The sequence below is a fragment of the Moschus berezovskii genome, chromosome 11 (genome assembly GCF_049115385.1).
Source record: "Moschus berezovskii isolate FMDL1 chromosome 11, NW_MosBer_1.0, whole genome shotgun sequence".
In the NCBI taxonomy this organism is placed as follows: domain Eukaryota; kingdom Metazoa; phylum Chordata; class Mammalia; order Artiodactyla; family Moschidae; genus Moschus; species Moschus berezovskii.
In genome coordinates, this window is record NC_142470.1 from 60,781,403 (window position 1) to 60,853,491 (window position 72,089).

The 72,089-nt window shown below is 44.1% G+C and overlaps 1 protein-coding gene and 1 pseudogene across 1 annotated transcript; one reads left to right on the forward strand and one right to left on the reverse strand.

Annotated features, from left to right (window-relative positions):
• Nucleotides 1-399: 399 nt before the first annotated feature.
• On the reverse strand, nt 400-27,725 carry LOC129539909 (interleukin-36 gamma-like). The gene is made up of 6 exons (XM_088841377.1): nt 27,571-27,725; nt 24,265-24,434; nt 6,283-6,390; nt 5,108-5,247; nt 1,974-2,177; nt 400-944 (listed from the first exon to the last, which is right to left on the reverse strand). The coding sequence occupies exons 1-6, from the start codon at nt 27,723-27,725 to the stop codon at nt 915-917; spliced, it is 807 nt and encodes a 268-aa protein (XP_088697503.1). The 3' UTR covers nt 400-914.
• Nucleotides 27,726-38,269: 10,544 nt separating this feature from the next.
• LOC148776162 (interleukin-37-like) lies at nt 38,270-45,806 on the forward strand (annotated as a pseudogene).
• The last annotated feature ends 26,283 nt before the right edge of the window (nt 45,807-72,089 follow it).

Genomic DNA, 72,089 nt, shown 5'->3' on the forward strand with positions numbered 1-72,089 from the left:
CCTGCATTGAAGGCAGATTCTTTACCATTTGAGCTACCAGGGAAGTCCCTGAGCCACCAGAGAAGTCCCATTTTTCATTTTGAGTATGCTCTAAATATGTTATCAGAATCTCTTATGGGTGACCAGAATGACCACCTTACCCCTGAGTCCAACCACAAGCCATCACCTTGTTAAAGTTTTCCATGAGCTCTTGTACATGCCAGTTGACAAAGGGACCATAGTGCCTGCATGAACAGAGATTCCACAGTAGAGAAAGGAGATGAGGAAACTGAATCATCACACAGCCCCTGGTAGGACTGCCTATGCCATGGCACTCAGAATCATAATCATGTCGCAAGGGAATGTGTCATCAGACCCCAACTGTCACATGTAACAATTGACAATGTAGTGATGCAAATCGGCAGATGTAACAACCTGTCACCATTTATTAGCAGTGAGTGTAGTACTAAATATCCAATGAGTAATTCTTCTATTTGATATTACAGAACTAATTAGCTTCATGTCCACATTAATGTTGACTTTTATAAAACTACATGCTGAAAAAGTTTTTCAGTGAAGAAGAAAACTTTTAAGAATCAAGAGACACTGTGTTAAGTCAGTACTTATTGACTGTTTACTAGCCTGCCTAGTAGATAAGTGGTGTGACTGTCCACCACTTTAATGAAAGTTTCATTTAAAAAATTCATTACTGGGGCTATTGTGTGGACTGTATTTAAGCAAACATCGTTTTCTGCATTTGTAGTATCAGAGTCAGAATAAGAAATCTACGATATGCAGAACCAGATCTGAGCTACATCTTTCTACAATTATTCCCTAACTTAGTTGTTTCATTTCATCACAGTGTAACATCTGAAGCATGGCTGGTGAAGAATTTAGGCTCTCCATTCCCCAAAAGGCACCTTTTACTGCAGTGTTTAGAGGGAGTAGTTAGATGGTGAGAGTTCCTAAAAAGAAAAGAAAGCAAGGCATGAGATTCTACAGAAAATAGTAAATAGTAGTGCCTTTTTACATGAAATATCCCCACCACCCCACCCTATCACCATCGATAAGGACCCGTCTCCCTTCAGCTAAGCCCCAGGCTGACCCACTGTAGTGTCCTCATTTAATTACTCTTGCTAATTTCAGCTTGCTCCTTGTTTCCTATTTCATTTTATATCTGTTTTAGTTTTCTTATTGTATAAACAACCTAGAGTTTATATTTGGCTTTCTGGTGCATGCATGTGTGAAGTCACTTCAGTCGTGTCTGACTCTTTGCAACACCATGGACTGTAGCCCACAAGGATCCTCTGTCCATGGGATTCTCCAACAAGAATACTGGAGTGGGTTGCTACACCTTCCTCCAGGGGATCTTCCCAACCCAGGGATCAAACCCACGTCTCCTGCGGCTCCTGCACTGCGGTGGATTCTTTGCCGCTGAGCCACCATGGAAGCCCTGGCTTTATAGTAACATATTAGAATTAGACAAAAATAATTTAATTTCATTAAGAATTATTTTCTTTTCCAAGATTCTAACCCTTAAAATGATGTATTAACCCTTGCAATGTACTGGAAACATGTAGAGATTATGGGAAATGTAATCCCATCAGGAAACAAAGCAGAAGAGAAAGATCAGCTCCAAGCTAGTCCCAATATCTTGGGTAAGACTCATGAGCTCTGAGGCTTCTTCATAACCACACCCAAGAGAGAGTCCTACTGTTTTAGGGTCCATATATCTTTGTACAGATGGCTTGAGGGATGGACCATTGCAGCTGGAAAGGAGAGCAACACACCACCCACCTCCTTTGCTTCTGAGCTCACATTCTATTCCTTGGTTTCCATAGAATCATTGCTTCTTCTCCATTTGTATAATAAGATGAGAGCGGGATCAAGCCCACCTTTAAGCACTGATGAAAATGACACAGAATAATACAGACAAAGATCCTGAGTGCTGGAAATGATAAGACCAAGTTGCCACCTCTAGGTTGAGTTCAAACCTTGAAATCTAACTGGAAGGCAGTATTGTACATGTTCCCCAGTTCGGAAGTGAGAAAGATGGGCTGGTTTGTCTCGGAAGAGGCAATGAACCATCCAGGAAAGGCCACAGACTCAAATGTGGAGGTCCTGCCTATCATTTCGTGGTAGAAAAGGAATGGCTTCACAGGCTTGGCTTGGTTGTACAGATCCATTATCTTCTGGTTCTGAAACGGGACAGAAAATGCCAGAAAGAGAAGCAGAGGCTGTTTGAGTAGTTCAAGGTTGTTGTTGTTTAGTTGCTAAGTCATGTCCGACTCTTTCAAGACCCCACAGACTGTAGCCTGCCAGGCTCCTTTGTCCACTGGATTCTCCAGGCAAGAATACTGGAGAGGGTTGCCATTTCCTTCTCCAGGGTATCTTCCCAACCCAGGCCTTGAACCCTCGTCTCTTGTATTGACAGGCAGATTCTTTACCACTGAGCCACCTAGGAAGCCCTGCAGTTCAAGGTTCCTTGCACACAACCTATAAATGTTCCAATGTTTGAGCAACCATATTCATCTTTTAGAGCAAGCCTGGGTAAATACATGTCAAAGGAACAGTGGAGTGTGCACACACAAAATCTCACCTTCCCAGCCTTCACCCTCAAATCCAGAGGTGGCATGGAAGTGACACGAGGCACAGGTTCATGAACAAGTGGCCACACTTGAATTACAAATTGGAACTCTCCTCACATTAGAGGCTGAGAAGACCTCCTCTCCCCTGAGGAAAAGGAAGGAGATGCAAATTTGCAGCAGGAAGCTAAGGTCCTCTCTCACCCAAGCTGCATCCATGAGAGACCCCCTCCTGTTCTGGTGAAGGACTACCAGGATGGGGGTGTATAGGTTTCTGATTAATTGTCAAACATATGAGAAAGGTCAAAGCTATGAAAAAGGCACAGTAGGATCTAAAAAATCAAAGGAACAAAGGAATATAGAATGATCAGAAAAAATCTTCCATATTGTATACAGATATTTGTAGATGTATATATTTATATATTTACATATTGTTATATTTAGGTAAGATAAGTATTTCTAAGTAAATTACATTATATCCCAATATCTCCAAAGAGATAATAGAATGGCCCATAATTCGGTCACATCCTACCCTGAGTAGAGGGACTACTTCCCAAAGATTCCTTTATTCAGTTAATAACTTCCAGTTAATCTATCCCACTCTGTGGACTCCCAAAAACCAAGAAGCCAACCTTGATACTGCTTTCTTTGCCCTCTCAGCATCTAACCCAGCAACAAGACCTGTAAACCCTGGTTCCAAAATCTTTGTTGAATTGAGCCACTTCTCACATCTTCCCCTACCTGTTCCATCCCAACCACCCATTCTCCACAAAGCAGTTGAATGAACTGTAAACTGAAATAACCAAATAAAGAAGATCATGTTACCATCCCGCTTAAATATCTTGAATGATGTTCTCATTCCTTTAACAAAACCTGCGGCTCTTGCCTACAGAGCTGAAAGCGTACTGTTTCATCCTCATCCACTTCATCACACACCATATTCACTCTGTCAGCAAATTCCATTGCCTCAATTTAAAGTATTTCAAGACTCTGACCATCATCCCTCTTCCTCCAGTAGACCCTCAGATTGCACCTGGGTCACCCTGAACCCACCAAGGGGCATTTTGTTTTTGTCCTTCACACCCTGCTCTCAAGTAGCAGCCAAAATAATCCATTTAAAATCTATGTCCTTTCATGTCACTCTTCTATTCAAAACATTCTAATAATTTGGACTGAATTTTTTAATATATTTTTAATTGGAGTATAGTTGCTTTACAGTGTTGTGTTAGTCTCTGCTGTACAACAAAGTGACTCAGCCCTATGTGTATATGTGTCTCCTTCCTCTTGGACCTCTCTCCCACCCCCACCCCCAATTCCACCGCTCTAGGTCATCACAGAGCACCAAACTGAGCTCCCTGTGCTGCATAACAGGTTCCCAGCAGCTACCTGTTTTACACATAGCAGTGGATAAATATAGCAGAAGATTACACAGCCATAAAAGGTAATGAAATTGTGTCTTTGTAGTGATGTGGATGAACCTAGAGTCTAGCGTATATGTTGAATCAATTAATTAATTGACAGGTTAAAGTCCTTACAAAAGTGGGAAAGCTCTTTTACTAACTGCCTTTCTCTGAACTCTGCCTCCTCCCCAGCTCACTCCCGGTCCTTGGACTTGTTCTTACTGGACACTCTGTTGACTCACACTTTTGCTTCCTTTCCTGTCCAATAAAATCTCACCTTTGCAATAACACCTGCTGTACTATTTACCATGAAGCCAGGCTCTAGCTCTTTCTGGCACCACCAGTCTCTTTACCAGTTCTAATCATTCTTTCCCAGACAACATAACCCCCTTTAACATGTCACAGGCTTACCCATGATTATGCTTCTTATAGACCATTTCTTGTCTTCCACTAGAATGTAAACCCTAGGAAGGCAAGGCTCTTTGCCATTCTGCTCACTGATGATGTTCAAATGCCTACAACATTGCTGGAGGAATGCATACATTTGCTGACTTGGACTGGATAGCATTGAATTAAATTGAATTGCTGTAAACTGAAGTTTCAGAAACAGGTTGTTTTATAACAGGCAGTTAAAAATAAGAAAAACACGGGCCTCCGTGGTGGCTCATGGTAAAGAATCCTCCTGCTAATGCAGGAGACACAGTCTTGATCCCTAGTTCTAGGAAGATCCCACATGCCAAAGAACAACTAAGCCATGCCACAACTACCAAGCCTGGCCCTAGAGCCTGGAGGCCACAACTAATGAGCCCACATGCCTAGAGAGCCCGTGCTCAGCAACAAGAGAAGCCACTGCCATGAGAAGCCTATCCACCACAACTAGAGAGTAGCCCCCACTCACTGCAACTAGAGAAAGCCCACACAGTAAAAAAGACCCAGCACAGCCAAAACTAAACAAATAAAAATTAGTGTTTTTTTTTTTAATAAAGCTTATTGAATGCACATGACTCTAAAGGAGCCAGGTATAAATATGCTTAAGAATAGGAAACTATTTCTTTTTTATTTATAAAATTAGATTTCCTGACAAATCAACTTCTGAGAAAAGAAGTTGGGTTTTTTCTAACATTATCTTTCTTTGTCACTTACCTTCAACTGCAATTTGGGCTGTCCACCAATGTCGTCACAGTATAGACACATTTCTGGCTGCTCTATTCCCAAATAAATCGGAACCCCTTTGTCTTTCTCAAGAGACTCCGGATACTTGCATGGCATAATGGTGACAGTGACTGTCAGATAAGAGGGGTTACAGTGTCAGTGACCTTTTCCAATTACAAAAGACCAGGATCTTCCAGGCAAGGCTGGAAGAGACCTTAAGAGTATAATCCCACCACCCCAGACCCACAGAATGCTCAGCCTCATATTCATTCGTTCACTCATTCTCTCAATCATACCAGGAAACGGAGCAAAGGCAGAGGAGACAGACCCACCCTTGGGATTTTCACAACCTTTGCTTGAACACCTGGAGGCGAGAAGAACCAACCGCAAGCAACCCCTCTGATCCTTGGAAAGTTCTGTTCATTAGCGAGTTTTGCCTAACTGATGTTGAAATCTGCCTTCTGTGCAATCCACCCAATTAGTCCTCTTAGGACATAGGAAGTTGGGCAAACAAGCCACTCTTTTTCCTTAGGACAGGCCTTCAGAGCACTGAAAGCAGCTCTCCTGCTCCCCAGAAAGCTACCCCACTCCCTCTGCTCTCTTTGCCGTGGTCCAAGACACGTCATCCTGGGCAGATGTGAAATTCTTCCCCCTCCAGGAGGTGTTCATTTACTAAGTTGTTTGCTCAAAATCATATCCACTGAATTGGTGAAGCCATCCAACCATCTCATTCTCTGCTGTCCTCTTCTCCTTTTGCTTTAGTCTTTCCCAGCAATAAGGTCTTTTCCAGTGACTTGGCTCTTCGCATCTGATGGCCAAAGTATTGGACCTTCAGATGCAACAACAGTCCTTCGATGAATACTCAGTGTTATTTCCTTTACGGTTGACCGGTTTGATTTTTTGTAGTTCAAGAGACTCTCAAGAGTCTTCTCCAGCACCACAGTTGAAAAGTATCATTTCTCTGGGGCTCAGTCTTCTTTCTGGTCCAACTCTCACATCCGTATATGACTACTGGAAAAACCATAGCTTTGACTATATGAACCTTTGTCAGCCAAATGATGTCTCTGCTATAAAGCCACACTTTAATAAAAGGATGGTACTAGCATCCCAGATGCACTGATGTGAGGCTGCTCCAAGGAGCAGCCACACGATGACCTGTCACTTACCTGGCCCCACATTGTTGCTCCGAGGAACTGCCACGAGGGTCTGACCCTGAAGGAGCCACACTTGCTGACTCAAGTCGGAGACTACTACAGGTCTGGGATGATCCATTGCTGTTTGAACGGAAAAGAATAATTTTTTAAAAACCTTAACATGATGAAGGCTGCTTTACCAGATGTTAGGATCATCTAATCCAGGTCTTTCAGGAAGGAAGACTCAGTCAGTAAAGAATCTGTCTGAACATTAAAAAAAAAAAAAAGAAGAAGAATCTGCCTGAAATCCAGGAAACCGTTTGCAATGTAGGAGACCTGGGGAAGATCGCCTGGAGAAGAAAATGGCAACCCCCTCCAGTATTCTTGCCTGGAGAATCCCACAGACAGAGGAACCTGGTGGGATACAGCCCCTGGGATTGTAAAGAATCAGAGATGACTTAGCGACTAAACCACCATCAGGAGAATGATATAATCCAGATCTTTCAGGAAGGATGGTTCAGGGTTTGCACATTAAAACTGGCAGCTCTCACATGACCCATGAACCCAGCCTTTCTCTCCATTGAAACTGTGGGCTCTGTTGAGGAAGAGAAGGGCCATAACTGGTCTAAGAAGGTAAACTCTCATCCCCATAAATACACATGTGTCAAGGTCCAGCTACTCTCTTTGATGCTTTGGGTTTGGCCCAAGCCTGGGTCTGGACCCAGAGCAGTGAAAAGAAGTGGTCCTCACCCTCATGTTCCACTGGAAGATTAATAGCCTTGGGAGGTAAGGACTGTACCCAGGAAGGGGCAGAGAAAGCTGGGGGTGTTCAGAAGAGACAGGCATGAATGTTCCTGGCCTTCAGACCCCGTGCCAACATCACCTGATGAATGGGCTCCTCCATCGTCTCCTAGAACACATGCCATAGTGGGTTAGTCTCAGTGCCTGTGGGGGACAGTAATAGGAAATCTGAGCATTAGAAGACATTTCAAGACCCTCCCAGGAAACTAGTTCCTAATGTCCTGTTTCTGGGCAGGGAGCCAAGAAGCCTGGACTGATACCAAGATCTGAGGCACCTTCTGGGACAAAACCTCAAGGCAACCTTAAGGAGGGCATGTAAAGCAGAATTTTCCTCCTCCCAGGGATCCAGCCAGGGACCATATTCCCCCTAGAGTTTCCAAGGTCAGGCATGACTGGACCTCAAATAGCCCACAGTTCCCTGAAGTCTGGGTCACCTCTTCCCAGCAGCCCTCCCCAATCCCACTGGCAAATTCATCTGCCTGGGAACAGGGGAAGGACCCGAGTCAAGTAGATCTGCCAGGATCCTAGCAACTCCCCAGTAAGAAGTGCCTAGCCCGGCATGGCTCCACCCCTTCACTGGGTCCTAAAACACTGAAAAGAGAGAAGCCTCAAGAGTCAAGGAACCTTCCAGCTCTCAGTTGGAAAGAACCTTTATCGAAAGCACAGGGGACTGTATAGTACCTCCAGCAGATCCCGAGAGCAATGACGGGCTATGACAAAGCAGGGGACATTTATCTGGCATGTTAGGGAGTGCCAGCTACCTCAATGGGGCGTGACAATCTTATGACATGAATGAAAGCAGGATCCTCCTTTCAGAAAATCCTGTGAGGCTCAGATGAAGAAATTACAGCATCAGCATGATATGACCTGTCTGGGCTCCCTGAGAAGAAAATCCCAAGCCAAGCTCCTCCAACAGGGTTAATGACAGACCCTGGGTTTCTCAGGGAGGGGAGATTGAGGGACTTCCCCAGAACCCAGTTCTCCTGCTGCTGTCACTCTGGACTGGACTTGCCAGCTCTAAGTGAAGGGAATCCATCACCTGGGGCCAGGAAGCTTGCCCTGTGCAGTCCTACTAAGGGAGCCCTATGATGGCAAAATTAGCTGTGGGCCCAGGTGGTACTAGTGGTAATGATCCTGCCTGCCAATGCAGGAGACAATAAGAGACATGGGTTCGATCCCTGGATCGGGAAGACCCCCTGGAGGAGGGCATGGCAACCCATTTCAGTATTCTCGTCTGGAGAACCCCATGGACAGAGGAGCCTGGTGGGCTACAGTCCACAGGGTCAGGCACAACTGAAGCAACTTAGCACACATGGACACAGCCAGGAGGCATACGGCATTTCTGGTCACTGAATCATTCCAAGTTGGGCTACCCATACATGAAGGCTTAAGCTGAAAGCACCTCCCTCTGCTCCTTTAGTCCCTTGGAGATGCACCTCCATCCTCTTGGGAGCCACAGGCATTGAGCAGCACACCCTTAACTGTGGTAAACCTGGGGACTTCCCTGGTGGTTCAGGGGTTAAGTCTCCGTGTTTCCAATCAGGGGACACAGGTTCAATCCCTGGTTGGGGAACTAAGATCCCACATGCCATTTGGTATAGCCAAAAAAAAGGAAGAATAAGAAGTCTTAGTTTCTGGTGCCCCCAAATATAGTGTACTCTAGACCTGCCTAAGGACTAAGGAGGTAGGTAGTGACTTTTTGAAAACTCAACCCCAGATCCCAGCTTACCCCTTCCACTTTGCTCTAGTAATGCAGGACCTTTGTAGGTGTCAACAAATGGTAAGTTATTGTTCTATACATTTGCTACATGCACACACCATCTTCTGAATAAACATTTCATAAAACATTTCTGAATTATGCTTGCCCCAAAATGACATCAAAAAGGCCCCACCATCTGGCCCCCAAATTCATGGGTCTCTGTTTCAACAGGATCTGGTCTGGAAAGCAGAACCCACACAAGGAACTGCAGACAGAGGGAACTGAACACCAGGAACTTGTTACACATATGTTCGAAGGCTGAAGAGTAAAAAGGAGTTGCCAAAGTTTCCTCAGTTCAGTTCAGTTCAGTTGCTCAGTCGTGTCCAACTCTTTGTGACCCCATGGACTGCAGCAAGCCAGGCTTCCCTGTCCATCACCAACTCCCAGAGCTTGCTATCTCAGACAGTACCCAACTGCAGGAAGGAATCAGGAGGAAACAAAAGAATCCAGGAGTCAAAGGAGGAAGCTTGTAGGACTGATGCTGAGACCTCAGGAGGGGTTCCTCTACCAAACTGATGCTCAGACCTCTGAAAAGAGAGTGTGGTCTCCCGGGTGCATGAAACACAAAGATGGAGGTGAAGCGTCAGCCCTGGAGATGCTCGGAGGGCCCAAAGGACACAACATAGACAGCCGTATTTCCATTGATTGAAAGCCTTTGGGAGGACATCCCTGGTGGGCCAGTGGTTAAGAATCCTTCTGCCAATGAAGAGGACACAGGTTTGATCCCTGGTCCTGGAAGATCTCATATCTTCTGGATAATTAAGCCCAAGCGCCACAACTAAGGGAGCCCACATGCCCTACAGCCCATAGTCTTCAACAAGAGAAGCAACCGCAGTGAGAAGCCAGTGCACTGTACCTAGAGAAAACCTGCATGCAGCAACCAATGCAACAAATAGTAAATATATTTTTTAAAAACAGTCTTTGGGAGCAGGTTGGTGCTATCACATGTAAGAGACCTTATCATGCTGTGTGAACTTAAGAGACATGGTGTTTTCTGCTCACTTCTTTGACTGGTTTTATTTGTCTGTCTGATAAATCTAAATTTGTCTGTCTGATAAATTTAAATCAAATAAAACGACAAACTTTGTCTGTCTGATCATCCCAGCCTGATAAATGTCAGGACTGATCTTTTCCTCTCAGTTTTGACTCTCAGATTTTGGCCATTTTCACAGGGCATGGCCTGAGGGGGAAAAAAGTTGACAGTAAGATCAACTATTTAGAGTTTTGCTACTTTTCACCTGAGTTGCTAATTATTTAATGAGACGGTACACGCAAAACTGGCGAATTCTGAATAAGGCTTTTATTTCAGCTCATAGAACTATATCAACGTCATTCCGGGGTTTTGACAATATATTATAACTGTGTAAAATAAAATAATACAATCTATATTAAACTTTTGGAAAAAGAGGCAGAGGTGGAGTTTCCTGGTGGTCCAGTGATTAGGATGCCATGCTCTTACTGTCGAGGGCATGGGTTCAACCCCTGGACTGAGAACTAAGATCCAACAAGTCATGCAGCCATAAATAAATAAATCGATTAATTTTTTAAAAGCTTGGGTTTTTCATGCCCAGATAAAGACTGCAGAAGACTATGTATGATGATGACATGTCTTCTTTGGCCTCAACTTTTTATTCCACTTAATCATGACCTTTTCCTGGTTTCCCAACATTCAGAGAAGCCAGCATTCCCAGAACTATCACCATCAGCATCCATTATGAGGTCCCCAGCTTAAACTCGAGTGTGAATGACTATCAGAGAAATGAGAAGAATAGGAGTGATGATGATGATCAGAAGGAAGAACTGAGCCATTGGGGTGAATAACTGAAGAGCAGAGAGCCCATCTACTGAAGAAATGGACCAGAATTTTTGACTTAGAGCAAAATGGATTACTCCATGATCCCTTAGCTATATTTGAGAAGGCCATCAATTTTAGTGCTGCTTATAGAAAGTAAAGATTGTGGTTCTGTTATATGAACAAAACCCGGTGTGCCAGATTCTTTCTATTAATATTTTATTGTGACCCAGAACAGTGAAAATTTTGCACACTGTTAAGTGTGGCTTGCACTGAACTCAAGTAAGCATTCATAAAGCCAACGATCCGAGACAAGCAAATAATTTGATGAGATCTCTGAGTCTCGATTCTAACTTCCAAGCTTTAAGATATTATTACCCACACTTGTCTGACAACAAGTCCTGCCAGTCTGCTCATTGAATTAAGTGTTCTTGATCTTAACAAGTTGAGGGAACATCAGTGCAAACCAGTTAGAGTAAGAAAGTTTGACCGTTCACCACTAGAATCTCTAGGTCTGTTCACAGATGCACAGTCCCCACGATGACTTATTCGTGTAACCAAGTCGACAATCACAGTGAATAACGCAGAAGGGACCATGAAGCAGTAAAGGTTATCTGGTCCCCACAGTTGACAAATTGTTGTTGTTGTTTTTTCTGAGTCCTGTCCGATTCTTTGTGATCCCATGGACTGCAGCTCACCAGGGTTCCCTGTCCTTCTCTATCTCCTGGAGTTTTCTCAGACTCACGTGTCCATCGAGTCAGTGATGCCATCCAACCATCTCATCCTCTGTTGTCCCCTTCTCCTCCTGTCTGCAGTCTTTCCCAGCATCAGTGTCTTTCCCAGTGAGTTCTTCACATCAGGTAGCCAGCGTATAGGAGCTTCAGCTTCAGCATCAGTCTTTCCGACAAATATTCAGGGCTGATTTCCTGGAAACCAACAGTTGACAATACACAGAATCCAATTAATAATAGAACTAGGCTTAATCTGGGCTTCCTGGGTGGCTCAGTGGTAAAGAGTCTACCTGCAATGCAGGAGACCTGGGTTTGATTCCTGGGTTGGGAAGATCCCCTGGAGAAGGACATGGCAACCCACTCCAGTATTCTTGCCTGGGAAATCCCATGGACAAACGACCTGGAGGACAGACTCAAGCACGACTTCATGACTAAGCAACAACAACAAAAGGTTTAATCCAGGGCTCTCTGCTGTGGTGCTCACCAGGGCCCTTGGGGCACCTGAGAGGACCAAACCCACTGTAGTCTAGGTGCTATTGCTATCCTAGGCTACCTTCAAGCAGGGCTGACAGTCTGGGTTGTGTATTGATACTGGAAAAAAACTGGCTTTCACCTAAGTTCACTTAATGAGACAACATGATGTGTAACATGAACCACAAAAAGAGCAGCGTGGAGCCATTGGTACTCTAGTCAATTTGGGAAAATGCTGAGGAAATTGCCAGGATAGCCTCTGCAGTACATGCTTTACTCAACATGGGTAGGATGATGTAGTTGAACTCTTCCAAGGGCTTCCCAGACAGCACAGTGGTAAAGAATCCTTCTGCCAAGGCAAGAGATGCAGGAGACTTGGGTTCGATCCCTGGAGGAGAAAATGGCAACTCATTCCAGTGTTCTTGCCTGGGAATCCTATGGACAGAGAAACCTAGCAGGCTACAGTCCATGGGGTCACAAAGAGCTGGACACAACTGAGCAGCTGAGCAGTGAGCACTGCTCCTCCAAGTAGCCCAAGCCCATTGTCTAAGACTTGCATCCTTGTGGCCTCACCCATCACATTTCCCCGAAGCTAGTTTCTCCATGAAACCCCAGGTTTTAGGAGTTGGGACAAGATGCTACTCGACAGCTTCTTTTCTCTCTTGTGAAAACAAAGGACAAATAAAAATAACCTCCAAACTACTCACAAAAATGGCAGAAATAAACAGAACCATTAAAAGCATTAAGACAAAAGAGTCAACTATACAGGGCCAGCATAAAGGGATATGTCTCTAAATATAAAACAGCTGTTGACCAAGTTGTATATTATGTGCAACCAAAAAATAAAAAACAAGCAGCTAAAGCCTTAATTGGACAGCTTGTGGTACAACATTTAAGGAAAGGTGGTAGGTTAAACGCCTGAAATCTGAAATTCCCAAAGAAACAATCAAATGACAGAGAACTTTTAGCCTTTGTCCAATGATCCACATCACACAAAATACAAAAGATGATAAGCTGACCATTATCAAAATTTTAGAATTTGGAAATGCTGTAGAGGGTGTGGAGAGAAAGGAACCTGCCCGACACTGCTGGTGCAAATGTAAATTGGTACAGCCTCTACGGAGAACAATATGGAGGTTCCTTTAAAAACTAAAGACAGGGTTACTAGATGAACATGCAAACCCACTCCTGGGCATATATCCAGAGAAAAACATGATCTGACAGGATCCATACACTTCCCAGTGTTCTTTGTAGCATTGTTTATCATAGCCAAGACATGGAAGCAACCTAAATGTTCGTCGACAGAGGAGTGAATAAAGAAGACATGGTACATTTATACAGTGGAATATTTCTCAGCCATTTAAAAGAACAAAATAATGTCATCTGTACCAAGATGGATGGATCTAGAGAGTGTCATATTGAGTGAATTCAGTCAGACAGAGAAGGAAAAATATGGTATGGCATCCTTTACATGTGGAATCTAAAAAGAAATGATGCAAATGAACTGACTTACAGAACAGAAAGAGACTCACAGACTTAGAGAACAAACTTGCTGGGGAGAAGGATGGGGGGAAGGGATAGTTAGGGAGTTTGGGATGGACATGTGCACACTGCTATATTTTAAATGGGTAACCAACGAGGACCTACTGTACAGCACATGGTACTCTGCTCAGTGTTATATGGCAGCCTGGATGGGAGGGCAGTTTGAGGGAGAATGGATACATGTGTATGTATGGCTGAGTCCCATTCTTGGTCACCTGAAACTATCACAACATTGTTAACTGGATACATCCCAATACAAAATAAAAAATTTTTTTAAATTTTTTAGAATTTGGGGGAAACTTGGACAAAACACACCACAGAAGTTAAAAGAAGGTACTTGGGAGAAAATATTTTCCATACATCTTACTAGCTAATAATTAATATCCAATGTTTTAAAAGTTACTATAAATCAATAAGAAAAATGAAAAATAATTGTATAGAGAAAATGAGCAATAGATGTAAAAAGCATCTCACTGAGAAGAAAATGTAAATACCCAATAAATAGAAGTAATTATAGTTGACCATCCTCTAATTAACCACCCATAATTAGCAAGAAGCAAATCAAAGCAATAATGAGATTCAGTTTCCACCCTTTAGGAAGGTATAAATTAAACAAATAATAGGCAATGGTGTGAGGAAACAGATTCACTCACTGGATTAATGGATGTGTGAATCAGCCAGGCCTTTTTGGAAAACAATTTCTCAGAAATCTAAAACATTGGTACCGTTTGACTCATGAATTCTACTTATGATAGTCTATTGGTTAAATTACTTTCAGCTTCAAAAGCCAGAAGAAACCAACTCAAAGTAACTACTAGATCACATAAATGAAAGCCAAGCAGTAAGGTCGAGGTTGCTGATCTGATGGTTCTCTGATGTCAACAAGGATCAGCATTTTTAAAATTTGCTTTGAACTGACATTCATAACTTGAGGACATGTTCCTTCAAGGCTGTAAAATAATTGCCTGTGATGATCAGAATTGCATACTCAGTCATTTACATCCTGCAAGAAAAAGAATGTCACTTCCACATTAAAAATTTTCAAGACTGTTTGGGTCAATTTGGGAGCCATGCTGTGTCCTAACGTGAAGTCCTAATATCAACATAGGACACACTCAAATTTGGCAATTTGAGATAGACGTAATGTAGTTATTTACGAAGATGTGGGCAGACTACGGAAATCCCAAGGCATAGTGCAGAACCCCAGGGCTCCTAACAGCAGGATACACCTCTTGCCACTCAGAGGCCTCAAGGGATGAAAGGAGGAAACGTTTACCAGAACCCAGACAGAGAGAGAAAGATGTGTGGACAACGTCACCTCATAGGAGGGATGACCATCATCAAGAAAAATTCAGGCTAATCTGCAACAACACGGATGAACCTAGAGATGATCATACTAACTGCAGTAAGTCAGGCAGAGAAGGACAGATGTCATATGGTGTCACGTATATGCCGAATCTAAAAAAAAAAGATATAAATGAACTTATTTACAAAACAGAAATAGACTCATAGACATAGAAAACAAACTTATGGTTACCACAAGGGGAAAGAGGGAGGGACAAGTTAGGATTTGGGGTTAACAGATACACACTACTATACATAAAATAGAAAAATAACAAGGACCTATTGCATAGCACAGGGAACTATATTCAATACCTTTTAATAACCTATAAGGAAAAGAATCCTAAAAGAATATATATATGCATGTATAACTGAATCACTTCACTGTATAAGTCAAAATAACATAACATTGTAAATCAACTATATTTCAATCTAAAAAAGAAAAAAAGAACGTTTGCTTAAAAAAAGTCAGAAGATAAAATGTTTCTACCCAATCAGCTATTATAGTGAAATAATATGCCTACTGAACTAAAGAGTATATCTTTTTCAATTAATTTCACATCTCTCTATTTTATGTAATCAATACACTTTTATTTAGAGCAGTTTCAAGTTTATAGAAAAACAGAACAGGAAGTACAAGTTCTCATATACCACTCCACCCTAAGCAGCCCCTACAGACACACACATAGCCTAGAGTTTCCCTATCAGTAAGATCTTGATTAGAGCTGCATTTGTTATAATTGATGAATCAATATTACATATATAACCATGTATAGTATTGAGACAATATTATTAGCTAAAGTACATAGTTTACATTAGGCTTTACTCTGTGCTACACAATTCTGAGTTTTGATAAACACATAACGTCATATATCTGCCATTACAGTATCATAAGGGAGATCCAACCAGTCCATTCTAAAGGAGATCAATCCTGGGTGTTCATTGGAAGGACTGATGCTAAAGCTGAACCTCCAGTACTTTGGCCACCTCATGTGACGAGTTGACTCACTGGAAAAGACTCTGATGCTGGGAAGGATTGGGGGTGGGAGGAGAAGGGGACGACAGAGAATGAGATGGCTGGATGGCATCACCGACTCTGTGGACATGAGTTTGAGTGAACTCTGGGAGTTGGTGATGGACAAGGAGGCCTGGCGTGCTGTGATTCATGGGGTCGCAAAGAGTCGGACACGACTGAGCGACTGAAAAACAAAAGGGCTTCCCTTGTGGCTCAGCTGGTAAAGAATCCCCCTGCATGAATGAGACAGACACATAGCATCAAATATCTGCCGTTACAGTATCATAAACAACAGTTTCTCTGACCAAAAAAAAAATCCTCTGTGCTCCACCTACACATTCTTTCTTCCTCTCCTAACCCCTGGTACCCTTGATCTTTTTACTGTCTCTATACCTTTGCCATATTCCAGAATGTCATACACTTGGAATCACACAGTATACATAGCATTTCAGACTAGCTTCCTTTATTTTGAAGTATGCATTTAAGGTTCCTCTTTTTACAGTTTGATAGCGCATTTCTTTTTATGGCTGAAGAATATACCTTTCTGAGGATGTATCACAGTTTTGGTGGCTTCTCCAGTGGCTCATTGGTAAAGAGTCTGCCTACAATACAGGAGCTGCAGGAGATGCAGATTTGCTCCCTGGGTCAGGAAGATCCCCTTGAGGAGGGCATGCAACCCACTCTGGTATTCTTGCCTGGAGAATCCCATGGACAGAGGAGCCTGGTGGACTACAGTTCGCCAAGAGTTGGACATGACTGAAGCAGCACACACACATACGCCAGTTTTTGTGTCCATTAACCTATTGAAAGACATCTTGCTTCTAGGTTTTAGCAATGATGAATATAGCTACTATAAATATTTGTGCGCAAGTTTTGCATGGAGTGCAATTTCTGGGTGATATGGTGATACTATGTTTAGCTTTGTAAAAACAAAAAGACAAAAACAAAATGCCAGAATGTCTTCCAAAGTGGCTGTCCTATTTTGCATTCCCACCAGCAGTGACTAAAAGTTCCTGTTGCTCTACATCCTCACCAGTATTTGATGTTGTCCGTGTTTCCAATTTTAGCCACTCTAATAGGTGTGTAACAGCATCTCCTTGCTTCAATTTGCAATTCCCTAATAACATATGAGCATAAGATGAAAGTGAAAGAGGAGAGTGAAAAAGTTGGCTTAAAGCTCAACATTCAGAAAACTAAGATCATGGCATCTGGTCCCATCACTTCATGGGAAATAGATGGGAAAACAGTGGAAACAGTGTCAGACTTTATTTTGGGGGGCTCCAAAATCACTGCAGATGCTGATTGCAGCCATGAAATTAAAAGATGCTTACTCCTTGGAAGGAAAGTTATGACCAACCTAGATAGCATAATCAAAAGCAGAGACATTACTTTGCCAACAAAGGTCCGTCTAGTCAAGGCTATGGCTTTTCCAGTGGTCATGTATGGATGTGAGAGTTGGACTGTGAAGAAAGCTGAGCGCCGAAGAATTGATGCTTTTGAACTGTGGTGCTGGAGAACACTCTTAAGAGTCCCTTGGACTTCAAGGAGATCCAACCAGTCCATCCTGAGATCAGTCCTGGGTGTTCATTGGAAGGACTGATGCTGAAGCTGAAACTCCAATACTTTGGCCACCTCATGAAAAGAGCTGACTCACTGGAAAAGACTCTGCTGCTGGGAGGGATAGGGGGCCGGAGAAGAAGGGGACGACAGAGAATGAGATGGCTGGATGGCATCACCGAGTTGATGGACATGAGTTTGAGTGAACTCCAGGAGTTGGTGATGGACAGGGAGGCCTGGCGTTCTGCGATTCATGGGGTCGCAAAGAGTCAGACAGGACTGAGCGACTGAACTGAACTGAACTGAATAACATATGAGGGCTCCTTTGGTGGTACAGTGGTAAAGAATCCATCTACCAGTGCAGGAAATGCAGGAGAAGGTTGGATCCCTGGTTGGGGAAGATCACCTGGAAGGAAATGGCAACCTACTCCAGTATTCTTGCCTAGAAAATCCCATGGACTGAGGAGCCTGGTGGGCTACAGTACACGGGGTCACAAAGAGTCGGACACCACTGAGCATGCACACACCCACAATGATATATGTTTTAACTTATCTTTTCACACGTCTAAATAGACATCTTTTCATATGTCTATATCTGTATATCCGCAGATATACATCTGCATATAGATGTATATGCATCTATACGCCATCTGTATATATTCTTTAGGGAGTTGTCTGTTCAGATGTTTTGCTCAATTTTAATTGAGTCATTTTTTTGCATATTATTGAACTATCACAGACCTTTATATATTTTGAGTTTCACCTATGTCTTTTCACTTTTGTTAATATGGCCACTAGAAAACTCAAAATTCCATACATGATTCAGATGTAGTGTTTACACTGTACTTTTTAAAATTGGAGTATAGTTGATTTAAATGTGTTAGTTTCAGGTATATAACAAAGTGATTCAGTTATACAATTGCATATTTTCATATTTGCTTATTTTTTAAACTTATTTTATATTGGGGTTTGGCCAATTAATAATGCTGATATTCATTCTTTCTCAGATTCTTTTCCCATATAAGTTTTTACAAAATAGTGAATAAAGTCCCCTGAGCTACACAGTAGGTTTTTGTCCCTCATCTATTTTATATATAGTAGTATCCGTATATTAACCCCAAACTCTTAATTTATTCCTCCCCACTATGTTTCCCCTTTGGTAACCATCAATTTGTTTTCAAAATCTGTGAGTCTGTTTCTGTTTTGTAAATTAGTTCATTTATAAATGAAAGAAAGAAAGTGAAAGTGAAGTTGCTCAGCTGTGTCTGACTCTTGGTGACCCCATGGACTGTACCAGCCAGGCTCCTCCATCCATGGGATTTTCCAGGCAAGACTACTGAAGTGGGTTGCCATTTCGTTCTCCAGGGGATCATCCCAACGAGGGATCGAACCCAGGTCTCCTGTGTTCCAGGCAGAGTCTTTACCATTTGAGCCACCAGTTCATTTATATCATCTTTTAAAACTTAGATTCCACATACAGGTGATATTATATTTGTCTTTCTCTGTCTGATTTACTTCACTTTGCATGATAGTCTAAGGATGCAACTGTGTTGTCAGAAAGGCAAGGGACAGCATTATGAAAGGGCAGGTACTTACCTAGCCCGAGTGGAAAGGCCAGGACTGGGAGGCAGAGCAAAGCAGAACGTTTTGGCGTGACACTTCTCCTTTGTTGTGCTGGGTCTTTGTTGCTGTGTGTGGGATTTCTCTAGTTTTAGCGAACCAAGGCTTCATTCTAGCTGCAGTGGACAGGTTTCTCAGTGCACTGACGTCTCTTGTTATGGAGCATGGGCTCTAGGGTGTTCGGGCTTCAGTCACTGTGGTACACTGGCTTAGTTGCCGGGGGACATGAGGGATCTCAGTGCCTGGACCAGGGATCAAACCCTGTCTCGCCTGCATTGGCAGACAGATTCTTAACTACTGGGCCACCAGGAATGTCCCTGGTGTGACACTTTTGACACACTCATTTTGCAACCCTGAAAATCAAAACATTACATTTCCAGTTTTTTAGAGTGAAATACCTAGTAATAATTGCAGCTGACACGTTCATATAATAGACTGGCTACCCGCTCTCCTTCCCTGACCCAATGCTGCAGGCCTCAGGGTCTCAGTTTATCACCCGGGTTCCCACTGCTGTCTGTTAATGGTCTGTTGCCCCAAACCCTCGCTGATTCAAGCTGTCCTCTCAATTTGGTCAGATTTTTTTCAGAATACACATCTGCTCTTTCCACAGTCCTCTCTAAAACCTTCAATGACTACCTATTACCTGGGCAATAAGTTCAAACCCTAGCACAGGTCAGATTCTAACAAGGGATAAAGCTTATACTCTAAAGGTGCAACTGGGGAGAAAGCATTCAAAGGCATATTTACAAAAGCGCAGGCAGGTCCCAAGGAAGCAACAAAAGATGGTAAAGCTGCCGACAGCTGGAATCCACCACGCCTTCCAGAGGAAAAGGGGCAAGGGGACCTGGCATGACCTGACAGAGAGAAAGACGGATGTGTCATCTTACTTACATGAATGTAACCACTGCCAACTGGTCCGGGACTGGGGCCAAGGGGGATGAACACTAACCGCACTCTTCCGCCTCCCTCTGATCTCCCAGTGTCTGAGCCCAGCCAGAAGACAGAGGACAAGAGATCACTGAGGCAGCCCACAAAGTCAGTTTCACAGGCATGGAGCAGATAGAGATACAAGGTATGCCCACCTGAGTCTTAGGGTTACCACTTACCAGCAGGATTCCTGACCCAGCCCATAATTGTCTGCAGGCTTCAAGGCGCCTCCTGCTGTTGGCTGCGCACTCACTCTGGCCAAGAAATTCCTCTCAAATGTAAAATCCTTCTTGCTGTCTACCCAGCAAATCCAGACCTCACAGTGAGATTCCAGACCCTCTACGAACCGCCTCTGCACACCACCTGGCTCACTTTAGCTTCGCGAATGCAAAGATTTGGTTCAGCACAAACCCCTTAAAGAGCATCTTCAGCCACTACAGAGAGGAGCTGGCTGCCAGCGGATCCAAAGACGGTCCTTGTGATAGACCTTCAGGGCGTCCAGGGACCGTGGCTGAGCTACTGTCAGAGCTGTGCCTTCTTAAACCAGCAGAGGGCGCTGTGACACAGAAGGATGTCGAAGGCACCTTCGGAGGCCACACCAGGACCGTGGGACCAAGAGAGCTCTGAGCTCCCGCGGGAATGCCAGCCTTATTAGAAAAGGGATTTTCAGACTTTTTTTTTTTTAAATGCAAACCACAGTTTTGAAGTACATTTTACTTGGCAACTTATTACACGCATACTAATATACACGTATATTTATTTTTTACTTTTAATATTAATCTGCCAAAATCTGCTGATGGTATTTCACAGTGATAAATTCAAAAAGAAACAGTTTAACACAATTAAATTTAGTTAATTAAAGTGGAGTTTTGGACTTTGTACTTGTAAATTAAAGTTTTTAACATTTTTATGTGACTAAAGCTTTTTTTTTTTTTTAGCCACTGAATTTGTAGGATCTTAGTTCCCCCAACAGAGACAGAATCCATGCCCCTTACATTGGAAGCACAGAGTCCAGGGAAGTCCCTAAAGCATTTCTTTTGTGAAATATTCACATTTTTAGTTATAGAATACATGAAATTTTCTGTATTACTACTTCTAGTTTTCTCACTGCATGCTTAATTTTTTAAAATTTTTTCAAAGCAAGTTATTTTGAAACATTTTAAAAATATGGTTAACAAAAAATGCAAACTTGACCATGTAAAGTCATAAAGGCCTACATTCTCCTTAAAATGAAACATTTACTTTTCACGTGTTATTTATTTTCTGGCCAGCAGCATGCATAACATTTTAATCAAAACTGGAACGTTAAAAAAAAAACTAGAATGTTATTAGATTCATAAATCATACTCAGTTGTGAGGAAAATTACTTTGTCATCAACTCTTCAGCATGTTAAAAGATGAACTGAGGCTTTATTAACAATTTTAAGAGTTTATTTGAGCAAAAATCCATTTGAATTGGGCAAAATCCAATCTAGCATATAGGAAATGAGCTCTGAGGAGCTGTACAAAATAAAAGAGTTTCAAAGGCAGTAGGGCTCAATGACAAGGAAGTTATACTAGGTAAAAGGTCAGGTATGCTGTTACAAAGTTACATTCATTTTAGGGTTGACAGAGGTCTACCAGGCAGATGACCTCACTAGTGTTGTTCAGTTCAGTTCAGTTCAGTTCAGTCGCTCAGTCGTGTCCGACTCTGCGACCCCATGAATCACAGCACGCCAGGCCTCAAGGTGATCCCTAATAGACTGGGTTAAGATCCATTTCTAGGAGGGCTGGGCTGTGATTAAGTTAAATCTCAGTTTGGTAACATTCAGTTCAGTTCAGTTCAGTCATATACGGCTTAGCATAATTGTGGGTAGACAGCCGAGTTCCGCACCACATGATGTTAAAACATTGATGTGTCTTACATGGAAGCAACCTAAATGCCCAGCAACAGATGAATGGATAAGGAAGATGTGGTACATATACACAAAGAAATACTGTTAGTCGCTCAGTTGTGTCTGACTCTTTGCAGACCTCTGTCCATGGGATTTCCCAGGCAAGAATACTGGAGTGGGTTGCCATTTCCTTCTCCAGGGGATCTTCCCGACCCAGGGATCAAAACTGGGTCTCCTGCATTGCAAGCAGATTCTTCACCATCTGAGCCTCTAGGGAAGTCAATGGAATATTATTCAGCCATAAAAAAGAATGGAATAATGCCATTTGCAGCAACATGGATGACCTAGAGGTTATCATATTAAGTGAGGTAAGTCAGAGAGAAAGACAAATACCACGTGATTTCACTTATGGAATCCAAAATATGACACAAATGAACCTATCTGCAAAACAGAAACAGAGGCAGGGACATAGAGAACAGACTTATGGTTTCCAAGGGGGAAAGGGTTGGGGGAAGCATAGAATCGGAGGTTGGGTTAGCAGATATAAGCTATTACATATGGAAAGGATAAGCAACAAGGCCCTACTGTATAGCACAGAGAACTATGTTCAGTGTCCTATGATAAACCATACGGGAAATAATTTTTTTAAAAAAGAATGTATATATATATATATATATATATATATGTATAACTGAATCACTTTGCTTAGCAGAAATCAACACAAGACTGTAAGTCAACTATACTTCAATTTCAAAGAAAACTTACACAGAAAAAAAAGAAAGAAAATGCCAACTGCTTCTAATTTGCTTTCCTTGTGAAGTTCCTTGTTAAGATGTAGGAGCAGAAGCCCCTGCTGAAAAGGAAGTAAAAGAAAACCTTTACCAAGAATGTGTGAGTTAAACGCAGAACTGACATTTCATGATACAATACTTGGGGCTTCCCAGGTGGCGCTAGTAATAAAGAATACAACTGCCAATGCAGGAGATTTACGATTATTGTGTTGAATGGATTCTACTAGTTTAGGTTCTGTTCCTTTTTGTTTTGCAATTGATTTCTATGACTTATTATGGGTCTCAGCCCACAGTTGCTAAGGCACGTGTTAGAATGGGAGCTGAGAGAACATATAGGTCCTTAGCAACTTGCTCTGGTGAGCACACGGCCCCTCTCACCTCCTCCAGAGCTGGCCCCACGGAGAGAACCAAGCTTGGAATTAGGAGAAAAGAGTCCTTTGCCCCATTCTGCCCCTAACCAAACTCGGACCCCAACTGTGCTTTATTTGTTAAATGGGGAGAGGGAGGTAACTCCTATCCATTTTACTTCTGTTGTTGCTATAAGGGTCTGATGAATTTTAAAAAAAAGACTTCAGGGGAAATACACTACTTTATACAAGTGTATCATCAGATCCCCTGGAGAAGGAATAGGTTACCCACAACAGTATTCTTGGGCTTCCCTGGTGGCTCAGATGGTAAAGAATACGACAGCAATGCGGGAGACCTGGGTTCGATCCCTGGGTTGGGAAGATCCCGTGGAGGAGGACATGACAACCCACTCCAATATTCTTGCCTGGAGAGTCCCCATAGATAGAGGAACCTGGCAGGCTACAGTCCCTGCGGTCACAAAGAGTCGGACATAACTGAGCGACTAAGCACAACACATCATCAGAATCACTCAGCAAAGACCAGCTGTATCCCTGCTCTGTTCCTGGCACCACTTCTGTGTCTCATGGCCCTGCAGGTCCCCAAGCTGCGGCCACTCACGGGCACAATCAAATGCACACATAGTTCCAGAGTTAGGAGCAGACTCCCCCTAGGTTTGTTTCTGAGTCAACTGACCAGAGCCACAAACGCTGTGGTTTTGCCTACTCAGTACCTGGCATGGTTCACACCATAGTTTGTGGTTCAGTACCCAGAGTTAATTAAAAATTAAAAGATATTTGCTCCTTGGAAGAAAAGTTATGACCAACCTAGATAGCATATTAAAAAGCAGAGACATTACTTTACCAACAAAGGTCCATCTAGTCAAAGCTATGATTTTTCCAGTCGTCACATATGGATGTGAGAGTTGGACTATAAAGAAAGCTGAGTGGCGAAGAATTGATGCTTTTGAACTGTGGTGTTGGAGAAGACTCTTGAGAGTCCCTTGGACTGCAAGGAGATCCAACCAGTCCATTCTAAAGGAAATCAGTCCTGAATGTTCATTGGAAGGACTGATGCTGAAGCTGAAGTTCCAGTACTTCGGCCACCTGATGTGAAGAACTGACTCACTGGAAAAGACCCTGATGCTGGGCAAGATTGAAGGCAGGAGGAGAAGGGGGCGACAGAGGAGGAGATGGTTGGATGGCATCACCGATTCAATGGACATGAATTTGAGTAAACTCCAGGAGTTGGTGATGGACAGAGAGGTCTGGTGTACTGCAGTCCATGGGGTCGCAAAGAGTCGGACACGACCTAGTGACTGAACTAACTGAACTGAACCCAAAGTTACCACACCATAAAATGCCCACAGAATGCATCACACCACAGGATAGTGCCATTTTATGAGGATAAGCCAATGCCTTGGCAAGCGGGTGTTGGAGACCAGCTCACCCTGATTCATCCTTGAACAGGTGTATACAGAAGCACCTGTATCAGCCTTTTCCTTGCAGGAAGCATCACCGGGACCAGTGTTGTCCCATCCTTTCTCCACTTGTGGGCTGTCACCTACATTAACTACAGATCTGGCCATCTTCTCTAAGTAACCATGAGGACACTGTGATCTGGAAAGAGAGTGACATGACAGCCTGCACACCTGAAAGAGCTTACAATCAATCTTAAAGGTTGCTTTCTTTTTAATAAAATAAATAAAAATAAATTTATAGTCATTTACACAAAATACTTAAAATTATTTTTAAAAAAAGATTGCTTTCAACCTGATGTCATAACAGCCTAGAAAAGTGGAATATTAAGACAATAAAATAAAAAAGTCAACTTCTGCATGTTACCAAATATATATATATATATATATTTTAGTTCTCAAATACATTAAAAGCTTTACCCTGTGCCTACTCCTTAACTTAGAAGGTCCTCATCTAAAGCTACATTACATGGAAGTAATCACTCACTGCTGAATTTATAGGACATATTGTTGTAAGTGTCCAGCAAGACAAAATCATTTCAAAGAACTGTGGGATGTTCATGTCTCTCTCCTCAACTTTGATGCCAAAAAACACCCACTTGGACCCAAATATATGTTAGCAATGTAGAAGGGACTACAGATTTGTAGGAGGCATGGAGAAAGTTTACAGTGTAACCCCTGTTAACAGCTTAATCACCCCATCATCCAATATCCCTTCTTTGCACACACGAGGTGGCTTCCCCGTCCTGGTTCTTCCCTCCCCTCTCCCTTGGTCTCCTCCCCCCGCCTTCTCTCTCCCTCCATCCTACACTCCTTTCCACCAATCAAAGTTTCACTGACTCCAATCTGATCCTTTTTCATTGAAAACCATTTTTCTCAACTCTCCACCCCCCTCTCCAACCAAATTTTCTTCTTTATCCATTTTCAGTTCAGTTCAGTTCAGTCGTTCAGTCATGTCCGACTCTTTGCGACCCTATGAATCACAGCACGCCAGGCCTCCCTGTCCATCACCAACCCCGGAGTTGACTCAAACTCATGTCCATTGAGTTGGTGATGTCCCCAGGACAGACTTTACTTAGAACACAGTCTAATGACCATATATTGCCATATTGATATCATTTAAGGTATCTGAACCCCTACGAAAAGGCTAACAAGAAACTCTCCAACAAAGACGGGTCTCCCCTTACTAAAAACTCCATTAATGGCTGAAAAAGGAAGAGGGTTTCTATATATCCTTACACATTATCTAACAGTGAAAAATGAGCTTACAGAAGCCTATCTTATGACATGGAAAGGACTATAAGATACACAGGGACAAAAAATTAACCAACTTTTTGTTCTTGATTCTATATTTATAATTAAAAACTATCAACATATGAAAAATAAAAGCCTAGAAGGATAAACAGTAAACTTTCATAGTGATTAAGAAGCAGTATAAGCGAGGACTTCCCCAACGGTCCAGTGGTTAAGACTCCACCTGCCAGTGCAGGGGGCTTGGGTTCCATCCTGGTTGGGGAATAAAGGTCCTACTCACCTTGGGGTTTGGCCAAAAAAAAAAAAAATTTTTTTTTTAAAGCAGTGTAGGAGAATCAGAGAAGGCGATGGCACCCCACTCCAGTACTCTTGCCTGGAAAATCCCATGGACAGAGGAGCCTGGTGGACTGCAGTCCATGGGGTCGGGAAGAGTCAGACACGACTGAGCGACTTCACTCTGACTTTTCACTTTCATGCATTGGAGAAGGAAATGGCAACCCACTCTAGTGTTCTTGCCTGGAGAATCCCAGGGATGGGGAAGCCTGGTAGGAGGCCGTCTATGGGGTCACACAGAGTCGGACACGACTGGAGTGACTTAGCAGCAGCAGCAGCAGTGTAGGAGAATAGCTGGGAACATGGTTCTGGAGTCACAAAAAGCTGAACTACATCCCTTTTCTGACTTATACACATGTGGCCTTAGAGCAATTTTCTCAGCCTCTGAGCTCCTGATCCTTTATCTGAATACCAGGGCTCCTGTCAGATTTAAGTACAATAATACAGAGACTTAATATGTGTTAAGTAACACATATTCAGTTCAGTTCAGTCGCTCATTCGTGTCTGGCTCTCCGCGACCCCATGAATCACAGCACGCCAGGCCTCCCTAGTGCTCAACAAATATTCATTATACTCTTTGCTGTGGTAGGTTCCAAACTGGTTTATGGATTTTTATTTCTCAATTAACCATCTATTTGTGACATCATAAAACATAGTCATGCTAAAAATTAATCATCAAATAAACATTAGAGAATGTTGACAAGGAAAAATAAGGAAAGTGAAATAAATATCAAATAGCCAACAGGCTGTAGGGGGAAGCAGGTCCTTGTGGGGCTTGGTCATGGATAGTCTCCTGGAGGTGCTTCACATTTTAAAGATTAGGGGTCAGGGGGGCAGCGGAAGCGGGTGGAAGCTGGATCTAAGTGAACACCTGGAAGGAGAGATAGTGAAACGGAGCAGGTTCCTATGGCCCTCGCCCCCACTTTCCCATATCCTCTGTCTGCCTTTTGTCTGTGGGAAAACATTAGCTAAAGAATAAGTTTAATCAGAGAGGAGAGAAAATGCAAAAACAAAGGAAAACAGTCAAAGGAGACGGAGTGGCTCAGTGGTAAAGAATCTGCCTGCGAACACAGAAGGCACAAGAGACTCGGGTTCAGTCCCTGGGTCGAAAAGATCCCCTGGAGAAGGCAATGGTAACCCACTCCAGTATTCTTGCCTAGGAAATCCTGTGGACAGAGGAGCCTGGCAGGCTATAGTCCAAGGATTCACCAAGAGTTGGACATGACTGAGCACACATGCACTCATTAAGCATAGTCAAGGGCCTTTAGTTTCTTCTCAAGGGCTATAGATAATATCCTGAGTCATATCCTGTAAGCTGTCTTATAGATACTGAAACCCCCGCCTGGTGGGAGAAGTTAACTACATGATAACCAGACTGTAGCCATGACATAAGCTGCCACAATTCCAAGAGTTGGCCTCAAGGAAATGGGAACAAACCGACCCTGAAGTTGAAAATAAACTGTACCCCTGAAACAACTAAGATGATGCTGGGACAACGATGGTCAGACCACCGAAGACCAATTTCAAGATGACTGTCAGAGCTGACTGTGCTCTTGTGCACGTAGCACCCTCTCCCAGCCTATAAAAGTTATTCCCTCCTGATTGTCAGGGGAGGGGGTGGTAGTCAACCTTTGGAGAGGCATCTGCCCTCCCTGCTCCGCAAAATAAAGTAAACTTTTCTTTCCACCAACCTGGCCTTTTTCATGGCTTTTGAGCAAAGAGCAACCACACCCCTCTTTTGGTTACAACAGAGGCCACTGCTGCCTGGACTCCCTGGGTTGTTAAGAGTATTTAAATGAGAGCAGAAGCCTTGCTTGAACCCAGTGTCCTTGCTTGAACCCAGCATGGCTGCTTTCCATGGACAACTTGTTGACAAAGTGGATGTGCAGTCCCCTCATCTTCTCCTTCCTCTTTCATCATGGCTTAGATGGTTTCCTGGCCCTGAAGATGGCTACAATAAAGATTCAGTTCAGTTCAGTTCAGTCGCTCAGTCATGACCGACTCTTTGCGACCCCATGAATCACAGCACACCAGGCCTCCCTGTCCATCACCAACTCCCAGAGTGCACTCAAAGTCATGTCCATTGAGTCGGTGATGCCATCCAGCCATCTCATTCTCTGTCGTCCCCTTCTCCTCCTGCCCCCAATCCTTCCCAGCATCAGAGTCTTTCTTAGCGTTAGAGGAAGTCAAATATCTCCATCATCTACTACTGCATTACCAACCACCTGAAACTTAGTGGCTTAAAATAATAAAAACCATTTATTTTCTTCAAAACTCTGCCAGTTGAACAGAACTCAGTGGAGTCAGTTCACTACTGCTCCAAGCAATGTAAGGGAGTCTAGCTAGAGGGAGGATTCACATCCGAGACTGTCAAGTTGGTGCTGGGCTCTGCGTCTGTGCTATTGGTACAAAGCCTCGCACCTGTGACCTTGGTATGGGACTTCACACTTTGTTTATATATATTATGTACATCAGTTTGTATCAGTCGCTCAGTTGTGTCCGACTCTTTGCGAGCCCATGGACTGCAGCACGCCAGGCCTCCCTGTCCATCACCAATTCCCAGAATCCACCCAAACTCATGTCCATTGATTCGCCATCCAACCATCTCATCCTCTGTCATCCCCTTATCCTCCTGCCTTCAATCTTTCCCAGCATCAGGGTCTTTTCCAGTGAGTCAGTTCTTCACATCAGGTGGCCAAAGTATTGGAGTTTCAGCTTCAACATCAGACCTTCCAATGAACATTCAGGACTGATTTCCTTTAGGATGCATTGGTTGTATCTCCTTGCAGTCCAAGGGACTCTCAAGAGTCTTCTCCAACACAACAGTTCAAAAGCATCAATTCTACGCCACTCAGCTCTTTATAGTCCAACTCTCACATCCATATGTGACTACTGGAAAAATCATAGCTTTGACTAGATGGACCTTTGTTGGTAAACTAATATCTCTGCTTTTTAACATGCTGTCTAGGTTGGTCACACATTTCTTCCAAGGAGTAAGTGTCTTTTAATTTCATGGCTCCAGTCACCATCTGCAGTGATTTTGGAGCCCAAGAAAATAAAGTCTGCCGCTGTTTCCACTATTTCTCCATCTATTTGCCATGAAGTGATGGGACCAGATGCCTTGATCTTAGTTTTCTGAATGTTGAGCTTTAAGCCAACTTTTTCACTCTCCTCTTTCACTTTCATCAAGAGGCTCTTTATTTCTTCTTTACTTTCTGCCATAAGGGTGGTGTCATCTGCATATCTGAGGTTATTGATATTTCTCCCAGCAATCTTGATTCCAGCCTGTGCTTCTTCCAGCCCAGCGTTTCTCATGATGTACTCTGCATAGAAGTTGAATAAGCAGGGTGACAATATACAGCCTTGATATACTCCTTTTCCTATTTGGAACCAGTCGGTTGTTCCATGTCCAGTTCTAACTGTTGCTTCCTGACCTGCATACAGGTTTCTCAAGAGGCAGGTCAGGTGGTCTGGTATTCCCATCTCTTTCAGAATTTTCCACAGTTTATTGTGATCCACACAGTCAAAGGATTTGGTATAGTCAATAAAGCAGAAATAGATGTGTTTCTGGAACTTTCTTGCTTTTTCCATGATCCAGCAGATGTTGGCAATTGGATCTCTGGTTCCTCTGCCTCTTCTAAAACCAGCTTGAACATCTGGAAGTTCACAGTTCATGTATTGCTGAAGCCTGGCTTGGAGAATTTTGAGCATGACTTTACTAGCGTGTGAGATGAGTGCAATTGTGCAGTAGTTTGAGCATTCTTTGGCATTGCCTTTCTTTGGGATTGGAATGAAGACTGACCTTTTCCAGTCCTGTGGCCACTGATGGGTTTTCCAAATTTGCTGGCATATTGAGTGCAGCACTTTCACAGCATCATCTTTCAGGATTTGAAATAGCTCAACTGGAATTCCATCATCTCCACTAGCTTTGTTCATAGTGATGCTTTCTAAGGCCCACTTGACTTCACATTCCAAGATGTCTGGCTCTAGGTGAGTGATCACAGCATCGTGATGATCTTGGTCATGAAGATCTTTTTTGTACAGTTCTTCTGCGTATTCTTGCCACCTCTTCTTAATATCTTCTGTTTCTGTTAGGTCCCTACCATTTCTGTCCTTTATCGAGCCCATCTTTGCATGAAATATTCCCTTGGTATCTCTAATTTTCTTGAAGAGATCTCTAGTCTTTCCCATTCTGTTGTATTCCTCTATTTCTTTGCACTGATCACTGAGGAAGGCTTTCTTATCTCTCCTTGCTATTCTTTGAAACTCTGCATTCAGATGCTTATATCTTTCCTTTTCTCCTTTGCTTTTCACTTCTCTTCTTTTCACAGCTATTTGTAAGTCCTCCTCAGACAGCCATTTTGCTTTTTTGCATTTCTTTTCCATGGGGATGGTCTTGGTCCCTGTCTCCTGTACAATGTCACGAACCTCCATCCAGAGTTCATCAGGCATTCTATCTATCAGATCTAGTCCCTTAAATCTATTCCTCACTTCCACTGTATAATCATAAGGGATTTGATTTAGATGATATCTGAATGATCTAGTGGTTTTCCCTACTTTCTTCAATTTAGGTCTGAATTTGGCAATAAGGAGTTCATGATCTGAGCCACAGTCAGCTCCTGGTCTTGTTTTTGCTGACTGTATAGAGCTTCTCCGTCTTTGGTTGCAAAGACTATAATCAATCTGATTTCGGTGTCGACCATCTGGTGATGTCCATGTATAGAGTCTTCTCTTGTGTTGTTGGAAGAGGGTGTTTGCTATGACCAGTGCGTTCTCTTGGCAAAACTCTATTAGCCTTTGCCCTGCTTCATTCCGTGCTCCAAGGCCAAATTTGCCTGTTACTCCAGGTGTTTCTTGACTTCCTACTTTTGCATTCCAGTCCCCTATCATGGAAAGGACATCGTTTTTGGGTGTTAGTTCTAAAAGGTCTTATATCATAGAACCATTCAACTTCAGCTTCTTCAGCATTATTGGTTGGGGCATAGGCTTGGATTACTGTGATATTGAATGGTTTGCCTTGGAGACGAACAGACATCATTCTGTCGTTTTTGAGATTGCATCCAAGTACTGCATTTCGGACTCTTTTGACCATGATGTCTACTCCATTTCTTCTAAGGGATTCCTGCCCACAGTAGTAGATATAATGGTCATCTGAGTTAAATTCACCCATTCCAGTCCATTTTAGTTCGCTGATTCCTAAAATGTCAACATTCACTCTTGCCATCTCCTGTTTGACCACTTCCAGTTTGCCTTGATTCATTGACCTAACATTCCAGGTTCCTTTGCAATATTGCTCTTTACAGTATCGGACCTTGTTTCTATCACCAGTCACATCCACAACTGGGTGTTGTTTTTGCTTTGACTCCATCCCTTCATTCTTTCTGGAGTTATTTCTCCACTGATCTCCAGTAGCATATTGGACACCTACCGACCTGGGGAGTTCCTCTTTCAGTATCCTATCATTTTGCCTTTTCATACTGTTCATGGGGTTCTCAAGGCAAGAATATTGAAGTGGTTTGCCAGTCCCTTCTCCAGTGGACCACATTCTGTCAGACCTCTCCACCATGACCCGTCCATCTTGGGTGGCCCCACACGGCATGCCTTAGTTTCACTGAGTAGACAAGGCTGTGGTCCGTGTGATCAGATTGGCTAGTTTTCTGTGATTATGGTTTCAGTGTGTCTGCCCTCTGATGCCCTCTCACAACACCTACTGTCTGACTTGGGTTTCTCTTACCTTGGATGAGGGGTATCTCCTCACGGCCGCCTCTCCTGACCTTGAACATGGAGTAGCTCCTCTCGGCCCTCCTGCGCCCACGCAGCCACCACACCGTTCCCTGCTATTTACCTGTGGCCAAACTATGATGGAGGTAATGAAGATAATGGTAACCTCCCTCAAAAGACCCCAGGCATATACTTCCACAGTCCGTGCCCTCAACCCTGCAGCAGGCCACTACCAACCCATGCCTTTGCCAGAGACTTCCATACACCCACAGGCAAGTCTCCTGTGGGGTCACTGTTCCTTTCTCCTGGGTCCTGGTGCACAAGATTCTGTTGCTCCCTGTAAGAGTCTATTTCCCAGTCCTATGTAAGTTCTGGCAGCTCTATAGCGGAGTTAATGGCGACCTCCTTCAAGGGTACTTATGCCATACCCACACCCAGAGCCCCTGTCCCTGCGGCAGACCACTGCCGACCTGTACCTCCACAGGAGACGCTCAAACGCCGTTTTATCTCAGTCTCTGTGGGGTCCTGGTACTCACGAGGTTTGTTTGAGCCCTCTGAGCGTCTCTGGCAGGAACAGGGTTTGATTCTAAATGTGAATTCGCCCCTGCTACAGTCTTGCTGGGGCTTCTCCTTTGCCCTTGGACTTGGGGTATCTCCTCACAGCTTCTCCAGTGCCTACTGTCTTTCTGGGGTTTTTCTGACCTTGGACATGGGGTATCTCCACAAGGCTAGTCCAGCGAAGCACAGCCGCCACTCCTGACCTTGGATGTGGGGTATCTCCTCTTGGCCGCTCGCCGCTCCAGTGCCGGGCAGCTGCCACTATGCATATGTACATATAGGGCTTCCCAGGTGTCTCAGTGGTAAAGAATCTGTCTGCCAAACAGGAGGCATGGGTTCGATCCCTAAGGCAGGAAGATCCCCTGGAGAAGGAAATGGCAACCCACTCCAGTATTTTTGCCTGGGAAATCCCATGGACAGAGAAGCCTGGTGGAAATGGCAACCCACTCCAGTATTTTTGCCTGGGAAATCGCATGGACAGAGGAGCCATGTGGTTGCAAAGAGTCAGACACAACTTAACAACTAAACAACAACAAGATCATCATAATATAATTCTGATGATCTTCCTTTTAACTAACTTGGAATAAAACTATAGAGTATAAATTAATTAAAATTTTCACTAATGGGTAAATAAATTCAATAACTCCAAGTTTAAAAAAATGTCTTGCATTCTCAATCGATAATCAATTCCACTAGACGAAAAGACACACCTGCATTTCCTTTGCAGACAGCCCACCTACCTTGCATCACCTGAGAGGTTTCTGTGGGACAAGACCTTCAAGTTTTTTAACGGAATTCCCAGGCACACCCTTCAATCCTTCTGAGATTCAATTTCCTACGTTGCTTCTGGCATCAGTTTTGCTGAACTTCCCTACTCTGTGACATAACACACACCATTCTTTTCTCCAGTTTTCAGTTGCAATTTCCCCACTGCCCTTCAAGCCTTTCGAGCAGTCACCTCAAAACTTTCCAGCTTCTACCAGCCTCTCAAACACAAAGCTGGGGTCACGTGTTTTAAACTTCAGTTACTGGAGCACCTCACTCCTGATACCAAAATTTCTTCTAATTATCTATTCCTGCCATATCCAACCATCCCAAAACTTTGTGGCTTTTTCTTTTATTCTTTCTTTCGGTCATGCAGCATGGCATGTGGAATCTCAGTCCCCTCAGGGATCAAGCCTGTGCCCCGTGCAGTGGAAGTGCAGAGTCTTAGCTATTGGACCACCGGGAAAGTCTCAGTTTTTGGCTTATTTTGCTCACAATTCTGCATTATGGACAGGGCTCAGCTGAGACAGTGACTCTGTTTCATGTGACTCACTGGTCCTGGAGGATGCTTTCCCAGGAGGCCCCTGCTTTTGCTCTCATATTGGTGCTGCGTGTCAGCTAGGGGCTCAGCAGGGGTCTCAGTGGAGCCTTAATTTCTTTCCATGTGGAACTCCTAAGTGGGGCTACTTGGGATTTCTCACAGAATAATGACTGAGTTGCAAGAACAAATATCCCAAGAGACAGGAAGTAAAAGCCACCAGTCCCTAAGACCTGGAAGAGGCTGGAAACAGACACAATTCCACCACCTTCTATTGGCTGAGCAATCACAGAGCCCACCCAGAGTCAAAGACAGGATGCATGGATCACTCATCTCAAGGAGAGGAATATTAAAGGCTCCACATCATCTTTAATCTGCCCCGCCAGTGAGTTGTTAACTAATTTTTGTTATAATTTCACATCTACCCACTCCCATCCATTGTCCAGATGAGCAGCTGTCCTGGTAGCATATAAGACATACTAGCATGCTGATACCCACTCAGAGCCTCAGACACCGGACCTCCCTGGCCCAGGTATGTGGTCCTCATTCCTGGTTTCTAGAAATCACCCTCTGAGCTGTGGGTCCCAATGACTTTGGCCCTTCATAGTCTTCTGGATCAAGTTACATCTAAATTGTTTTCCTTTGCTGTGGACCTGCATAGACGAAAAGGTGGAATAGCACTCATTGGCTTGGCTGGATTGTTTTTTAAACTATGCTTGTGCTTCTCTAGCTATTTGGAATTTTATCCCTAAGACCACCTGAGCAACTTGCTCCTAGGAACAAGAACAGGCATTTTCTCTCAGGAGGCCCTAGATATCAGTGAGTTGTTAGTGATGCAACAACAATGGGAGAGGGCAAGTACGAAGCTCGAGAGCATACCTGTCTTGGGGTGTCGTGGCAGAGAACCACTGACGTCACAAACTCCTCTATTCCAGGGGCTGGGGTGACTAATTTTAAAGGCATAGAGAATTTGTGTTAGAAGGGTGCTTTTGGACTCACTGTTTTGAGCACTCTGCTTGATGGAGACAGATGCCAGATGGCTGAATGTGACTTTTTTTAGATGGATCTATAGATACCACCCAAGTAAATATCATCTAAAAGTCTGTTGTGAATTTCATTAACCTTGTGAGCCTATTTTGTCCATAACTGGATGTCAGTTACCTAGACATCTCCAAGTTCTCCAGGCTATTGGAATCATCTTTTTTTAAGTAGGAATTGACTTAATCGCCTATCCAACATATGGTGGAAACCCAACTTCTCTTACCCTGTTTCCTAAGACCTCAGCGTACCTCTTTGTCATCAGGGATTTCTTATGCCCTCTGATCACTCTCTTGGCTTACATCCTTCAGTTGGTTCTTGTGTTGGTCCCAAACTGACCCAGAATTTTGCTTTCCTCCAAAAACAAACAAAAAAGTGGCACTGAACAGTACCAGCCCTGTAGTTCTCACTTGGCTTTAGAAACATCTGTAAGACTTTTAAATATCCTGATGCTGAGTCAACTTCCTAGATCAACCAAACAGGAATTTCTTTCTTATGTATTTGTTTTTGGCTGTACTAGGACCGAGCGACTTCACTTTCACTTTCATGCACTGGAGAGGGAAATGGCAGCCCACTCCAGTGTTCTTGCCTGGAGAGTCCCAGAGACGGGGGAGCCTGGTGGGCTGCAGTCCGTGGGGTCACTATGGGTCAGACACGACTGAGCGACTTTACTTTCACTTTTCACTTTCACACATTGGAGAAGGCAATGGCAACCCACTCCAGTGTTCTTGCCTGGAGAATCCCAGGGACGGGGGAGCCTGGTGGGCTGCCGTCCATGGGGTCACACAGAGTCGGACACGACTGAAGTGACTTAGCAGCAGCAGCAGGTCTTCCTTGCTGTGCACAGACTTTCTCTGGTTGTAGCAATCGGAGGCTATTCTGTAGCAGCAGTACTCTGGCTTCTCATTGCAGTGGCTTCTGTTGTTGCAGAGTACAGGATCAGGACACAAGCAGGCTCCCTATTTGTGGCACACTTAGTTGTCCAAGAGCATGTCAGTTGTTCCTGAACCAGGGATGGAACCCGTGTCCCCTGCATTAGCTAGCAAATTCTTAACTACTGGAGCACCATGGAAGTTCCTCAAATAGAAATTTCTGAGAGTGGGACCCAGGCCTCCATATTTTTAATAACTCCTCTGAGTATTTCTGTGTCAGCAGTACTGAGAAACTCAGCTAGCACAGTGCTTCTCAAACATCAGTGTGTATGGGAATGATCTGGATATCTTGTTAGTATGCAGACTCTTTTTCTGGGGTTGAGGTGGGGCCCCATGTTCTCTATTTCTGTCTGATAAGCTCTCAAGTGTTACTGATACTGAGAGGGTAACAGGTGGGAAGGCCAGGGGTCTCCAAACGGAGAAAAAAGGCTGCAAGTGTCAGACATTTTTATCTCTCTTAAGCGGCAGGAGGAAACAAACTAGCGATATTTTTTTCCTTCTCTATACAAATTTAAAAGGAGGTTTCTCTTAAAATCCTGTGTTGCCATAATGACACCTGGTTTCACCTGAAGTTAACTATTCTCAAACCTTGAGTTAGCCAATGCATTTTTCTAATGGAAATGTTTGTCTTAAGCTATGTTAATATGCTATTCATTTACCCCAGACTCTGTCTTCAAGTCAGTTCCACCTAATGGCTCAGAACCTACTTGACAAACCAGTATGTTATACTCAGATATTGTTCCCCTAATCTATATAAACGAAATTATTTGTATCGTAATCTGCCCTTCTACAAGATTCAAATCAATCGTTTTACGGCCGGCCCGGGATGAATCATCTGGTGCCAAGATTATCCCAAAATGCATTTTATGGATGAGGGGCCTGGTGCCATTCTGAGTTTTAAGACATTCCTTTCTTTCATTAACAGACTGCTAGTGACGATATAACATCCAGCTGAAGACTAGCAGGGGGGTACTCTTTCTGCCCTCTTCTGATGTCTCTGTTAGAAGCTTTCTCTATCTCCTTTATACTCTAATAAAACTTTGTTACACAAAAGGTCTGAGCGATCAAGCCTCGTCTCTGGCCCCAGATTGAATTCTTATCCTCCAGAGGCCAAGAATCTCGGCGTCTTTTCATTCAGCAACAACCTTTCAATACTACTGATCCCCAGACCACACCCAGAGTAGCAAGGGGTCATCACACACCTGGGAGATGACAGCGTATAGCAAACAAACTGTACCCTTCCTGGTAAGACACACATCAGTGATACCTGCGTCAGAAACTTCTCACACACCAACTCCTCCAGCCCCAGCTCCCAGTCCTCTCTCCTTTCGTACTCCTTCAGTTCGGTTCAGTCACTCAGTCGTGTCCGACTCTTTGTGACCCCACGAATCACAGCACGCCAGGCCTCCCTGTCCATCACCAACTCCTGGAGTTCACTCAAACTCATGTCCATCGAGTCGGTGATGCTCCTTGGCCTGCCTCGATTTCCAGGGCCCTTGCCTTGCCCTTCTCAGGTGCTTGTGGAAGTATCAGACTTTTTTTTTCTTTATTGGATCAATCCAGTCCTCTCTGTCACCCAGCACAACACAACCCCATTCTAACAGTTTTGTTTCCACGCCTAAATGCACTGTCATGCTGCTGCTGCTGATGCTGCTAAGTCACTTCAGTCGTGTCCGACTCTGTGCAACCCCAGAGACGGCAGCCCATCAGGCTCCTCTGGCCTTGGGATTCTCAAGGCAAGAACAGTGGAGTGGGTTGCCCTTTTCTTCTCCTATGCACTGTCATAGGGACTGACTAATCCCAAGGGAGTGCTCTGCCTGATCAACATGACCTCTACCTTCTAAACCAGTGGTCCCCAAACGTCTCAACTCAAACACTAAATTCCTTTGTGTCTAGGGGATTTCTGTAAGAATCTCTAAGACAAGTATATATATCTGTGTGTGTGCGTGCATGTGCGTGTGTGCATGTGTGTGTGTGTGTGTGTGTGTGTGTGTGTGTGTATTTGGTTAGCTCAAAAGTTCATTCAAGTTTTCTATAAGCTGTTACTGAAAACCCAAAAATACTTTTGGGGCAATCCAGTATATGCCTGACAGTGACTTCCCTGGTGGCTCAGACAGTAAAGTGTCTGCCTGCAATGCAGGAGAATTGAGTTCAATCCCTGGGTCAGGAAGATCCCTTGGAGAAGGAAATGGCAACCCACTCCAGTATTCTTGCCTGGAGAATTCCATAGACAGTCCATAAGGGTGCAAAGAGTTGGACACGACTTCACTTTTCACTTTCATGCATTGGAGAACGAAATGGCAACCCACCCCAGTGTTCTTGCCTGGAGAATCCCAGGGACGGGGGAGCCTGGTGGGCTGCCGTCTATGGGGTCACACAGAGTCAGGCACGACTGAAGCGACTTAGCAGCAGCAGCAAGTGACTAACACACACACACACTCAGTCTGTGAACCAGCAGCATCTCCTATGAACTTGCCAGACCTGCTGTATCAGAATCTGCATTTTAGCAAGACTCCTTCCAGGTGATTCCTGGGAATTCTTCCACATGGGAAATAAAATACAGCAAGCAGCCAAAAATAGTCATTTGATAGGCAAACCACTGAATTACCTCAGTGGACTACACTCTACACAGAATTTCATTATGAATTGAAATGATTCTGTACTTCGACATTAAAGCAACATCCCCAAGTAGAGATGAGGCAAGGTCCTATAGGTAGGCATTAGGGCACTAGGTGAGGTTTTCTAGACTAGGGAGATTTCATAACCAGTATCCCCTGATCTCTACAGGTCCAGAATTCCCTTCACCTCTCCCATCTCGTTAATTCTCCCGCTTGGGTGATGTCTTCTTCAGAGGGCAGCTCAGACATGAAAACTGACCGTGAGTTCCATGAAGATGAATCTGAATCCTTGCCAGACCTGGAAGGTAAGAAACCTCTACAGATTCATCATGAGCATGAAAAAGTGATTCCTAAACAGGAAATGTGTTCAGTGTTGTCTATAGAAATGGTTCTTCCTCTGTCCAGTTTGCCAAAGAACTGAGCTCCAGGAATTTCCATAGCACATTAAATTGCTGTTTTTTAGTCTCTAAGTCATGTCCAACTCTTTGCAACCTTATGGACTGTAGCCTGCCAGGCTCTTCTGTCCATGGAATTCTCCAGGCAAGAATACTGGAGTGGGTTACCATTTCCTTCTCTAGGGGATCTTCCCTACCCAGAGATTGAACCTGGATCTCTTGCATTGTAGGTAGATTCTCTACTACTGAGCCACCTGGGAAGCCCAGGAACATTAAGTAGATAGGAACAGTTATGAAAAGTGTTGGAAAAGGACATAGTAGGATTTAAGAACCCAATCTTATCCTGAGTAGACACAATTTTCATACATACACTCTGATTTAAAAAACAGAACAAAACTTCAAAGCACTGCTTCTCCAATCAACTGGTTTGCAGATACTAAACTCCCTAGACCACAAAAGGCAAAACCACAGGACTTCCCTGGTGGTCCAGTAGCTAAGACTCTGCACTCCCAATGAGAGAGGCCTAGGTTGGATCCCTGCTCAGGGAACTGGATCCCAAATGCTGCAACTTTAAGATCTGGCACAGCCAAACAAATAAAATAAAATTTTAAAATTTCAAAGGAATAACCAGGAGTGAGATCCATCTTGTTGAAAGTCTTCCTTAGCCCTCCAACCCAAAAATCAGAAAAGAGACCCCTTTTTTGGACTGGAGGAGGTCTAGCTAGATCACCACTGGCAAAACTCTTGTGATTTATCACCAGATATTCTGGGGCGGGGAGGGGGGAGGGGGAGGGAAATGGCTCTGAGAAGTCCCACTTTAAGGAATCAAGCTTAACAGTACTTAATTCAGAATCTCCCCAAATGATTGGACACAGAACCCTCTTAAGAGCATTATATGTGTCTGTGTGAGAGTTTTACAGATTGCCCTTTAGCAACTGCCAAAGTTGAGAATTAAATCATATCTAAGCCAATGAACTTACACCCTAGGCTAACGGCATTGTATTTGCTGACTTTTTGTCTTTGTCTCTCGTCATCAGCACAAGGCGCCCTGGCATCAGACCCCAGCCTTTCTTCTGTGGCTTCCACCCACTCTGGTGACCTCCCAAGGGGTTGTGGGATGGGAGGCGAGGGTGGTAGGTAGCTAAGCCTCCCTTAAGAAGCAGGGAACTTCCTCCTGGCGGCATCTAAAACAAGGGGTGGGTGGGTGGAATTGGCACCAAGCCTTTGCAATTTCTGCTTTGAAAAAATTAGCCTTTGGGGGAAGAATAAACCCAGAAAATTGATACAGGACTTGGAGCTGGTGAAGGGCAAGAAATTCACATTTCTTGATAAATATATTCCAAACTCCATGCTGAACTCTTTCCACAAGGAAATGTTTGTTTCCTATGACAACTTTACTGTGTGTGTGCTCAGTCATGTCTGATTCTTTGACACCCCATGGACCGTGGCCTGCCAGGCTCCTGTGTCCATGGAATTTTCCAATCAAAAATACTAGAGTGGGTTGTCTTTTCCTACTCCAGGGGGTCTTTCTGACCCAGGGATAGAACTCACATCTCTTGAGTCTCCTGCATTGGCAGACAGATTCTTTACCAACTGTGCCACCTGGGAAGCCCAACTTTACTGGGAAAGTGTTATATTTCCACCTTTTTGATAAAGACAGTGTAAGGAATATGCTATGCACAGGCCTGTACTACAATTAATGGGGCTTCTTTGGAAAATAAGAATGACTTTCTCACCACCCCCAGGCGAAGGGCTGGGAGCAGTAAGAAGTACATAGTGGAAAGACATCTTGAAAACAAGATGTTTATGTACGGATGTGACTGATGGAAAACCATTAGTGACTGTTTCTGTAACCAGAGCCTTGAGGGAGTTGCTGAGAAAGGGCGTCACTAGACAAAAGGCTAAACAAAGTCATGAAAGGCCTGACAGTTTGACATTGAGGACTGTGCATTGTGTATCTTTATCCCCAATCTGAGATTGTAAAGAACAGGTATCTCTAGAGCAGGAATAAGGAAGTAGAAGTTAACAATAAAAGACGTGCAAGGATTAGGATCTGGGCTTTTGCCTGGAATGGCATCAGCCCCCTGATTCCCACTGTATTTCTGAGTCTTCTTCTTTATTCTTCTGCAGCACTGCTCCCTCGGGTCGGTTCGTTGTTGCTGGTCCTGACAGACAGATTATCAGAAGTGTGAGTAACTCACAGAAGACATGTAGTGACAAGTAGCAAAGACAGGATGATCAGCAGGTCTGCCTGCCTCTAAGTCCACGGTTCCTTCCATCACACACAATGGGCAGACCTCAGTTTCAGTTCCAGAATGTGTGCACGGGCCCCACACTTCCTTGTCTATAAAGTGCTATGAAAACCCAGTGACAGAAAGAAAAGACGAACTTTCACTGCTAGCCCAGTCAGTGATTGCCACTCCCAGTTTTGCTGGTGGCGATGATGGTTTGGTTGGCATTAAAAGCTAGACTCCTTTCCGGGACTGGCCCCAATTCCTCTGGCCCTGATGTCCCTCAGGGAAAGTGATACATTGGCAGCTCCTCCCACCAGAAGCCCACTGATTGCCATTCTCTGCCAAGATGCCCTTGTTTCAAGTTCTCCCAACCTGCCCCTGGAACTCAGGCCCTGGTGTAAGACCTCTGGCCACTGACTTTGGGTGTAGAAATTGCTGTTTGAAGACTGCAGTGGGGCCAGGCAAGGAAGGCTCTGTGAATGCTCCCTTAGTACTTATGCAAATGAGCACAGGATGACTTTCGTTTAACTTTACGCAATTGCAGGCCAGTGGGGGAGCAAGTGGGGCAACAGACTTCTAACAACAATTTTGATATACAAAGAAAATAAGAAACTGCAGTAGAAGGCAGCACAGTTGCTTCAGGAACACAGAAAACCAGTTTATGTTGAGGGGGTTGAATTGTGTTATATATCTCAGAAGAGGTGATGCCTGCACTGAATATCAAAGGAGAAGCTGGAATTACACTGGGAATAAAGGTAGAAAGCAATTCTAGGCAGAAGGGGCAGCGTAAACAAAGGCATAGAGGAACATATGGAAGAGCAGGAGCTTGGGACTGAGGCATGAAGCCAGTGTGGAGGAATGGCAGGAATGCAGGCTGAAAAAGCCAAGTGATGAAGACTTTGTCCACCTCCCTGAACAACCATGCCCTTACGATGCAGAAGGTTTCCTCAGTTGCGCTGTCCTATCTTAGGGGTATCAAACTCAGGATGATTTCCTTTCAATGCATGCCAACCATGGAGTGCATCCCTATGCAAGTTTTGTAAAAGGTCAGTAGTATACTTCTCTTAGACCTCAGAGGTACCAGGAAGTGTTGAACCATTGATTTTTAACAGTATTCCAGTTCTTTTTATTCCATTTTTTGTGTCAATCTATTTTTCCCCAAAGAAAGACAGTTTGAACTTGGGGATACAATTAGATGCATCTTCAGTTAGTTTCGACCTTCGTTGTTTTATTCCCCAACAAAAGTCACATGTGGCTGGGGTCAGAAGAGCCCTTGGGGGACTTCCCTGGTGGTCCAGTAGTTAAGAATCTGCCTTGCAATGCAGGGGACACAAGAAGGGACTCAATCCCTGGTCAGGGAACTAAGATTTCACATGCTGGGGAGCAACTAAGTGCACATATCACAACCAAAGAGTCCGAGCGCTGCAATGAAAGATCCCGCATGACCCAACAAAGGTCTCATGTGCCACAACTAAGACCCGAGGCAGCCAAATATTTTTTAATAAAAAAAATTTAATAATAATAAATAAATAAATTTTTTAAGAAGAAGAGCCCTCCAAAGCACACTGATAACTTCCTCCAGACCCAGAGAGGCCCCTGCAGTGAACTCTGACCCCGGGCTGATTACTGAAAGCCCCACCCTGGGCCTGTGAAAAATACAGAATGAGTCAGGAATTAACCCCACACGAGCATACAATACCCGCAGTATGAGGTCTTGCCATCCTGCTGTCCTTCCCCAAACACAGACTGATGGCTGGGGCAGGTCCAAGTAGAAGATGTCTCTCCCACTAAGGGATTGACAGAGGGCTTCAGGGGGAGGAGGTGGCATGTGAGTTAAGATGACAGGACAGGGAGGAGGTGGACCAGAGGCAGCAGGAGGAGGGCGCATACCACAGCTCCCAGCTGAAAGCATCATGTTTATAGCGAGTAGGAATCCAGACTGTGTTATGTCTAGATATAATTATACAGTACAATTTCTAATCTACAAGGTCATCTATCAATTATCATATTTCATATCTGCTGTTCTAGATAGACTCTATCATCAATTCTATGTATGGGCTGCAACACCTGACCATCTCCCTTTACAATTTTATTCATTTATTTTTGCTGCTCAGGCTTTCTCTAGCTGTTGGGAGCAGGGGCAAATCTCTAGTTGCGGCGTGCTGGCTTCTCACTGCAGTGGCTTCTGTGGTTGCGGAGTACGGGCCCTAGAGCACTCAGGTTCAGTAGTTGTGGCTCAGGGCTTCTAGAGCACAGGCTCAGTAGTTGTAGCTCATGGGTTTAGTTGCGCCACGGCAAATGAGATCTTCCTGGATCAGGGATCGAACCTGCGTCTCCTGTACTGCAAGGCAGGCTCTTAAGCACTGGACCAGCAGGGAAGCCCCAGCACCTGACCATCTGATGGATGGTCACTGGCCCTATCACAAGGAGCACAGGGACAAGTTTCCAGTCTAGGATTGCCCCCCTTCGTCTCAGCAGGGCTGCTTTGACCGAACACTCCAATTTCCCCCCACCAACATGTTCAGGCAAATCCTGGCCAATGTTGCAGCTGGCCCCGCCCACTCAGGCTCCACAAGGGCAGACACAGTCCCTCTGCACTTTGCTCCAAACTCTTGCATCTCCAGTTCCTCTCAATCCAAAGCTGCTGTTCTTGGGGCCTTCCTGCTTCACCTCATTACTTTCAGCCTTTCACCCTCCTCGCCATTGGCCCCACTGGTGCCCAACATGGCAGATATCTGTGCCACCCCAGCCTTACTGATAGCATGGGCCCACCAGGGAGATGATGCAGAAAAGAGGGTTATCAATACTATCACTAGTAATGATGATGATGTATCTTTAGTACTGTCATGGATATATGACTTTTTTATGATATATTACTTTCCTTTCATTTGGATACATCAATACAACTATTACTTATAACAATGATGACTTTTCAATGAGTGTTACCCACACCACCACTAATAATAATAATGAGCTTTCCTTGAATCCCTCCTATTCCCCACACCAACCCTGTGTAAGGTAGCCTTTAGTAGCCTCATTTTACTGGTGGGTCAAATGAGATTTAGTAACTTGTTCAGCTTGTAAACGTGGAGAAGGAAGTGGCAACCCACTCCAGAATTCTTGCCTGGGAAATCCCATGGACAGAGGAAATTGGTAGGCTATAATCCATAGGGTCGCAAAGACTCGGACACGACTGAGTACACACGCACACATCAGCTTGTAAATGATTGAACAAGGATTGGACCCCAACTCAGTCTGACTTCAGGGTGCAGGGGTTAATCACTGAAGTTCGTCGATGAATGGATGGATCAGTTAGGATAAAAAACTAATAAGAGGTCTACATCTTGCCTAAGTCCGCTGAGACAAGTGGGGACCTGAGGCCTTGTTAATGGTTTCTAATCTCTGGTACTGTTTTTCAGATCCAAGAGTCAAATCTGTAACCTTTAAGAAGTGTAATATTCGAGACAGGAAACAGCAAGTTCTGGTTTTGGAAGGCGCAGTCCTCAAGGCAGTCCCAGACAAAGACATCACAGCCCGAGGTGACTCTCAGCCTTACTTTATTCAGAAGAAGTGGTCCTCATTCTCTCACTGCCCACCTTGCCTGTAGGGAGGCCCTCCCCCATGGGCAGCTCAGCTCCCTCTTCCCTGGGACTGGCAAATGGCTGCCTCTTGGAAAGAGCACAAGGCAGCTGATGACCATTAGCATCAAGGATGGGAATATGGGCCCAGAGACCCCCTGACTTCAAAGAAGTCTTCCTGGGAGGGCTGGGAGGAAGAGGAGCCATAGGGACAGGGAGTGGGAAATTCCAAGAAGAGGGACAGTCTTGGGCCCTGGGACAACCCAGGCCTGCGAATTTGATGACACTGCACAGGGAAACATGGCGGTTAAACCCAAAATGACAACAGGAAAAAAAAAAAAGATCATTTTTCTCCTCTTGGGCTGATTCAGTTTCTGACTTTTTCCAAAGACTTTATTATTACTATTATATTTATTTATTTTTAATTGATTGATGATTGCTTTATAATATTGGTTTGATTTCTGTCATATATTAGCATGAATCAACCATAGATGTACATATGTCTCCTCCGTCTTAAACCTCCCTCCCACCTCCCTGCCCATTCCCAACCCTCTAAGTTATTAAAGTCCCAGTTTGAATTCCCTGAGTCATACAGCAAATTCCCACTGGCTATCTGTCTTACATCTGTTAGTGTATATGCTTCCATGGTACTCTCTCCATTCATCTCATCCTCTCCTTCCTCTTCCCCACCCTTGTCCATAATTTCAGAGACTTTTTATATATCAGTTTCACACAGAAGAGTTGTGAAACCTATGAACGAGGGAAAGAATCATATTCTTTTGGCTGTCTCGAAAGGCGAACTCTGTCTCTACTGTGACAAAGTCAAAAGCCCAAAACATCCTTCTTTGCAACTAAAGGTAGGCGACCTAGGAACAAAATGTCTCCTGTCCTGCCACCCAGGAACGTGCAAAGCCTAAATGATAAGACTGAAAGCCTGAATTTTGACAACTGCCTTGATCTCTCCTTTCTTTCTTCCCAAGGTATCCTGGCCACCTAACAAACTCTGCTCTGTGTTTCAGAAAAAGCACATCAAAGAACTGAGTTCACTGAAGGCTAAGGATTGTCTGCCTTTCACTTTCATCAAAGAACAAGTGGGTTCCTATTTCACTCTGGAGTCAGCTGCAAACCCAGGATATTTTGTCTACACCTCCAACAAACCTGGACAACCTATAGGAATGACCAAAGAACTGCTGCTGCTGCTGCTGCTAAATCACTTCAGTCGTGTCCGACTCTGTGTGACCCCATAGATGGAAGCCCACCAGGCTCCCCCATCCCTGGGATTCTCCAGGCAAGAACACTGGAGTGGGTTGCCATTTCCTTCTCCAATGTGTGAAAGTGAAAAGTGAAAGTGAAGTCGCTCAGTCGTGTCCAACCCTTAGCGACCCCACAGACTGCAGCCTCCCAGGCTCCTCCATCCATGGGATTTTCTAGGCAATAGTACTGGAGTGGCTTGCCATTGCCTTCTCCGGACCAAAGAACTAGGGCAAGAAAAAAACATTCATTTTCAACTTCAATAGACTAAAATGGAACTCAACACAGTGCAAGACTGAACATACCATCTGACAGTGGCCAGTTTGACAACAGTGCACAACCCTCAACTTCTATTAGCAATTGGCCCAGAAAGCCAAGCCAAGCCCATTGTGCTCAGTTGTGTCTGGTTCTTTGCAACCTCATGAACTGTAGTGCACCAGGTTCTTCTGTCCATGGGATTTTTCAGACAAGAATATTGGAAATAGTTGCCATTTCCTTCTGCAGGGGATCTTCCTGACCCAGAGATCAAGCCCATGTCTCCTACATCTCCTGCGTTATAGGTGGATTCTTTACCCACTGAGCCATCAGGGAATAGTCAAGGAAGAGTCAATGACTGCCAGTTTCTCTATTTTGGCACCCACTTCCAACTCAGGACCAATTAGGAAAAGACAGCTATGTTGCCCAAACCAATCACATAGATGCCTCTCCCCCAGCTTCCCCATGGTAACAAATCCAATCAAAGCATAGCTGGAGCCCTCCCTTTCTGCCTGCCCTGAATCTCTGCCAAAAGCTACTGACAGTGGCTGACTTCCTTTGATATAGCCAACTCTGATTAAATAGGTGCCATTTCCTCTTGAGTAGTCAAAGGGAGCAAGAATACAGAGTATTGAAGAAACTGTTCAATAAGTGGTGCTAGGAAAACTGGACAGTTACACATAAAAACAATGAAATTATAACACTTCCTAATAAAATACACCAAAATAAACTCAAATGGAATTAAGATCTAAATATAAGGTTGGACACAATAAAACTCTTTGAGGAAAACATAGGCAGAAGGATCCTGGACATAAATCACAGTGAGATCTTTTATGACCCAGCTCCTAGAGTAATGAAAATATAACAACAAGCATAAGGAGGAGGCAAAATAAGGAAAGATATCTCCTTGTAATATCTCGACTTCATCGCAGGATTGGCTTCTACTGTCATTCGTCCCATTTGTGTGTATGGAGTTTGGGCCATAAAAATAGGGTGTGGTTAATTACAAAGGCTTAAATAAATTTCTAGAGATTGATGATCTCAGTGTCTGTGGGTTTGCCCCTTTCCTAAACACGTGCAACCTGACCCAGCTCCTTCTGTTTCTCAAAAGGTAGCCAGACCATAATGATTATCTCCTCCAAGAGGGCAGCCTGGATTTTGCAAGCTCTAAAATCATTGATTTGTGTAGAGGGTGAATGAAATCTAGGAAAACTGATCCAGTTGCCAACTGAAGAGTTTTCGGTTCAGTTCAGTTCAGTCGCTCAGTAGTGTCCGACTCTTTGCGACCCCATGATTCACAGCACGCCAGGTCTCCCTGTCCACCACCAACTCCTGGAGTTCACTCAAATTCATGTCCATCATGTCGGTGATGCCAACCAGCCATCTCATTCTCTGTTGTCCCCTTCTCCTCCCACCCCCAATCCCTCCCAGCATCAGAGTCTTATCCAGTGAGTCAACTCTTCTCATGAGGTGGCCAAAGTATTGGAGTTTCAGCTTTAGCATCAGTCCTTCCAATGAACACCCAGGATCGACCTCCTTTAGAATGGACTGGTTGGATCTCCTTGCAGTCCAAGGGACTCTCAAGAGTCTTCTCTAGCACCACAGTTCAAAAGCATCAATTCTTCGGCTATCAGCTTTCTTCACAGTCCAACTCTCACATCCATACATGACCACTGGAAAAACCATAGCCTTGACTAGACGGACCTTTGTTGGCAAAGTAATGTCTCTGCTTTTTGATATGCTATCTAGGCTGGTCATAACTTTCCTTCCAAGTGGTAAGTGTCTTTTAATTTCATGGCTGCAATCAGCATCCGCAGTGATTTTGGAGACCCCAAAATAAAGTCTGACACTGTTTCCACTGCTTCCCTGCCTATTTCCCATGAAGTGATGGGACCAGATGCCATGATTTAGTGGGGTTCAAATCACTGCAGATGCTGATTGCAGCCATGAAATTAAAAGACGCTTACTCCTTGGAAGGAAAGTTATGACCAGCCTAGATAGCATATTAAAAAGCGGACACATTACTTTGCCAACCAAGGTCCGTCTAGTCAAGGCTATGGTTTTTCCAGTGGTCATGTATGGATGTGAGAGTTGGACTGTGAAGAAAGCTGATCGCCAAAGAATTGATGCTTTTGAACTGTGGTGCTGGAGAAGACTCTTGAGAGTCCCTTGGACTGCAAGGAGATCCAACCACTCCATCCTAAAGGAGATCAGTCCTGGATGTTCATTGGAAGGACTGATGCTAAAGCTGAAGCTCCAATACTTTGGCCACCTCATGAGAAGAGTTGACTCACTGGATAAGACTCTGATGCTGGGAGGGATTGGGGGAGGGAGGAGAAGGGGATGACAGAGAATGAGATGGCTGGATGGCATCACCGACTTGATGGACATGAGTTGGGTGAACTCCGGGAGTTGGTGATGGACAGGGAGGACTGGCGTGCTGTGATTCATGGGGTCGCAAAGAGTCGGACACGACTGAGCACCTGAACTGAGCCGAGCTGAGCTGAATGGCAAAGGGTGTAGTGAGGCATTGTCTGTGAGTCCTCCGTGCAGAAGAGCAAAGCAGTGGGTGGGGACCAGTGGGAGGAACCAGTGACAATGAATCCAGAGCAGGTAGCAGACAGAAGCTAGCTTCCCTTAGTCCCTTCCCTTAGCCAAGCAGGGTTTTCTTCCATCTTTGTTTGCCATCTGGTGGGTGCTGGTCTGAGTCTATCTTTCCCATGAAGGAGTCCACTGACCAAGGCTAGCACATACCAACATTTTGAAATGTGCCTGCCCTTCTGGCTCTTATGCAGCCTTGGGTAATACATGGGCTGTGGCCACCACTTTAGAAAGTGGATCAGAGACCAGGTTCTGCTTTGGGGCTATGTAACAAAGCAGAAAGTAGTTCTCTTCCCAAGTTTATGAGAAAAGCACTGGTTGTCTCATTCCATGGATGTGCCCGTGGCCCGTATTCATTCATTTTCCTTCCAGCCACACTTGCTTCACCTGCCAGGTGAGAAAGTGAGTTTTGCGCAGGTCAGGAGATAGAATGGAAGAGGGATGGGCAACAAAGGCCCCCTCTGCCTCCTAAGCACTTCCTTCCCTTTGCCCCCTCTAGTCAGGTAGATGGGGTACGTTCCATAAAACATCCCTGCCAGCTGTGGGGATGCAGCTGGCTCTCTGCCATTCACATCTCTCCCTTTCCCCCATCTTTGCCTTTTTCAATATCAGTAAAGGAAACTCTTTCCTGGAGAAGGAAATGGCAACCCACTCCAGTATTCTTGCAGAGGAAAATTCCATGGACAGAGGAGACTGGTGGACTATAGTCCATGGGGTCACAAAGAGTTGGACACAGCTGAGCAACCAAGCACATCAGGACCCCTCAAAGATGGCAAGAAGCTCTCCCACCTCCAGCCTGGCTAACACCCATTTTTCCTTCTGATCTCACTCAGGGGTCTCTTGCACAGGGAAATCCTTTTGCTTTCCTGACTGGGTTACACACCCTTTTCCTATACTGGGCACTGCTTCTCTACTTACAATTGTGCTGGCTTATTTGATGGTCTGTCTCACCATCAGATCACAAGCGCCTTGAGGGCAGGGTCTGCCTGTGAGTCTACTTAACATTCCAACATCAGCACCTCACTCAGAGCCCAGCACAAACGTTGTTGTAATGAATGAATCAGCTGGCAGAGGGCTCACCAGCCCAACCCACAGGGTCCAAGTTCTGGGTGAAGAAGCCCCTCTCACAGCTATGTTCTGCTGGGTGCCTCCTGGCTGGGGACAAGGGACCATTACCAGATGAATCAGGCAATGATCAGAGAATCCATTCTCTGTGGTTCAGGCTCATGTAACCTGGAGCAGGACCTTCCTAGCAGTGAATGTTTAAGCCATGTCCTGTTGGTGGCTGGTACCCAATCAGTCAGAAATAGCTCTCAGCCAGAAAGGCAATTGTCATTTTCTGAAAGAGATGGGAATACCAGACCACCTGACCTGCCTCTTGAGAAACCTGTATACAGGTCAGGAAGCAACAGTCAGAACTGTACATGGAACAACAGACTGGTTCCAAATAGGAAAAGGAGTACGTCAAGCGTGTATACTGTCACTCTGCTTATTTAACTTATATGCAGAGTACATCATGAGGAACGCTGGGCTGGAAGAAGCACAAGCTGGAATCAAGATTGCTGGGAGAAATATCAATAACCTCAGATATGCAGATGACACCACCCTTATGGCAGAAAGTGAAGAGGAACTCAAAAGCCTCTTGATGAAAGTGAAAGAGGAGAGTGAAAAGGTTGGCTTGAAGCTCAACATTCAGAAAACGAAGATCATGGCATCTGGTCCCATCACTTCATGGGAAATAGATGGGGAAACAGTGGAAACAGTGTCAGACTTTATTTTGGGGGGCTCCAAAATCACTGCAGATGGTGATTGCAGCCATGAAATTAAAAGACGCTTGCTCCTTGGAAGGAAAGTTATGACCAACTTAGATAGCATATTAAAAAGCAGAGACATTACTTTGCCAACCAAGGTCTGTCTAGTCAAGGTTATGGTTTTTCCCGTGGTCATATACGGATGTCAGAGTTGGACTGTGAAGAAAGCTGATCGCCGAAGAATTGATGCTTTTGAATTGTGGTGCTGGAGAAGACTCTTGAGAGTCCCTTGGACTGCAAGGAGATCCAACCAGTCCATTCTAAAGGAGATCAATCCTGGGTGTTCATTGGAAGGACTGATGCTAAAGCTGAAACTGCAATACTTTGGCCACCTCATGCGATGAGTTGACTCACTGGAAAAGATTCTGATGCTGGGAAAGGTTGGGGGCAGGAGGAGAAGGGGACGACAGAGAATGAGATGGCTGGATGGCATCACCGACTCGATGGACATGAGTTTGAGTGAACTCCGGGAGTTGGTGATGGACAGGGAGGCCTGGAGTGCTGTGATTCATGGGGTCGCAGAGAGTCGGACACGACTGAGCGAATGAACTGAACTGAACTGAACTGAACGAAATATATGGGGAGGAGGCAGTGTTTTCCAAAGTTAGACCAGAAAGAAATGTCTGAATAAAAAACCCTGGGGCTTTTTTTTTTTTAAGGCAGTAGGATAATGGGACTTACCTGGTGGTCTAGTGGTTAAGAATCTGCCTTCCAAGGCAGGGGAAGTGGGTTCGATCCCTGTTGAGGAACTAAGATCCCACATGTCACAGAGCAACTAAGCCCACAAGCTGCAACTACTGAACCCAAGTTGCAGAACTAGAGAGTTTTCTGTTCAGTTCAGTCACTCAGTCATGTCCGACTCTTTGTGACCCCATGAATCACAGCACACCAGGCCTTCCTGTCCATCACCAACTCCCGGAGTTCACTCAAACTCATGTCCATTGAGTTGGTGATGCCATCCAGCCATCTCATTCTCTGTCATCCCCTTCTCCTGCCCCCAATACCTCCCAGCAGCAGAGTCTTTTCCAATGAGTCAAATCTTCGCATGAGATGACCAAAGTACTGGAGTTTCAGCTTTAGCATCAGTCCTTCCAATGAACACCCAGGACTGATCTCCTTTAGGATGGACTGGTTGGATCTCCTTGCAGTCCAAGGGACTCTCAAGAGTCTTCTCCAGCACCACAGTTCAAAAGCATCAATTCTTCGGCGATCAGCCTTCTTCACAGTCCAACTCTCACATCCATACATGACCACTGGAAAAACCATAGCCTTGACTAGATGGACCTTTGTTGGCAAAGTAATGTCTCTGCTTTTTAATATGCTGTCTAGGTTGGTCATAACTTTCCTTCCAAGGAGCAAGCGTCTTTTAATTTCATGGCTATAATCACCATCTGCAGTAATTTCGGAGCCCCCAAAAATAAAGTCTGACACTGTTTCCACTGTTTCCCCATCAATTTCCCATGAAGTGATGGGACCAGATGCCATGATCTTCATTTTCTGAAGGTTGAACTTTAAGCCAACTTTTTCACTCTCCTCTTTCACTTTCATCAAGAGACTTTTTCGTTCCTTTTCACTTTCTGCCATAAGGGTGGTGTCATCTGCATATCTGAGGTTATTGCTATTTCTCCCGGCAATCTTGATTCCAGCTTGTGCTTCTTCCAGCCCAGCGTTTCTCATGATTTACTCTGCATAGAAGTTAAATGAGCAGGGTGACAATATACAGCCTTGACGTACTCCTTTTCCTATTTGGAACCAGTCTGTTGTTCCATGTCCAGTTCTCACTGTTGCTTTCTGACCTGCATATAGGTTTCTCAAGAGACAGGTCAGGTGGTCTGGTATTCCCATCTCTTTCAGAATGTTCCACAGTTTATTGTGATCCACACAGTCAAAGGCTGTGACCACTAGACCATTAAGATATTACCTAAATCAAATCCCTTATGATTATACAGTTGAAGTGAGAAATAGATTTAAGGGACTAGATCTGATAGAGTGCCTTATGAACTATGGATGGAGGTTCGTGACATTGTACAGGAGACAGGGATCAAGACCATCCCCAAGGAAAAGAGAGTTTTCACACCACAACAAAAGACCCAATGCTGCAATGAAGATCCTGCATGCCGCAACTAAGACCCAACACAGCCAAATGAAAGAAAGTGCAGTTTGATTTAAAAAAGCAGACTCACAGATGCAGGAAACAAACTGCTGGTTACCAGTGGGACGGGGAGGGGCGATTGAGGGATTGGGTGCAGGAGGTACAAACTACTGAGTACAAGACAGGCTCGAGATTGTGTTGCACAACATGGGGATAGAGCCAACATTTGTAATAACTGTAAGTGGAAAGCATCCTTTAGAAATTGTATAAAATTTGAAAATTAAAACAAAAAGTCAGTAATGTCCCAGGGCTACATCCCAGAACACCTAGATTGGAAGAATCTGAGGGTAAGCAACATTGAGAATCTGTATATTTTTTCCAGCTTTATGGAATTAATTGACATATAACATTGTGTAAGTTTAAGGTGTCTAAAGTTTGATTTGATACATTTCTATATGTTACAATATGGTTGCCACCCTTGCCTTAGGAAACTCTTCTACCTCATCACGTAATTATCATTTCTTTCTTTGTGTGGTAGGATTTAAGATCTACTTGTAGCAACTGTCAAGTATATAGAAAGTGTTAGTCTCTCAGTCACATCCAACTCTTTGTGACCCCATGGACTACAGCCCGCCAGGCTGCTCTGTCCATGGAATTCTCCAGGCAAGAATACTGGAATGGGTAGCCATGGCCTTCTCCAGGGGATCTTCCTGACCCAGGGATTGAGCTCAGGTTTCCTGCATTGCAAGCAGATTCTTTATCATCTGAGCCACCAAGGAATCTCTTTAATTCAAGTCAAGTATATAATACAATACTATTAACTATAACCATCATGTCATACATTAGATCCCCAGAATGTATTAATCTTATAGATGGAAGTTCATACTGTTTGACAAGTTTCTCCCCATTTTCCCCACCCCACCAGCCCCTGGTAACCACCACTCTTTTCTCTGGTTCTGAGTTTGACGTTTTTAAAATCAGCATATAATATGCCAGCAAATTTGGAAAACTCAGCAATGCTAACAGGACTAGAAAAGGTCAGTCTTCATTCCAATCCCAAAGAAAGGGAATGCCAAAGAATGCTCAAACTACCACACAATTGCACTCATCTCACACGCTAGTAAAGTCATGCTCAAAATTCTCCAAGCCAGGCTTTAGCAATATGTGAACTGTGAACTCCCAGATGTTCAAGCAGGTTTTAGAAAAGGCAGAGGCACCAGAGATCAAATTACCAACATCCGCTGGATCGTGGAGAAAGCAAGAGAGTTCCAGAAAAGCATCTATTTCTGCTTCATTGATTATGCCAAAGCCTTTGACTGTGTGGATCACAATAAACTGTGGAAAATTCTGAAAGAGATGGGAATACCAGATCACCTGACCTACCTCTTGAGAAACCTGTATGCAAGTCAGGAAGCAACAGTCAGAACTGGACATGGAACAACAGACTGGTTCCAAATAGGAAAAGGAGTACGTCAAGCCTGTATACTGTCACCCTGCTCATTTAACTTCTATGCAGAGTACATCATGAGGAACGCCGGGCTGGAAGAAGCACAAGCTGGAATCAAGATTGCCGGGAGAAATATCAATAACCTCAGATATGCAGATGACACCACCCTTATGGCAGAAAGTGAAGAGGAACTCAAAGGCCTCTTGATGAAAGTGAAAGAGGAGAGTGAAAAGGTTGGCTTGAAGCTCAACATTCAGAAAATGAAGATCATGGCATCTGGTCCCATCACTTCATGGGAAATAGATGGGAAAACAGTGTCAGACTTTATTTTTTGGGGCTCCAAAATCACTGCAGATGCTGATTGCAGCCATGAAATTAAAAGACGCTTACTCCTTGGAAGGAAAGTTATGACCAGCCTAGATAGCATATTAAAAAGCGGACACATTACTTTGCCAACCAAGGTCCGTCTAGTCAAGGCTATGGTTTTTCCAGTGGTCATGTATGGATGTGAGAGTTGGACTGTGAAGAAAGCTGATCGCCGAAGAATTGATGCTTTTGAACTGTGGTGCTGGAGAAGACTCTTGAGAGTCCTTTGGACTTCAAGGAGATCCAACCAGTCCATTCTAAAGGAGATCAGTCCTGGGTGTTCATTGGAAGGACTGATGCTAAAGCTGAAACTCCAGTACTTTGGTCACCTCATGCGAAGATTTGACTCATCGGAAAAGACTCTGCTGCTGGGAGGGATTGGGTGTGGGAGGAGACGGGGATGACAGAGAATGAGATGGCTGGATGGCATCACCGACTTGATGGACATGAGTTTGAGTGAACTCCGGGAGTTGGTGTTGGACAGGGAGGCCTGGTGTGCTGTGGTTCATGGGGTCGCAAAGAGTCGGACACAACTGAGCGACTGAACTGAACTGAACTGAACTGATGAATTATATCACTTTTCTTTGTCTCTCTGATGTAGTTCACTTAGCATAATGCCTTCAAGGTTCATCAGAAGGGTTCCAGGAGTTTCTTAAGCACTGGAGCCTTTTAGGCCCCAAGGACAGCCCAAAGGTATTTGAGCTTCCCAGGTAGCTCAGTGGTAAAGAATCTTCCTGCCAATGCAGGAGACGCATGAGAAGTGGGTTCAATCCCTGGTCAGGAAGATCCCCTGGAGTGAAAAATGACAACCGACTCCAGTATTCTTGCCTGGAGAGTCCCATGGACAGAGGAGTCTGGTGGACTGCAGTCCGTGGGGCCCCAAAGAGTAGGACGTGACTGAGTGACTGTGTGCGCACGCACAAACAGCTCTGTACTAGAAGTCAGAGCACCGGAAAGTCTGCCATTTACAATCTGGGTGACTGGTCGAGCTACTTGTCTCTGAGTGTGTTTCCTCCTCTGTGAAATGAGCATAGTTCCCATCCAGTCCTCATCCCAGCGTTAGGCAGATGCAATAGTCACCCAGTGCATTATGAAATCTACCTCACAGCCCAGAAATCAGCATGACCCTGAGAGTCAGCCAAGCAGTCCCCTCTGCACATTCTGCAAAGAGTCTGCTCCTGCCGATGATCAACTGGCCTCTGATCCTACCCTGAGCCCCTGCACAGAGCTGCCTTGTCTGACAAAGCATCTTCTGCAATAGGGTCGTGGGGAAGTGGCAGGCAGTGTCTGGGTCCCTTGACTAGGAATTTAGAATGTATTTTCCTCCTGAAAACTGCCAAGAGAAGCAGAGCTAAGACAAACAAGCAAACAAAAGTAATGTTACTTTTGCAGTAAAAAGCAATGCAGCCTTCGGTGAGTGAGATTGAGACCATTATGCATTGCAGTTCTCTGATGGAAAATAGAAAGTTCTAAAATGACTCATGGGATTTATCTCCAAAATATACAAGCAGCTCCTGCAGCTCAATTCCAGAAAACTAAGTGACCCAATCAAAAAATGGGCCAAAGAACTAAACAGACATTTCTCCAAAGAAGACATAAAGATGGCTAACAAACACATGAAAAAATGCTCAACATCCCTCATAATCAGAGAAATGCAAATCAAAACCACAATGAGATACCATTTCACACCAGTCAGAAAGGCTGCTATCCAAAAGTCTGCTGCTGCTAAGTCACTTCAGTCGTGTCCGACTCTGTGCGACCCCATAGACAGAAGCCCACCAGGCTCCCCCGTCCTTGGGATTCTCCAGGCAAGAACACTGGAGTGGGTTGCCATTTCCTTCTCCAATGGGTGAAAGTGGTTCTGAAAAGTGAAAGTGAAGTCGCTCAGTCGTGTCCGACCCTTAGCGACCCCACGGACTGCAGCCCACCAGGCTCCTCCAGTCTACATGCAATAAATGCTGGGGAGGGTGTGGAGAGAGGGGAACCCTCTTACACTGTTGGTGGGAATGCAAACTAGTATAGCCACTATGGAGAACAGTGTGGAGATTCCTCAAAAAACTGGAAATAGAACTGCCATATAATCCAGCAATCGTATTCCTGGGCATACACACCAAGGAAACCAGAACTGAAAGAGACACATGTACTCCAATGTTCATTGCAGCACTGTTTATAATAGCCAGGACATGGAAGCAACCTAGATATCCATCTGCAGATGAATGGATAAGAAAGCTTTGGTACATATACAAAATGGAGTATTTTTCAGCCATCAAAAAGAATGCATTTGAATCAGTTTTAATGAGGTGGATGAAATTGGAGCCTATTATACAGAGTGAAGTAAGCCAGAAAGAAAAACATCAATACAGTATACTAACACATATATGTGGAATTTAGAAAGATGGTAACCTGAACCCTGTATACGAGACTGCAAAAGAGACATAGGCATATAGAACAGTCTTTGGGATTCTGTGGGAGAGGGTGAAGGTGGGATGATTGGGGAGAACGGCGTTGTAGCATGTATATTATCATAAGTGACCAGTCCAGGTTCGACGCATGATACAGGATGCTTGGGGCTGGTGCACGGGGATGACATGGAGGGAGGATATGGGGAGGAGGGAGGTGGGAGGGGGGTTCGGGAGGGAGAGCACATGTACACCCGGGGTGGATTCATGTCAATGTATGGCAAAACCAACCAATATATTAATGTAAGGTAATTTGCCTCCAATAAAATAAATTTTAAAAAATAAATAAATAAATAAAATGACTCATGGGAAATAGATGGGGAAACAGTGGAAACAGTGTCAGACTTTATTTTTTGGGGCTCCAAAATCACTGTAGATGCTGATTGCAGCCAGGAAATTAAAAGACGCTTACTCCTTGGAAGGAAAGTTATGACCAACCTAGATAGCATATTAAAAAGCAGAGACATTTCTTTGTCAACCAAGGTCCGTCTAGTCGAGGCTATGGTTTTTCCCGTGGTCATGTATGGATGTGAGAGTTGGACTGTGAAGAAAGCTGATCACCGAAGAATTGATGCTTTTGAACTGTGGTGCTGGAGAAGACTCTTGAGAGTTCCTTGGACTGCAAGGAGATCCAACCAGTCCATTCTGAAGGAGATCAATCCTGGGTGTTCATTGGAAGGACTGATGCTGAAACTGAAACTCCAATACGTTGGCCACCTCATGCGACGAGTTGACTCACTGGAAAAGACTCTGATGCTGGAAGAGATTGGGGGTCAGAGGAGACGGGGACGGCAGAGAATGAGATGGCTGGATGGCATCACTGACTCGATGGACATGAGTTTGAGTGAACTCCGGGAGTTGGTGATGGACACGGAGGCCTGGCATGCTGTGATTCATGGGGTTGCCAAGAGTCGGACACGACTGAGCGACTGAACTAACTAACTAAAATGACTCAGGGAGGCTGTCAATATCTGGAGGCTGCAAAGAGTCTGTGGCCTCTTGCCTTCTAGAGAAGGAGTCCACGAACTTTCTGTAAAGGGCTAGAGAGTAAATAAATAGTCTAGGCTTTGCAGACTGAACAGCCACATGCTCTATTGTAAGGGGAAGGTAGCCATAGGGAACCGGTGACCCTGACTGTATTAGCTAACTATTTGAAATAGGCAGAGAGATGGATTTTTGCCTACAGGCTATGGTTTGCCAACCACCCCTGACTCTCAAATGAACATCTTAAAGGGGCAGCCTTGGTGTTCTGGAGCCAATTCATCTTAGCCTGTGAGAGCCCACTGTTAGCACCCCTTCCTGATGGCATGTCCAGTGATTTCATGTGGGCAGTTTAAAGTAGTCACAGGGAGCTCAGCTCAGTGTTCTGTGAGGACTGAGGGATGGAGGGTGAGGGGTGGCAGAAAGGCTCAAGAGGAAGGGGATATATGTATAAATAAATCTGGTACACATGTACACATATAGCTGATATATATATATATATATATATATATATATGCACACATATAGCTGATTTACTTTGTTGTACAGCAAAAACTAACACAACATTGTAAAGCAATTATACTCCAAAAAATAAATAAGTAAATAAATACATTGGCTGTGCTGGGAGTCCTTACACCCTGGAAACCGGCATGAGCTGTGTATCAGAGCTCCCGCCTATTCCCACCCCCACCCCTCCACCCCCCAGAGAACTGGTTGTTAAACACATGCCAGCCCATCACTAGGAGTGTATCTGCAGACTGGGGTGAGAAGCAGAGATGGGCGAGCCAGACAGTATTGGAGTGTGAGAAGAAACTACAAAATGTCAGTTCCTTTTTTTATCTAGTCCTTGTAAATTTCCTAATTTTATGTAAGTATCACAAAGTTCTGTTGCACATTTCAAGATGTGTCCTCAATTTTGTTCAACGGATTGGGACAACTGGGATCCAAAGTGCTTGGGGTGCACCACACCTAAGGCTATGTGTTATGCTCTGTGGTGGGTTACTAACTCCCAAGAAGACTGCAGAATGGATAAGGGTCTTCTCTTTCTCTCCCCAGTACAACTTGCCTCTTTCCCTCACCCTGCCCTGCCCAGGATCTTGGATGAGGGTGGTAGGAATGACCAGCTGGGAAGGACTGCCTGGACAGGGTCCCCCTGCAGTTGTTCTTGCTGCAGAGTCAGTGCTATAGGATCACCCTTTTACAAGCATAGAGAATGCCTTGAGGTGAGCAGTTGAAATGCTGGGTGTTATGAATTGAATTGTGGGTATGAATTTAACACACTCCAAAATGTATGTTGAAGTTCTAACCCTTGGGCCCTGTGAATGTGACATTATTTGAAAAGAGATTCTTTGCAGATCTCATCAAGATAAAGTTCTTAGGATGTGTCTTAAATGTGACTGCTGTACTTTCGAGAAAAGGGAAATTTGGAGACTGACACGGAGAGGATAGGAAGACACAAGACACAGGGAGGAGAAGTCCATGTGCCTGCAGAACCTGAATGGTGCATCTACAAACCAAGAAACACCGGGGCTTGCCAACCAAACCAGAAACTACAAGAGGCATTGGAAAAGATTCACAGCCTAAGAAGGAACCCACCCTGCCATCATCTTTTTCCTAAAACATTTTTTTGAATTGAAGTATAGTTGATTTACAATGTTGTGTTAGTTTCAGGTATGCATCAAAGTGATTCGGTTTCATGTATATATTCAATTTTATATATATACATTCAATTTTATTTATGTATTATTTTTCAGATTCTTTTCCTTTATAGGCTATCACAAAATATTGAGTATAGTTCCCTGTAGGAACTATACAATAGGTTCTTGTTGTTTATCTACTTTATGTATAGTAGTGTTTATATGTTAATCACAACCCGCTAATTTATCCTTCCCACCCTCCTTTATCCTTCAGTTCAGTTCAGTTCAGTTCAGTTGCTCAGTCGTGTCCGACTCTTTGTGACCCCAAGAATCAGCATGCCAGGCCTCCCTGTCCATTACCAACTCCCGGAGTTCACTCAAACCCACGTCCATCAAGTCAGTGATGCCATCCAGCCATGTCATTCTCTGTCATCCCCTTCTCCTCCTGCCCCCAATCCCTCGCAGCATCAAAGTCTTTTCCAGTGAGTCAACTCTTTGCATGAGGTGGCCAAAGTATTGGATAACCATAATTTGTTTTCTATGTCTATGCATCTATTTCTGTTTTGTATAAAAGTCCATTTGTATCTTTTTTTTTGATTCCACATATAAGCGATATCACATGACATTTGTCTTTCTCTGGCTTACTTCATTTAGTACCATAATCTCTTGGTCCATCCATGCTGCTGCAAATGGCATTAATTTCATTCTCTTTTATCCACTCGGCCAACATCTTGCTTTCACACTTCCAGCTTTCAGAACTGAGAGAATAGAGTTCTGTTGCTTTAAGCCACCTAGTGGTTTTACTTTGTTATAACAGTCCTAGGAAAGGAAGACATTGGGATTCTCAGGTGTATGGGCCCAAACTTTCACATGAACACCCAGACCCATGATTACAATGACAGTTAGAAAAATAAAATCCAAATCACCCTAGCTGATTTTATGAAAGTTTTCAAAAATGCATCTGCTTTGCAGGAGAAGTCATAATAGCTGCAGTAATAAGACCAAACTTCAGTGGCTACTCTTTCCTCTCTCCCTTTCTTCCTTCATCCTCTGGCCTTTCTTCCTCCTTGCTTCATTCATTCAAAAATCTATCAGATGTTAAAAGTGCCAAGCAGGTTTCTGGTATACATCAGAGAGTAGAGATCTCATGCAACTTACATCTTAGTGGAAGATCCACACAATAAACATAATAAATAAACAAATTTTACAGTATGTTGAGACTTCTCTGGTGGTCCATTGGCTAAGACTCTGCACTTTCAAACACAGGGGGCCTGGGTTCAATCCCTGGTCAGGTAACTAGATCCCACAGTCTGCAGCTAAGAGTTTGAATGAGCAAATAAAGATCCCACATGCAGCAACTAAGACCTGGTGCAGAGAAAGAAAGAAAGAGAGAAAGAAACAAAAGAAAGGAAGGGGGAACAAAGGAAGGGAAAATAAGAAGGAAAAGCTAAGAACGAGAGACTTGATTTTCTTAAAAAAATGCATGTTAGAAGGACAAAAAAATAAGTCTAGGTAAAGGAGGGTTGATGGTCATGGTGTGGGGAGCAGCTCACAGCACTAAGTAGGGTACCACACCTGTGTAATCACCTGAGTTCCCAATAATAAAGTCAGAGCACACGGGAATCTGCTTCTGCAGGGGGCGAGTGTGTTTGTAATCTCCTGCAGCCTCATTGGAAGCCCACACAACCTACTACATGCACCACAGCGATTCACTACCTGACACCAGGTAGAAAGGACAGGGGAGGAGGATGGAGTCGGGGCTATGCCTGTCTCCATTTGGTCCACAATGTGACCTCCTCAAGACCGCAGTCATTGAGTTTGTCTCTCTCCCATAAGGGAGCCAGAATTCCCACTGTTAGGAGACAGCCCTGCTTGGCTTGAAGACTAATTTGAATAGTTATGTCTTGGCTGCAAAGAGTTTCCATGATGTTAAGAAGACACACCCTCCCCTGTCCCCAAACATCACTGTCACATGGACACATTTTCAAATGCTGAAAATACCAAATACTTTTTTTCCCCTGCTGGCCTGGTATTGGTCACCAGCATCCTCAGATCAGCAAGAGAAGCAGCTGACCTTGTCGAAGCTCTTTCTTGGGGTCTCGTCTCCCTTGACCCTCACAGACTGGGGTGATGTCATAGTCCTAGTTACATATGAGGGGATTCAGGAAGGCATTGCTTTGTCTTCCTGCTCAACACCCACACACCCTTAACCTGAGATCAGCTCCTCACCTTGACTTGAAGTACCTTCACTGCCTCTTTGAAACGTAAGGGGGTATCTTGTAGAGAGTTTGATTAAGATGTACTACCTTGGTGGGAATGTAAATTGATACAGCCACTATGGAGAGTATATGGAGATTCCTTGAAAAACTAAGAATAAAACTACCATATTGTTGTAGCCACACGTTCCGGGAAACAAACTCACTCAGGAGGACAACGCAGATAGTGGAGTGCAGTTTATTACAGTGGCAGGCCCAAGGCAGAATTTCCTCTCAGCCAAAGACCCCAAACAGTTTTTGGGAAAACCTTACATACCCTAAGTGTATAAGGTTCCCTGAAACTAGTCTGAACAAAGGGAAAAGAAAGATACAATCAAAGTTAACCCTTGATCATATGGTTTAAGCCTAGGTAGTTAACAGTGGACAATTATCAATAGGCCGGTGGTCATACCCCAATAAGCATAATAAAATGCATGATTCTATTCAGTTACACAGATAATTAGGGTATTTTTTTAGGTGATGGAGAGCCCTGGGGCTTTTCCTTCCGGGGGTGTGGTTTTCCAGTTGGTATGTCATTTCCTTGGTGGCTCAGAGGTTAAAGCATCTGCCTCCAATGCGGGAGACCCGGGTTCGATCCCTGGGTCGGGAAGATCCCCTGGAGAAGGAAATGGTAACCCACTCCAGTATTCTTACCTGGAGAATCCCATGGACGGAGAAGCCTGGTAGGCTACAGTCCACGGGGTTGCAAAGAGTCGGACACGACTGAGCAACAGAACAGAAAGGAACGGAACGGAACAGATGTCATTTCCATAGATACTGGGCATATAGCTCAAAATCCATAGTCCACCTAAGATGGAGTCCTGTTTTCAAGATAGAGCCTGTTCTGTTTCCTCCTTCAATATGACCCAGCAATCCCACTACTGGGCATGAAAAGTGAAAGTATTAGTTGATCAGTCATGTCCGACTCTTTGCACCCCCTAGACTATAGCCCACCAGGTTCCTCTGTCCATGGAATTCTCCAGGCAAGAATACTGCAGTGGGTTGCCATTCCCTTCTCCAGGGAATCTTCTAAACCCAGAGATTGAACCAGGGTCTCCTGCATGACAAAAATACACATGTATCCCAATGTTCATTGCAGCACTATTTACTGAAACTCCCCCGCCCCCGTAAACGTCAATCCAACATTTGCTCACTTTCACAAGTTCCTGGGACTTGGGCAATCCAACATTTGCTCACACTTTCACAAGTTCCTGGGACTTGGGCAATCCAACATTTGCTCACACTTTCACAAGTTCCTGGGACTTGAGCAACCAAAAGGGCCTTGCGGAAGGAAAAGAAAAAAAAAAAAATAGCCCCTCCCCAGAGGCTCAGGTTTCGCAAAGAAAGTCCCTAAGCTCTATACCCGTGTGATATGCTAATTATGTAAATTTTGGGCTTTAAAACCGGTCTGTAACTGTTGCTAGGGGTCCTCGGCTCGCTTTTGATGCGGAGGGCCCGTTTGCGCAAACGTTCAATAAAATCCTCTTGCTGATTGCATCTGTCGGCGTGGTGCTTGGGTCCCAGGGTCGCCCACCCAGACGTTGGTATGGGCAAAGGCTGGCCAAACATTTTGGGGGCTCATCCGGGATCGGACGACCCACGGGCTCAATCACAAGACCGGCAGGAGGTAAGCCTTGGCTCCTTTACGTTTTTTTGTCTGTGTCGTAAGTTGTATGTTTAACTGAATCTGTATTGCGCCTGCAGGACCTGAATCTGTATTGCGCCTGCAGGACCTGAATCTGTATTGTGCCTGCAGGACCTGAATCTGTATTGCGCCTGCAGGACCTGAATCTGTATTGCGCCTGCAGGACCTGAATCTGTATCTGTTTGGGCCGGTGGGGGAGGCAGACGTGCCCTGAGACCCCCGGTCCCACTCTGGAGCCTAACTCTCGAGTGATCTGGGAGAGGAAGGGAGACCAGGTCACCCTCCTCTCCAGGGACGGCCCGCGGCCGCTCCCATCTGATATTGCGTTCTCGTTTTGGTACCAATTTTCCGGTGCGCGCCCGGTATTGTCGTTTGTGTTTATTTGTGTGATCTGTATTGTCTTCTTTGCTCTCCTTCTTGCGGTGCACCAACCCCCTGCCCCCATTGGACAAACTATAACTACCCCTCTTAGCCTCACTCTAGGACACTGGAAAGAAGTCGTTGGCCGAGCCCGCAACTTGTCGGTCGAAGTAAAAAAAAACGAAAGTGGACCACCTTCTGCTCCTCAGAATGGCCAACCTACAATGTCGGGTGGCCACAAGAGGGGACTTTTAACATTGATATTATCTTACAGGTCAAAGCCTTGGTATTTCAACCGGGGCCCCATGGACATCCTGACCAGGTACCCTACATCGTGGTTTGGAAAGACCTTACTCAGAACCCACCCCCTTGGATAAAATATTTAATCCCACTTCGAGAAGCTCCGAACCATAAACCCCCCTCCCCTCCTCCTACCACTCCTCTCATCCCCCTCCCTTCCCCCCGCTTCCACCCTTTGCCCTTTGAAATGTAAATGAGACACGAGCTTTTAGATAAACTCTATTAAGATTAAAAATGTCTGTCTAAAACAGTTTCTCTAGATTTTGGTAACCTGAATTTCTAAGGTTGTGCTAAATTAAGTAACAAAAATTTATTAAATAGCTAGGTCATTTCCAAATAAAATAAGGTTCTGAAACATTCACTACTGAATACTAACTTACAGAAAAACTAAAGATTTTAGACTATTAACGAATAATGTTTGATGCCATCCTGAGATGTTTGCTAAAATTTTTTAAGTTATCACTGGTATTTATGTTCACCAATCTATAGAATGCTAATATAAAGGTCAATTCTTGGTTGCTTAAGGGAAGTAAGATGTGTGTGTTCAGTAAAGAAGGTAGGAAGAATGAAGTTACATTTTATGAAGGAAAAAGGTAGTAGGTCTGACTTACAGTTGGCTGTTCCAGGATGGGAGAACAAATGGGTACAGAAAGTGATAAAATGGTTTTGTAGAAAGTGGACCCCAAGGAAAGAGTTTTGTGTATAAACAAAGGTTTTTTTGAGATGTTAAACTGCATTTGACAATAGATTTAAGTTGATTTGTCTCTTAAGTGGTCTGTTCTATATTTGCCTCTGAAATCCTATATTGTTACTATGGCTGAGTGAATAGCTATTTTTTTTCACAGTGACCTATAATCCCATCTGACTGAGTGCTCTAAACCTTTCTGATATTTGTTGACAAAACTTCCTAAATCAATCTGATGAAGCACTTTGGCTTCTAGCTGACTTTGGGATGCTTCAGAGGGCCCCTGAAACATCCCAAAGGGAGATATTACACTAATTGGGTTCAACTTCCATGTTAAATTACATGGGAAGTACTGTCAAGTAAATAATAAGTCTCGGGTATATTGTATGGTAAATGTTAATAATGCAGATATGCTAGAAACAATTTATATATAAATTCTGATATATTCAGGTAAAATGTTGCCATAATTCTGATTACTACCTTAAAGTGTTGTCACAGCACTAACCAAGTTTCTTGTGAAAATGCTTCCTCTTCCAGAAGATTTATAAAAAAGACTTTTGGATAAATACAAGTTTCTGAACTGGGTAAGAAATTTAAAGATTCTAGTGAGAAACCTGATGACTGTACAAAGGTTAACAAAAGGACCGAATGAACTGGCAAATATGCTTATAACTTTTATGGTTTCTGAAAAATTACTGGTTTGAATCTGTGTTTTCCAGATTTTAGGAAACCTCCTCAAATTAATTATGACTTAACAGTAATTTGGTAAAATGGCATTTAATAGACAAACTGAAGCATTTAACATTTTTATCTGTCTGACCCCTTCAGAGACTGGAAACTCTTAGGCTTCCAGTAACTTTATCAGATAAACTAAGAAGGTTATCTCACTAACAGGTACAGAAATCTCAGTTTGGGAGACCTTAAAAAAGGGCGAAATTCACTCACATCTGTTAGGCAAAATCTGTGATAAGCCTTTGAGATGACTTTCTCTAACCCTGAAAGGTTTTAAAGTTAAGTTTGAGACTCCATAAAAGTTTCAGAAAAAAAAAAAAGAAAAGAAAAAAGAGAGGTCTATGGTTATATAAATAATCAGGTCAAGTTTATTGAAAACAGATTTATTTTGTAAACAAGTTTTAATTTGGTTATATTTGATAAAAATGAGGGTGATTTAAAAAAAAAATAATGTTTCAATGAGTGTTAAATCCCAGTTTGTTAATAGAAGTCTGTATCTACTAAGACTCATTTCTTAAATAGATCTTTGCTGTTATGTGATATTAATATAAAATTTGGTTGAGTTCTTGAAGAGCACCCTAGGTTTGTTTCTGAAGCTTGTCTCAATGATCTATCTTTGGATGAAGATCAGATGCCTCATGACCTGTAACCAGGACTAAAAAAAAAAAAGACATAATTTAAGGGACTGTCTCCAACCTGGATGGAAGGACTTTTTTTCAGAAGAAACTACACTACACCAGGATGAGAAGACGACGACATCAGAGGTAGACAGCTTGCCCAAGATGCTGGACCTGATTCGTATGATTATTTATAATGTTTTCTTGACTTCTTAGACCTCTGCATATAAATCAAATGCTTTTCTACCATAGGCCTGATCCTATGCTAGTTTTAGAAATTAATCCAATTGTCGGGTTTGTAGACATGTATAAGCTCATTCTGCTTATACAAAAACTCTGTTAGACTTGTCTGTTAGACTTGTGCCATCCTAATGTCCTTAAACCATGGCAACAGTCTGCTTCTAAATTTGGAAATTAAAAAAAAAAAAAAAAAGCTGGAAATCAGAGTCAGGGCTATGGGAAATCCAAGATGGCTGCTTGGCTTTTCTCAGCCCCCTGACAAACCTCATTTTTTATTTGATGGGTTAAAGCCTTCCTGGCTACAGGGTTAATGACTCCATAATGAAAAATCACGGAATATTAAGATTTGTAAATTGTTAAATTAAGTTTCTAGTTTTGTTAATGTCTAGTGTCTACTAAGACTCACTGCTGAAACAGTTCCTTGTTACGTGATACTGCTAAAAGATTTAATTAAGTTATTAAAAAAGACACTCTAGGTTAGTGTTAGTTTCTAAGGCTTATCTCAGTAACCAATCTTCAGATAAAGGTCAGATGCTCCATAATATACAACCGGGAGATTAACACCAGGCTATAGTCATTTAACAAATGAAGTCAGGTGACTTGGGGTATACCAGGCTTTATCTAAGAAAAGTTCTTGGCTTATAATTCTTATTTTACTAATAACTGCTAGCTATGGCTATATTATTTTCTATGCCACTTGTTTCACTGAGCCTGTGATATAAAGCTGATATGCAGTTCCATATGAGATCAATAATTGTAATAATGTGACTCTCGGTATGAGAAAAAGCAACAAGAGGAAATATTTTCCTGGACCAGGAGGCTAGTAAGACAGTGGTCCAGAGACTTTTGCTACTTGCAAGGCCTGGTCCAATTTTAGCACACTGAGTGGCCCATCGCTTCCCTAGACCTGGGAATGAGCCTTCCCAGCAACGCGGGACACAACGGCCATGAAATGGTGTCACATGGTCAGATATGTGGCTATGAAGAGACCCTGCTGACTGGAAATTGGTACTTGCCAACTGCCTCTACAAAGATTACGTCATGACCATTGCAAGCTGCTGCAACACCCCCTGAAAGAAGTTCAGGGTGAAAATCAGGAATAAGGCACTCTGTGCTCTGAAAAAAAACTGGCAGAACAGGCCTTCAGATAGTCAGATCTTTTCCAAAAAAAAGGTTTTATGAGTTCCAATTCTTGCATCTTCTCATACCTAGAAAAACACTGACGTCATTAGTGGTGACATCTGCTTTGGCTACTAAAAAAAAAAAAATTTTTACTATTAAAAGTTAAAATAGAGTAGCTATGGTTCAGACATCCTGGGAAGTAACTATTTCCCAGATATCCTGAAAAATGATATTATGGGTGTGATTTCAGATTAGACGCTGTAACCTAATGTAAAACTTAATTCTTCTGTGGTGCATTTTTGCTTCTGTACTTTGCTTGCTGCTCGTAAAACCAGTTACTCCATTTTAGATAAGGTTGTTTTTAAGTAAAGATTCCTAAAATTATTTTGAATAAGGCTGTATAAAAATCCCTGGATCAAACTCTACCCACGGAAAAAGATTCCTCCGTTTAAACAACAAAAAAGGGGGGAAATGTTAAAAGCCCTAGCTCGAGCTAAAAATGGGCCCCATTCTTGCTTTTGCATTGCTGCGGGTGTCTTGTTCTACCAGTGTGGGGGGACCGGACTCAGGGCTAACCCAGCAATACCAAGCCTTAAAAGCCACAGAATCAGAAGTTCTCTGAGATTTTAGGGTTAAAATCTGTCCACACCAAGAGGAGGGAATGAAACCCCCCCCCCCCGCCCCCGGAAACATCAATCCAACATTTGCTCACTTTCACAAGTTCCTGGGACTTGGGCAATCCAACATTTGCTCACACTTTCACAAGTTCCTGGGACTTGGGCAATCCAACATTTGCTCACACTTTCACAAGTTCCTGGGACTTGAGCAACCAAAAGGGCCTTGCGGAAGGAAAAGAAAAAAAAAAAAAACAGCCCCTCCCCAGAGGCTCAGGTTTCGCAAAGAAAGTCCCTAAGCTCTATACCCGTGTGATATGCTAATTATGTAAATTTTGGGCTTTAAAACCGGTCTGTAACTGTTGCTAGGGGTCCTCGGCTCGCTTTTGATGCGGAGGGCCCGTTTGCGCAAACGTTCAATAAAATCCTCTTGCTGATTGCATCTGTCGGCGTGGTGCTTGGGTCCCAGGGTCGCCCACCCAGACGTTGGTATGGGCAAAGGCTGGCCCAACATTACAATAGCCAGGATGTGGAAGCAAACTAAATGTCCATTGACAAATGAATGGATAAAGAAGATGTGGTACATATATACAATGAAATATTGTTCTAAACCACTGTGTTTATGGGAATCTGTTAAAGCAGCAATGAGAAACGAGTGTGCTCCATATCCGAGTAAGCTCCTGTTTGTTTTAACTTACTTTCTCCTTAAGAAAGCCTGCCTCAATTATTTTTGCTTGTAACTGAAGAGCCATACCTAGCAGACAACTAATTTCCAAGTCTCCCTCCCTCTTGCACCACCCCGACTCGGTTTCCAGGTCAAGACCTTCTGGTCAACCAACCTTCTCTTTACTGGAATCTGAGCCCATCTTATTGATGGGACTTTGCCTTTTTTGTCAGGCCTCCTGAAAGGTTGTTGCTGAACCACAAAATATGACAGGATTCTTGGCCTCTGGAGGAGAAGCTTTTGTGTAATAAGAGCCTCAATGTGGCCTCAGAGCTTTTGTGTAATAAAGTTTTATTAAAATATAAAAGATATAGAGAAAGCTTCTGACATAGACATCAGAAGGGGGCAGAAATAGTACCCCCCTGATAGTCTTTAGCTGTATGTTATATAGTTTCTAGCAGTCTGCTAATTCAAGAAAGGAAATGTCTCAAAATTCAGAGAATGGCACCAGGACCCTCACCTACAAGATGTGTTTTGAGATAATCTTGGCACCAGGTGAGTCATCTCTGGCCATAAAACAATTGACTTGAATCTTGAAGAAAGGCAGATTTCCATACAAATATATAATTTCATTAACATAGATTAGGAGAACAATATATAACACTTGTCAAGTCAGTTCTGAGCCTTTAGGTGAACCAACCAACTTGAAGACAGAGTCTGGGGTAAATACACAACATATTAACATAGCTTAAGACAATCATTTCCATTTAAAAAAATGCATTGATTAGCTCAAGGTTTGAGAAAAGTTAAGTTCAGGTGGAACCAGCTGTCATTGGGGCAACACAGAATTTTAAGAGAAACCTCTTTAAATTTGTATAGAGAAGGGGGAAAAAATGTAACACTAGTTTGTTTCCTCCTGCCACTAAAGAGAGACCGAAAAAAATGTCTGACACTTGCAGCCTATTTCCTCCGTTTGGAGTCCCCTGGCCTTCCTACCTGGAAATCTGTACCTCACTCCCAGACACCAACTGGTTGCTCAACTGGTCTCCTGGCTGTCACTTGACCCAGATTCCTTGTGTCTGTCTCTTCCACATTTTAGGTCACCCTACTCCTCGTCTGAGACCCACTCCACCCTTTTCCACTTATCACTTGGCTGGATGGTGACTTGCTGGTGCTTTTCTCCCCATCATACTGTGCCCTAGATACAGACTAAACAACTTCCACGGACTTCAACACCACCACCCCCATGGCCTATCAGATCCCACTTGTCACTGTTGCTGTTGTTTAGCCATTAAGTCATGTCTGACTCTTGCGACCCCTTGAACTGTAGCCTGCCAGGCTCCTCTGGGACTTCCCTGGACTTCTCAGGCAAGAATATTGGAGTGGATAGTCATTTCCTACTCCAGGGGATTTTCACAACCCAGGGATCAAACCCACATTGGCCAGCTGGGAAACCCATCAGCTCCCAGTAGGAATGGCTGATTCTGGAGCATGGGATTAGGCCAGCTGCTCCTTCCTAGGGCAAGTTCAGACTCTGCCTGGCCAGACGATGTGATATGACACCACTGATAAATGTCTGATGGTTCAGGGTAAGCAGTACACAGAGAGAACTTTATTTAATCTGAGAACTCTACAATGAAGCAACCCTTCCTTCTCTATCTGTATCCTTCTACCTAAAGATACAAATTCCCATAGTGATATTGAAGGAGGAAACAGAACAGGTTCTATCTTGAAAGCAGGACTCCATCTTGGGCTGGACTGTGGACTTTGAGCTATATGCCCAGTATCTATGGAAACGACATACCAACCGGAAAACCAGGCCCCTGGAAGAGCCCCAGGGCTCTCTGTTGCTAAAAGAATACCCTAATTATCTGTGTAACTGAATAGAATCATACATTCTATTATGCTTATTGGGGTATGACCACAGGCCTATTGATAATTGTCCACTCTTGACCACCTAGGCTTGAGGCTTATGAATCACTGGGTTAACTTTGTCAGGGAATCTGGGGAGGTGGGTTTGTGCACGTGCACTTAGGGTATATAGGTATTCCCAAAAACTGGTCGGGGTCATTGGCTAAGAGGAGACTCTGCCTTGGGCCCACCGGTGTAATAAATGGCACTCCACTATCTGCATTGTCCTTCTGAGTGAGTTTGTTTCCCGGAACGCGTGGCTACAACATTCGGTGCATGGGCTGGGAAACTCCTCACTTTGAGGAGACAAGTCCCATTTGGGACTACTCTGAGGCCTTATGTCTTGAATCTCCAAGAGTGGGGAAGGCGCCTCGCCCTTCTGGAAGGATTCTGCTTCTCAATGCCTGGACCTTTCAACGTTAGCAGGTAGTGGACGGCAGCAGGGGAACTGAGCACTCAGGTGAGGAGGAGCCCACCCGGCAGGGTGGAAGAGGGGGCCTGATCCCCCCAACCCAGGAGGGACTAGAAGGGGCACAGACCCACAGGAGCCTGGAATAGGCAGGTGGCAGCGATTGCTTGGTACACAGGTCAACGAATGTGTTAGGGCTTAGGAAGGAAATTTGTGAAAGTTATATATGAGGGGGTCCACGCCGTCTCGGGGAAAATTATTACCAAGCAATCTCCAGGGGATTTTTAGAAGAAACTTGGTCCTTGTGTGCTCCTTTTCTACCCTCCCCCAGGAGGTGTCCTGTCTGGTATGAAATTCTTGACCCCCTCAGGATTATCAGGCTAGAAGGAGGGGGATACATAGTGAGTATGAATTTGCTTTTCTGAAGACGGCCTGGGACGTGGGATATTTAACCCATCTGTGTTTTCATCCACACCTGATCAAGCCCACCAAGGCAGAACGGACTTTAAGGGAGAAATAGTCTTGGACCACATGGTGTTCTGGTTTGGCTGTGCTGACTGGCAGGTGAAGAGACGCCGATCCCCCTTCTCCCTCTGGGATCTGACAGGATTTGGACAAGGATGACCCGCCCTTCCCTCATACTGGATAATGACGTGCCTGCCGCCCAATGCTCCACCAGGACCAGAGGCCACCTTAATGCCTGATCCAGGACCAGGTGAAGTTCCTGCAGCAGTCGCTGCTCCTCCACCAGCTCTCCTGGAGGTCACAGAGCCGCCACCTCAGCAGGTTCTGATCCTGGTGGCAGAAGCCTCTGGCCCACACTTTCAGGATCTGGCTACAGCTAAACTGCCCAGGCTATACCCGCCTCTCCAGTGAGTACTGACAGGAAGGGGAAAGGAGACACCAGAATCAAACAGAGGCTGCGTTCTGCTAAGGAGCCAGAGGAAAGGGCCCCGCTACAAATGCCTCTCAGAGAGTTACAGCAGCTTCGGTTCAGGGGGAAGATGGCCACTACCATCAGCCCTCCATAGCCTATTATTACCAGATTAAGCTAATGGAGACTATTTTTCTTTTTTTTATATAAATTATTTAATAAATGGTACAAAGCACAATACCATAAACATTAACAGTTAAAATTTCACCAAATGAAAAAAATACTATAGAATACACAGTTGCAAAAAGCTACATTAAGTTATTTTACAACTGCCTCAAGCTGCAAAAAGAAAAAAAACCCAATGCCATACCTAAGTTATCCCTCTCTCAAAATAATGCCATTTATATTATAAACCACGAGCTCCCCATCAAAAGACGGGAACTGCTTTTGTTAATTCATATATATATGACTGTATCACTTTGCTATACACCTGAAACAAACACAA

Excerpts from the sequence above, each read along its gene's own strand:
- LOC129539909 (XM_088841377.1), bottom strand. The coding sequence starts at position 27,725 with ATGCTGGGTTCAAGCAAGGACACTGGGTTCAAGCAAGGCTTCTGCTCT. Across the intron at positions 24,435-27,570 it reads AAAGCCATGAAAAAGGCCAG|ATCACAGTGTCCTCATGGTT; the intron begins GTTGGTGGAAAG and ends CTCTCTTTCCAG. Across the intron at positions 6,391-24,264 it reads CTGTTCAAGGATGAATCAGG|CAATGGATCATCCCAGACCT; the intron begins GTGAGCTGGTCT and ends CCGTTCAAACAG.